The following is a 72,089-nucleotide window of genomic DNA, read 5'->3' as shown; positions in this document are numbered from 1 at the left end:
GTGAAGACAAATGCGGAGGTGTTTTAAACCTACATTCTTTCTAAGAGCCAGCAGGTGGCGCCTCTGGTTGCAAAAACATAAGATTGTATGGAAGTGAATGAAAAAATGACTGTACTTCTCACATGATTCATTACCTCAGTAAACTTTTCTTGATGGGTTTATGGTCTCGGTAGTTTCAAGTATACTTCTAAAGAGCATGATGTTCTTTTTCTACATTATGATCCCATTTACAGTAAAATAGATGGGAAGACAGGGTATGCTTTAAGGCAGCGCTACCTTGTGATTGACAAGTTACTACCCCTTGGCCGTCCAAGTAACATCCAGCTTTAATAGATCGAGATGGTTAATTCTAAACTTGAGGCTTGAGGGCACAATCCACCTGGTGAGGATCGGTGACTATGTCCGTATTTGATCCATCAATCCATTCATTATCTATACACCACTTAATCCTATGTAGGGTCATGGGGGGCTGGAGTCTATCCAAGCTGACTTAGGGTGAAGGCAGGGGACATCCTGAACAGGTCACCAGTCTGTCACAGGACTACATATACAGACAAACAATCACACTCACATTCATTCATTTAGAATCACCAATTAATCTCAACACGTTTTGGATTGTGGGAGGAAATTGGAGAACCTGGAGAAAACCCATGCATGTACAAGGAGAACATGCAAACTCCATGCAGAAAGATCCCAGGCCCAGGCTGGGAAGTGAACCGGGGGATCTTCTAACTGTGAGGCGATGGTGTTAACCACCAAGCCACTATGCATTCTTATTTCATACAGTAGTTGGCTGTATGAAATAAAGTAAACCTTTTATGTAGTTGTTGGGAAATGAATACAGAAAATTTAATAACAGTTTGGATGGGGTTCAAATATGCTTGAAAATTGCACTCAGCTAAATAACATTTGTCCTGTAGTGCCAATGACGAAAAGATCACAGGGTCATTCAAAGGGTTTACCCTCCTGGGAGCATGACTCTACTCAGCAAATTTCATGCACCTCTCATTAGGATGATCAGATATTTTGTGCGCCAAGGACAAATTTTACCTTTTTGATGGCACTTGATGAGAGTTTGCTGAACTCATTTTTAATATTGGTGAAATTCTTCTTTAGATTTTGCATAATTTTGCTGACAAACAGATATACAACTACACTATATATACCTCCATCGAGGTTCTTGCATCAGTGAACCATGAATAAATTCAAAATTGTTCATTAAATCTTCTTGCTGCTCACCTTGTCACACTTTTAAAAATGGATGTGATGCTGCTGCTTGGTACGCATGATTAGATTATTGTCACAAAAAGCTGATGACAAAACACAAATTATTTCCTACTTTATGTTGAAACAGATCTTCCCTTGTGTGTCTTGCTTGATGGTCAGTTTGTCAGTTCACCTCCCCTTTGTTCCCTGCCTGAGTGCTTCTCGTACCAACCAGGTTTGTGCTTAAGGTAGTTTTTTTTAAAACTGACTTTGTATCTTGCCTCAGTGGGTTTTCCCTGCTTTTCTTGCCTGGATTTCTGGTAAACCGTCACCTGATCCCTGTGTCTTTTGACTTACCGTTTGAGGTTCAGTTATTTTTTTGGTGAGCTTTAGTTAATAAAAGTTGCTTCTTTTTTTTTTTTTTTTAGAAACCACAAGTATCAGCATTTGCAACCTCTTTTGAATCAAAACACAGTATGTATTATATTTACTCTCTTTTATATTGAAATATGATAGAAAAATTAGAACGCATGCATTAAATCAAAAAGTTATCATGGCAAATGAGAATTTGCTAAAATTCATATATTTTCAGAGCAAATGTTTTTTAATTTACAGAAAAAATATTTTCTTCTTCTACCCTGCTTTCCTGCTCTCTTCAAATTTGCATTTTAGTCGGGTGGACGCTGGTCCAAGTTGGCCCGGCTGCCATCAGAGTGAAGTAATGGCTTCTGTGGAGTGTGATTGGCTTCTGGGGAACTGCCTATGGTGGGCTCATACAAAGGAGAGATCTGGGCTACAAGAGGCTTAGAGCAAACTCCAATCTGAGACTGGACCCCCACTAGTGTAAGCGCTCACACACACACACACACACACACACACACACACACACACACACACACACACACACACACACACACACACACACACACACACACACACACACACACACACACACCCTCTACCCTTAGATTGCCTGTTGCTGTCTCCATCGCTGATGAAGGCGCCCATTCATGCCCGCTGACAAATTACTACTGAAGCATGAGACTAAAGAGACCCCCCATCCCTCTGTCTGTCTCTCTCTCTCTCCCCCTCCCTCCATTATAGACTGTGTGAGACTTGGGTGTGAGAGAATATCACACAGGAGACCAGAGCTATGAAAGAAGCATTATGTTTAGCAGTTCCAACCACAATGAACAGTCAGGTTGTTTCAGGGAAAATGTCTGTTTAATGTAGCATTTAACCTGAAGCTTTCACTGTAAATAAAAATGACAACTTAAATGGTGTAGCATGATTCAATATAAAGTTAAAAACTCCTTTAAAAGAAGGTGTAATATTGGTTACTATGTAGACAGTAGCAGAAAAAGCACAATAAGACATTGTACCTTGCATGCAAAAAGCTTTGTGGTTTATCAGTTACTAATCCTTTGTTTATTTAAACATAGTTTTAAAAAATTGCCTACTTTTCAACATTTCTGCATGAACTTTTACAAAGAACACAGATTAAGACTTTTGCATTACTAGATCTTTTAATAAGATCAGTACCACAGTGATTAGCAGGTTTTGCTTACATATGATGCAGTATGAGGAGGATTTTTAGTTTTAAACATGCAACATTTATCATATTAATAGTAATAATGCCAAAATATTGGCTCAATAACATCAGTTGTTCTGGAATGAAATTAAAAATTGATACTGGAGCTGATAATGTTGCATAATACTTGTAAGCAGATCCAAGTAGAATGTCGACAAGGGTGTTATAGTCAAAAGGATTAGCTGAGGTCCAGAAGGAGGAGGTCACCTGTGGTCACAGGCCACTGCTGACCTTGCATAAGAGGTAAAAGGACGCTCCAAATGTGCTGGCGTCTGCATTAATGCAGCAAACCTCCAGGCCAGATGGCTGGAGTGTAAAAAAGATCCAAATTAAGTACTCAAGTCGGGTGTCAGATAATTAGAGGTGGTTGTTTTTTCATTAAGTCACGTTGTAGCTACACTGTATACAGCATAAATATTAAAATAATAGGCAGCTTTCCACTGCAGGAATTCGAGGCAGACCCAAGGTGGCACGAGCATTCACACAAGCAGCCCCCTAATTGAGCCCTTCTGCCTTTTTGTTTCCATTGAGGTGTAGAATCCAACATCCAACTCATTCACTGTGGCATCATTCAAATAAGCTTCTGCAATGTCACAGCATTTATTTCTGTCCAGAGATACATTAATTTTTCACCAGGATCTTACATTGATGATGGGAGAGTCGGACCGCTGCGCAAAGTCTTCTCCAGAACATCCCAAAGATTCTCAATGGGGTTGAGATCTGGACTCTGTGGAGGCCAATCCATGTGTGAAAATGATGTCTCATGCTCCCTGATCCACTCATTCACAATGTGAGCACCATGAATCCTGGCATCGTCATCTTGGAACATGCCCATACCATCAGGGAAGAAAAACTCCATTGATTGAAAGACCTGGTCATTCAGTATATTCAGGTAGTCAGCTGACCTCATTCTTTGGGAACATAACATTGCTGAACCTGACCCCCCTAGGCTTATAGGTACTAGCCATGATGAGTGCATCACTTCATCTGCCTCTCTTTTTACTGTGATGAGCCCATCACTTTGGAACAAGGTAAATCTGGACTCATCAGACCACATGACCGACCACATTTATTCCTCAAAGGTGATGGTTCACCAGTATCCTTCCAGGTTTTAATAATGCATTGGATGGTTCTTAACCTCGTTTTAGTAGCTTTTAGAAATCTCCTGATTTGTTTTCTTTGCTTGATGCAGGCCAGTAATTTGACCCTTCTGAGACAGATTAACATCCTTTCCATGACCACAGGATATGTCTTCTGACATGGTTGTTTAAGAAATGAGAAGCTACTCACTGCATCAGCTAGGATTAAATAATTTGTTGCCTGCTGAAACATATTAATCACTGCAGTAATTATCCAATGGAAGGCTCTTACCTATTTGCTCAGTGAAATCCAAGTGGTGACCTTTTTTTTGGCCAGACAGTGTATTTCTTAAGTTAGACTCACAGTTTTGAAGTGTTTCTTTGCAATGAAGGGGAATATATGCCAATCAGGTATAACATTATGACCTCCTGCCTAATATTGTGTTGGTCTCCTTTATGCTGCTACTCCTCTGACCCAGTGGGGCATGGACACAGGACCTCTGGGGATGTCCTGTAGCACTGGGATGGTGGCAGTGAATCCTGTGGGTCCTGTGGGTTGCAGGGTGGGATCTATCTAGATCAGGCTTATCCTGGAACATCCCACAGATGCTCAATAAGAGTTGGATCTGGGGAGTGTGGAACCCGGGTGAACACCTTAGCTCTGTCATGTTCCCCAGGCCACTCCCGAGCAGTTTTTGTGGTGTGTGGGGGTGCATTGTCCTGCTGAGGGTGGAAACTGGCATCAAGGACTGCTGTGCCATGGGGTGTAGGGGGTTGCTTGACTTGCAATGTTTAGGATGTTTAGGTGGGTGGTACATGTCAAACATCCACATGGATGTCAGGATTCAAGGTTTCCCAGCAGAACGTTGCATTATAACAAGATGATTGACGTTATTTACTTCACCTGTCAGTGGTCATACCATTATGCCTGATCGGTGTATAAATCAAAATAAATTCTTGGATCCGTCAACATGACTGATGCTAAATTAGATGCTTTTTTGATTCATTGGTGTTTTGATTCAGCAGAAGCAACAAAACAAATAAATGTGGGTTTAAATCCGCTGAAAAAAGCGTATAAGGAAACTTTAAATGGTGTTTTCTTTATACTCCGACATGCACACTTCTCTTCAGAGGTCGTAAAGACTGAGAATTGCTTCATTGTACATGTTCAGTCCACTCAAACTGGTTTGGCGTAGCCCCCTTTACGGTAAAGCCTCTGAAGAAGCAGTGAATAGGCTGAGTGTGTAGGGGTGGGACTGACTCATAGTAATTTAAGTGCTGCTGTAAAAACAACTGTTTTGAATTTACAGGGTTCCTAATGTTGCCATTATAGTAAAAGAAAACTTAATGGGCCTCTACCTAATTAGCAAAGGTTAATAAGAAGTCCTAATTAGCTCACTGGAAAATGTTACTTAGATCTCTTTTGCTGTAAAAGGATTTAAGAGGATCAACTTCAATTAGACAGGATCAAGACATTCTCACTAGATGGTGTTGCTTTATAGAGAATTTGTCACCATCACTACCACCAAACCAAAAAACTGCAGTTAAGAGCTAAAGAATAACTCTAACCGAAATGGGGAATCACTGGCTATAAGACTTTAGGATAAGAGGCCCAGTGTTGAAACCATGAAGATGTTAAATGGGTTTAGGTGAGTTGGAAACCTGAAGCGATCTGAACCATACAAACAGTCCCACACAGATTCCAGCTCCCCAGGAGAGGGCAGTTAGATGGCTGTACTGTCCTGACAGTAATCCTCAGATTAACTGCTTGTGGGCCTCCACCAGTCAGCCAGACAGCCAGCCAGTCAGCCAACTGGAAAAAAAAGCAGATATGTATGCAAACCCGAACATGTTGGTCAGTCAGCCAAACGGAGAGCTGGCCAGTCAGACAGTCATTTAAGAAGACAGAGGGTCTACCAACCAGCCAACCAGCTTATTATAGTGTTTCTAAAGGTTTTCAGCCATTGGATCACCTCTCTTTCACCCTGCACCAGCTGTCCCTTTAGTTTTGTGGCCACAACTTTTTATTTTAAAGGCGGTGCTAATTAGTTCGGGGAGATAATCGTTCTTTGCCGCTAATACTGTTACACTTTGAGTTACTTGTAAAGATAGTTTTTACATTGTTGTGTTGCTACTTTTCACCATTGTCAATTTTATCACTTTGTGAATGAAAAGCAAAACAGTCGTACACAGCTGGGGCTGATGGTAATGTATTTAGTTGGGCAGGTTCGTTACCATGGACCAAAGCTAAGAACATGTATTGTAATTCATGCTAATGGAAAGATGACATTTTTTACTATATTTTATGATAATTCACAAAATTGCTACCATGGCATTTCACCTAAATACTCAAATGTCAGCCACGTGATGAAATTAGAAGAAAAGCCATAGATTCATGAACATAATTTAGATACTTCACATGGATTCGTGGTGAGTGGTTATTTCTAATCATTTATATATCAGATTATTAGACCTGCAGTATGTAGAGGTGATAAACCCACAGACTGTATAGAAAACGCGGATGTAGTGTCCCTGTCTGAAAAGTAAAGCAAATGCAGAAATGGCTCAAACCTGGATTCCTTTCAACAGCCAACAGGGGGCGAGTCCTCTGGTTAAAAAAGAAGTCAGATTGTATAATAGTCCATGAGAAAACTATCCTGCTTCTTCCTTGCTTTATTACCTTAGTAAAAATGTTACTGATGAATTGAAGGTCTCTATCACTGGTTTCACAGCGTTTTGAATACAACATGGTGTTGCCTTTTGTAAATGATGGTCCCATTTAGAGCCACACAGAATTTAAGGTCGGGCATGTTTTCGGGCGGGTCTGCCTCGTAATTAACAGGTCGATATCGTACCACTGTGGGTTGTGTCAGATCCACCACTCAACTGTTACATGCCCTCGGTTAAATGCCAAACTCAAGGCTTCAAAACACAAACGACAAAGGAGTGAGTGTCGTCATGGTAGCTACGTCCATCTTTTATATGCAGCATGCAGATTCACTGGTAAAAATTAAACACTGATATTATGGTAATAATGCACATAAGATATTACCCTCAATAATCCCATGCCAGTAAATATCTGGTTGAGATAGGAGGTGGCGATATTGCCCTTTAATGCTGGTTGCCACCTGTCATAAAACAGAAAAAAAGGAGAAGAACATCCAGTAATCATGTAGCTACTATGGCATCTGTGGCTCCTGTTGCCATACACAGTCATGGTGGAGGAGATAAAAGCATTTATTTTTTTTAAATCTTCCATAGACATAATAATAATATTGTTAATGTGAATTATTTAAGCCACAATAAGCATGTTTTCAAAATCTGAGATTATTAGAGTATCATAACACACTGTGTGGTAACTTAGTCAGCACAGTGCAAAAAGAACACAGCTAGTTTACAAAGCTTAAAAATAAACAAATGAACCTATCACAGACCCGCCCCTCTACCAACATCACACACTTTTATTTGCTTCATCCAACTGGCAGGTCAGCAGTTAAATAATTCAATCAGAGTGACCTAAGAAATGAATTCAGAGGACTGAGAGCTCTACTCCCGTTACCGTGGCAATGGAGTCCTCTCCATCGCCATGCTCACCACAAACTCCGTCTCCACGGTTACGTTCTGTCAGCGACTGAGAGGAGGGAGGCTGGGGTCGTTCAGGAATAATAACAGCAAAGGGGGCACATGAGGGGGAAGAGTTTCACAAAGTACAGATTCACTGCTGAAGAAAGTTTTCTGAACTCCTGACAAAATATAACCAAATAAATGTTACACTTTTCTGTATCCAGAAAATTATGAGTTTTGAAATGTTTAATGTCTTATAAACACTAATTTATTTATTGTGTGAGATTACTTTTTCCTCACATATTGATCTATAATAATTTAGCTGAGCTAAATTTAATTTTTAGTTTTGTTGCATCACTCCTCTACCATTTTGTATTTTTTGAACACATGTTGGATTTGTTTTCAGGTTTTGGCAACTTCAATCAGAATGCAACTCTGTAAATTTGGTTCATTTTACAGTTTAGTGTTTTTTCTGCATTCCTATCTTGTTAACATCTCACCAATTGTAATATTTGTTTGACAATGTCCAAGTGGAGAGTTCAAGAGATTGCACTGACATCAGAATTTCATTTAAGCAACACAAAAAAGGTCAGTTAACGACGAGTCTATCTTTTGCTGGAGATGTGACGCTGTACTCTGTCGCAGTAAAGCTTTAGTGATTTGAGCAGATGCATTATTACATTTTTTTAAAAAAGGCTACTGGTGAAGCTTTAAGAGGAGTACAATCAACATTTGTGGAGGGAGGCAATGGGACAAAAGAGCTGGGAGGGCGGAGGAAGAGGAGGAGAGGGGCAAATGCTTGAGATGGTGGCTGAGAAACGAGAGGAGTTTCTGGAAAGTCTGAACAGAAGAAGAATAAGATGAGGGGGCTGATGGCGGGAGGGAGTGCAATTGAAGTGAGGAGGTCGTTTGAGGTTAGTCGCTGTTCCTTCGCCTCCCTGTAGAAACAAACGAGCCTGGGCAAGTTTTAATGTGGCTTTCAAAGTGGCAACTCTTACAGCCCTTCTTAAAATCAGTAACACAAAGACAATAATTGCTTAAATAGGCTGCCTATGAAACAGATGATGTGGTTTAAACATGTTTTTTGAGTAAAGAGCTTTATTTAATAGAAAAATAAAAGCAAAAATAAAATCAATACTTTCTCTTGTCAGATTTAACATGATCCGTGTTACATTTATATCTAAATTTGATTTTGCAGCAGTTTGTCACATTGTCTTTCATACATACTCTACATGTTAAATGTATTTATTGTCCATTTTGCTGTCCACATTTCATACATAATGGCTTGTATTTAATGAACATGCCTTTCAATAACAGAATTAGCTGTTGGTGTGAGCAATCTTGCAGAATGTACAAAGTGTCAGGTTTCTCTTCCCATGTCTCCATATTAATTGTTTAGTTAGCTCATGTCACATAAGTGTGCGTTAAAAAATATAAAAATCAGTCTAACTCTTTTTTCTTCTTGTAAGATTGTAGGTAGAACATTAAATATGATTTCAGCCAAATAGCAAACAATCTACCATTTAAATCCCAGTTAACCACTGAGGTTTAGTTAGAAAAGATAATGTGAATGTAAGTTGGAAAAAATGTTGGTTACATTTCCAAGAATGGGATTTCTCTGACTTCTGATCTAACATTATAGATAAACAATGGATAAGTTAGTACAGGACCTCTACAGTTCCATTATCGCGCTGTTTTCAATAAGCCTCATATGATTTCAGTATTGCAGTGACATCTAAACAATTTGATTTAAATCTTCCTTGGAACACACATATCTCCTTTCACTGTAGAATTCATCCCAGACTGTTCAGCTCAATGTATTGTTGACATTTGTCAGAATTCAGGTTACCCCAAACATTCAGTGTAAACAATTAGTGCATGAAGGGATATGGGGAATAAAACTTACATGATGGACTGAGGAGCTTCAGCTCATTCTGTAAAGTAAATTTTAATTGAAACAGTACATTTTAATCTTGTTTATGAGGGACTCTGATAAGGGGGATCCACCAAAAAGCACACATGCCTCTATGATATAACTTGCTTCCTATTTAATCTCAGATTAAATATCACAGGCTGAAAAATGCAGGTTTTCATGCATTTAAAAAAAATAAAAAATTGCAAGCAGCAGATATTGTGCAAGTATTGTGCTGCATTTCCCTTTACCTGATTCAAATAACAAATAACATCATTTAAAAAACAATCAGCACCAACAAATCCTCCATTTTAATGGACATTTGTGCTACCATTCGTGCTAAAGACTAAACTGAGAAACACACGAGTTAGAGAAGAACTTTTACGCCTTAAGGGTTGTACTATAATATTACATTTTCTACACTATACCAGTATATAATGATTCTTTTTCTAAAATTATAATTTCCTTCATGGTTATTCAATATGTATGACAGTCAAGTCATTGATGCCTCATTGGTATATACTTTGTGTTATGACCCCTTTGTTTTTAACAGAGCATGATGCATTAAAGACACGAGGTAATTTAGAAATGGTGTCATCACATAAATTGTCAACAGAGTGGTTGCGACTCCATTGTTTGTTGTACTCTCAGTACTGCCTGCAGTACATGTAGCAGAGCAAGCAACAAAGCTGAGCAGATGGTGGTGCAGAGTAAAGCAATGTCTTCACAGTAAGCTACTAACTACTTTATGAAATAAATTGCTGGAAAATGAAGAGACATGATTTTCGTTTTCATTATAAGAATAAAATGTTGTTTGTGTAAATATGTATATAAAAAGAATACAGGTCGATATCATAATTATTCGCTACAAAAAAGTGGAAAAATCCAGTATCCTTCTGGCTCTAATATGTATTCTGGGCTGCATATGGAAAACTTTTGATTCAATTGAGGAATATCATAGATGAAAACTGTAAATAGAAAAGAAAATCACAGTTGGTTTAACATTTAGGAGCAGAAAAAGCATTTTTCTTTTTCTGATTCCGGGATTGAAAGAAAATTTAAAAATAAAACAAAATAATTGTGATCCCTGAGACAAATACCTCAACAATCTTTCATTTTGATGAGCATTCATGCTACCATTCTGCACCTGCAATACATTTAGAGTAGGACAGCTGGTCCAGGTAGAGCACGGCACACACCTGACAGACCTTACAGAAGTCTTCACAGACGATACTGCTGTTGTAGCTGACCATGAAGTGGTTGAAATACATGTCAAAGGCTTTGGTCTGCGGCAGCCTGAAGCTCAGGCCCAGCTGGAGCAGGCTTTGTGGCTGCAGGTCAGTCAGTCCAAAAGCTTCAGTCATGATATATTCAAGCTTCCAGTCAGATCTTTGTTTCTCGTTGGCTTCCGTCAGATTCAAATAGTACTGCCAGATATCCTTCAGAGAGAGAAAAGCACCAAAAGGGGGAGAGCAGAAAGAAAAAAGTCTTTGAGTCTTTTTCAATGCCAAGAAGCAGTTTTTGTGTGTTGATTGACACCGTGATTAATCATCAAGAAGGACTTCTTGCTTCTGTCTTTGAGCAGTGAGATAAAAGTTAGAGTAGGTGTTTGAGCGCAGGACATTTTTAGTTTGACCTAATTTTGTCAATATGCCCACCAGGTTGAACATTTCTCATCTCTCTTCTGCATTGTTTAAACCTTTGGTAGTTTTTTGGGGATTTTGTTGGGCTTCATTGTGAAATAAATATTACAGAAACGTCCTTGGATCTCAGTTTAGCAAAACAGCAGGTCCATCCCAACTATAAAGATCCAGATCCTTCAAACCTGTCAGACCAAATTGGTCTATCTTCTAGAGTTTACTCTCCATATGTCAGCAGAATATATTGTCAAAATTAGAACCACCTTTTAATGATTTATAGCCTCATTTAGTAGTTGCTGTATGTAAGATGGAGACTTTTGTGTTTTTGCTCTATTGTGCTTCTGTGTAGCACAGTTTCTTACCAACATTGTGTAATCCTTGGCCTTGTACAAATACATGCGGAAAGCTGGATTGTTAGAGTAGGGGTCCACAAGATTCTTGATTGGTGTAACAGCCGGTGACACAAACAGAGAATTCACTGGTTTACCTACAGAACAAGACAGGACACATCTGACATAAGTGGGTTGCACAAACTAGTGAATGCTCTCAGTACGTGTCAGGAATCCCCTTCCGACTAACTTATTTCAGTCTGTTAGCAGAAAAGTAGGTTATTAACATTTCGTGCACAGTTTTGGGAGCTTCCTACAATTTATCAAACTGGACAGCCTGATGATCAGCAGCAAAAGACAATTGTGCAAAAACACCTTGTTTGATAAGCTCTGATAGTTCTTTAGAGAAATATAAATCACTGAACTTGAGATGGCATGATCATGCACTGCAATTGATTCCAGTCACTAACTGATTCCATGCGTTGCATGTCATACTCCTCTATTTCCTGTATCTGTCTTCAACTATCTATAAAAGACAGTAAATAAAAGGATAGCGAGTGCTTTAAAGAACAGAAGCACAGTGTAATGAGATGGATGTCAAAGCTTTTTCCTTTTTTTCCCCACTGTATATAAATTTGTCACAATTTCAGCGGTGACTGCAAGTCTGCTTTCATGCACTGATGAAAATTCAGTGGCAGAGTTACACATGCAAATTACATCTTAACTTGGTGCCCACTTTGAAATGGTACAGTCTGGGTAAACTGGACAAGATAAAAGTCAGTTCCAATAACTGTGTTTTAATAATCAGAAATATATTTAACCACATTTAAACATCGTTTTTTGTTTTTACCTTGTCGGTTCAGCAGCACCATGATGCTGTCTCGGTGGGTGTGACCGTAGAAATGTCCTGCAATGACCTCACTGTACTCCCTGAAGATGGCAACCAGCCTCTCATTGTGACTCTCTCTTATGGCTGTGGTGTTTGTGGCAAAAGGCAAGTACCCCACTGGTACATGGGCTATAATGTACACCTAGAGACAGGTAGTCCCCATTTAAATCCAAATGCAAGGAAAAATGGGACTGACTCAACTAGTTTTTCATACAATGTTTGTAAACATACCCAACACTTTGATTCATGAGCTAAAAATTAGCTCTGATTTTAACTATGACTAATGTATTAAGATATGGTGAATAATATACTGATTTAAAAGAATCAAAAATCAGCACTAAAACACCACCTAAAAGCCAGTATTCAAAATATAAATACAGAATATTGTAAAACCTTTTCTAGGCTTTTCGCTGCTTTCTCCAGAGTTTCCTCTAGCCACTCAAACTGTCCAGCTGGGTCCGTCATGTTACTTGAGACTTTATTAGGATCGTAGTAAAGGATAGTGTTGAGACTGATCAGCCGCAAACCCGGTTTCACCAGCTGGGAGTAGAAACCACCTGCAGGAACAGAAAAAGCACAAAATAAAGCTTTTTTTGATGCTAACGATAAACATTAGCATCATTTGACTTTAGTAGAATACCATGGCAACAACCGGTATTATAAACCAAACACTGAACATGCTAACATGAACACGCAAGCATGTCGAAAATCAATATGACAGTAGCTAATTCAAATCAATAGTATGGTCCATTAATGAATTAGCTCTGATTCTTTGATCAAATCAAACTGTGGTTGATTTAATTATTTAAGTCATGTAAGATTTTCAGATACAGCATCTCACATGTGTGGATTTTCTGCTTTTTCAGGTTATCATTGTAAATGAAATATCTCTGGATTTTGGACTGTTGATTTCACAAGCTCTAAATACAAGAATGAACACGCTAACATTAGCAGACAGCATCGTGACCTATGTTGGTAACATGATGTGTTAATTATTTCATAAAGTTTATGTATTGTGGTGCATTTCAAATTCCCAGCTCAGCTTCCTGTCATTTTTGTCCAATTAAAAATACTTTAAGAACTTTAATTCTATTTAAACTATATTTATGATTAAATTGATTCAACACTTTGTGTAGGTCTGGCAGGCAGTAGCTCACCTTGTGAGAGTGTGAACAGAGCATCTGGCTCCAACCAGGGCTTCCAGAGCTGAGCTGCAGCCTTGTAGATGGCATTAGTGGAAGTCGGCATCTGATCCTAAGAGTAATGATGTAAAACAACAGTTTAGCCTGAGTTAAATACACACTACATCAGCACATTACATTCCAATATGTCATTACAAATGTGGAATATATTATATTGTTAACACAGCAATTATGACAATAAATTCCTGGAATATAATGGCTTTCTAAAATGTTGTCATTTCAATATATAGATTACCTAGTATTTAAAATTTGCTTTTGACTGAAATCAGTTTCCAAATGCTGGCATTTCGTAAAAAATAGATTGCGACTATATGATCAACAACAAACTATGCTGTGTCAAACAATTAAAAGGAAAACACAGTCCCAGATATACACTACACTATATACTACTTCAAAAGTTTGAGGTCACCCAGACAATTTTGATGTTTTCCATGAAACTCACACTTTTATTTACATGTTAACATATCTGAACAAGAGTTTTCTAATCATCAATTAGCCTTTCTACACCATTAGCTAACACAATGTAGCATTAGAACACAGGAGTGATGGTTGCTGGAAATGTTCCTCTGTACCTCTATGTAGATATTCCATTAAAAATCAGCCGTTTCCATCTAGAATAGTCATTTACCACATTAACAACGTCTAGACTGTATTTCTGATTAATTTAATTTTATCTTCATTGAAAAAACAGCTTTTCTTTCAAAAGTAAGGACATTTCTAAGTGACCCCAAACTTTTGAATGGTAGTGCACGTTAAATGTTAAAACTGAAGCATATTCCTTAATACTGGCACAAAATGTCACCCAAACACTCTAAAAAGTCTAAACTAATGAACAGTATCAGAAAAGCTTCATTCTGCATATATTATATAATATGCTACGTCCTTTAATCATCTGTCCTGCATATGCTATTGTTTTTTGCAACCAAATCTTTAGATACTGCTTCTGCTCTGTGGAAAAAAGTCACCTGTGGCCAGTAGTCATGGTTTCCCACTGCAGGATAGACTGTCAGGTTGGGGAAATGCTGTCTGATGGTCTGAGTCATATTACTGATCACCTGGATCACGATGTCTGTAGAGAGCTCACCCACTGGGACGTGAGGTGGATTGTCACTAAGACAGGGAAAACAAAATCCAGCATTATTAACCCAGACGAAGATAAGCAAGAGATAGGCTAAAGAGTATCAATATTGTACACAGTGTTTAGATTAATGACAGGAAATTCCAAATGAATGTTATTCATATGACAATGCCAGTGAGCTAAGTGCTTTGACCAGTTGGTTCACACACTGCCTGCTCCCTATTAGCACAAAACTGAGGTCTTGGCTGCTTTTTGCAAATCAAAGGTATCCATCCACCAACTCCAGAAAAACTAACCATTGTTCTTCTATAATAAAGAAAGATTCAGCAACTGCATGGCAAATGTTTACCTCAAATGTTTTCAGAAAAACAGTTCGGTAACCTGTTTTGATAACATAAGTTTCTCAGTGAGTTTGCATGTTCCATGATCTGGTATGAAATCCAGCCACAGATGGTCCATTAGCAAAGCGTCCATCTCAGCATGTACAACCAGTTTTTGAGCAGTTGTAGGAAAATGTAGTCTGTAATGTTCCCTGTCAGTCATTTGTCATTGCCAGTTCCACATCTGTCAAGCATACAATGTTGGGAAATGTTGCAACACTTTACGTCCAAAAGCCTCTGTGGGCACAAACAACTAGACTACTTTTGGATTCTAAAATTGAACAACATGGCACATCTAATGAAAACGTCTACTTATTTTACAAAAAACTGTTCAAAAAATGTGTTTCTGAAAACATTTGGGGTGAGAAATAAAACTATTTAGTTGCTGAATCTATCTTCATTTTAGATCGAGAGCAGTTAGTGTGAGTTTCCAGAGGCATTAAGTGGTGGTTGGACAGCCTCTATATGTATCACAGCAATTAACTTGAGGAGTAGTTAGTATCACTAAAATCATGAACGAGGACCAGGCTAGCAAACATCTGCAATAATCAGCATGCTACTACAGTAACCTCAACGTGTCCTGTGACTGCGTTTTACAGTCAAACACTTGTGGGAAGGAGGAATAAATATGCCTTTAAACTGAGAAGAATAGGTCACTGAGTCAGTTAGTCACTATTGTATCATGCATCCCTACCAGTAGGAATACAATACAATAACTTTATTAATCCCCAAAGGGAAATTCAATTGTCTGGGGTCTTATGTGTTTACTTTAAAATTAAATAGTCTAATTGCTGATGGTAAGAAAGATTTTCTGAATCTTTCTGTCCTGCAGTGCAGGGATAGCAGCCGTCTACCACCGATGTTTCGTTGTTCATTGAGGCGGATATGAAGTGGATGATCCATGTTTGTCAGAATGGCCTCCATCTTGCTCACTCCATCTCTCCACCTCATCCTCCAATGAGTTCAATCTGATTCTAACCACAGAGCCAGCTTTTTTTTAATCAGTTTGTCCATCCTTGTTTTTTTATACTGCCTCCCCAGCAGACTGCAGCATAGAACAGAACACTTGCTACCACAGACTGATAAAACATCTGCATCTTACTGCAGATGTCTTATGATCAAAGTCTTCTGAGGCAAAAAAGTTGGCTCTGGCCCTTTTTGTTGATTAAGTCTATGTTTTTAGACCATTCCAACTTCTTATCAAGGTGGACACCTAAATATTTATACGATGTCACCACCTCGATGTCCACGCCACAAGTGTTCACTGGCAGAAAAGGGGGTTTGGATCTGCGGAAATCTATGATCATTTCCTTTGTCTTTGCATCTGGGAAAACAAACCCTGATTTCATTAAATCAGACATTTTTTTTTTTCAAACGCAACTTTCTGGCACAATATTGCAGACATACTGTGAATTCCACTGTACAATGGACTTCCTGTTAAGTGAAAAGGCAAACTAACGGCATAAAGCCCAATAACAATAGAATAAAGCCACAATCTGCTTTCACAGCAACTTAATCCTCCACTCTGGGGAGTCTCTTCAAGTTTTGAGTGGGAGCCGTTCTCTTAAGTATGTTTAATAAGCCGATGAATTCCTGGCTTAGCTGATTAGCAGCAGATTAATATGGAGCCTTGTGAGTGTAGTTCTACTGAGACTGATACTTACAACTATGCTTCCTTATTTTATGTCATTATCACAGTGTAGTGAACATGAGTTTCCACCACTCACAGAGAGTGCTCACTTCTCTTTAAGCTACTTTTAATGGTGAGGGGATAACTCTACTCATCTTTCAAGGCCTGGAGCTTTAGTGCTTGAATGGGACTATATAGTTTTATTTGCTACCGTTAAATACTCTGTCAATCCTATGCTGTTTCCATCTCCACTGGTGGTAATCTACTTAGTACTAGAAATGCAGATAACTGAGAGGCCACATATACAGTTGTTATGGACATTTAATGAATAAGGTTCATTGGGTGCTCAACCAAAAACCCACAGGAGTTCATAACGTGGAAAAGTGGTTTTCATATTAAGCTTGTGCCAGACAATACATGAGGAAGTGATACTTCTGCTTGCTGACACACATAAAAGCAAACACACAATAATTTTTTGTTGTTTGTTGTAACAGGAAACTCAATAAAATCCCTAAACTTAACCTCAAACTGTACTGGTTCACCTCTTGAAAAACAATGACTTGTGACAACTGTTTATGACTTTTAAAGCACCGTGGGAACACCAACACAAAAATACAAGCACTGTAGATGTTAAGATGCGACTTGAAGAAAAAATAAATAAATAAATGAAAATAAATTTTAAATAAAAAACTCAGAGGTGACACACTCAAAAAGAATTCCACCAATATAACCCTGCTGCATTTTTTCCAGGAGTGCAGGGACATTTTATGGGCACTTTTTCCCCACATTCATTCTTCTCATCATATAATGATTGTCTATGTTACCCACAATGCAACTCAATTGCCAGCAGTTAGGATCTAGATTTAGGTAGATCCACTGTGGGTATATGCTCTGCAAAATAGCAATAGGGGCACTTCTTCGAGTGGAACATTTGCACATAATGAAATGAGCACTTTCATTAAAATCGCTCATTCCCAGCAAAAACAAAATTAAATAAACAAAAAAACACAAACAACAATTAAAACACATTTGCTGACAGTGTGATGTGATTTTACCTGATGAAAAAGATAAGATATAATTTGATAATAGGTGTCCTTTACCTGCTGTTGTTTCCTATAGCCAGGGATAATTTGAAAATTTGAACAGGTAACGGTGCTAGATGAAAATGGGGAAACATTTAAGATATTTTATTGCATCGTATGAAAGTGAGAATATCTGACCAACATAAAATGGTCGTCTGTCCTGTGCACCTCTGTTGTATAACGTGGCTAACATCAACTAAACCTAAATCAGTTCCTGACTTTATTTCACAGAAACATCCTCCATCTCCTCATCTAAAAAGCACAGAATACACACTTGATGAACACTCTGTGGTGTTTTTGGACTAACATTAGTGCTGAAATGTGGAAAAAACTCAAAGTATGTAGCTTGCTTGAGTTAATGTGACAGCTGGCATTTCAGACAGTGATACAGAAATGTTTCTATGTCCAACGCAGTAAGGTTGTTGTTGCGACTTTTACATAAAGGTGACCTGGGTGTTAATTAGATGAATGTGAAGGACAGCATGTCTAACGGGGCTATATGTACTCAAAAGAACACATGACTGCTACTGTAACAAAGGAACAGGATATGAAACCACTGCAAAACCACTGCTATTGTTTCTATTAGTTGTCTGGTCACAAGGCTGATCGTTTTAAGACAACACACTTCCAGTTAATCAGTGTATGACCTCAACTTTACAGTAAAGCAGCATGACAAAGCCTTTAAAGTGAAAGAAAAATAATAAGAAAAAAGCTCCGAGACATCATAACATGGATCTCTCCCTCATCAGGGTACTGACCCGGTCCATATGATGAAGTCCTGCGGCTGTGTGAGCGTCGCCATGTGAGTGAAGGCTGACTGGATGAGGCTGTACGGAGAGTCACACAGGAAGTCTCCGAACATGCCGGCATGGGTGGCAGGGAACCCTTTAGAGGAGAAACAAACCTTGGTGGGGTCTGGGGCCAGGTGGTAGGAGGGGTCCAGGTGGAGGTCGGTGATGTGCCAGAACCTGCCTGGATAGATGGAGAGTAAAGGATGAAACACAACCAGATATAAATCCTATAATGTAGTTTTTAAAATGAGATAAAAAACAAGCCTTGATAAAACTTTGCATCCCAAATTGTTTCATCTTATTTTGCAATGCATGCCACGAATCGTGTCATAACATAGGTCATTCTACTAGGCAAGATTTTGCTTAATTTCAACAATAAACGCAACAATTTTAAATCATAACTACATTAATGATATACTAATATGAACCTAAGAACCTCAGGATTGCATCTCTGCTTTTTTACAAATGGACTGGTACTATTGGCTTCATCAGACCGTGACCTTCAGCGAGCACTGGAGCGGTTTGTAGCCGAGTGTGAAGCAGCTGGGATGAGAGTCAGAAACTCCAAGTCTGAGGCCATGGTTCTCTACCGAACGCTGATGGATTGCTCCCTCTATGCGGGGAGGCTGTTGCCCCAAGCAAAGGAGTTTTATTATCTCAGCGTCTTGTTCACGAGTGATCCAAAAATGAAGCGTGAGATGGACAAGTAGAATGGTGCCAAAACGCGAAGCTCTCGATTTACCAGTTTATCTACATTCCAACCCTCATGTATTGTCAGAACAATATTGCAGATACAAGCGGCCTAAATGAGTTTCCTCCAGAGGGTGGCAGGGTTCAGCTTTAGACATAGGGTGAGAATCTCAGACATGTGGAGGGAGCTGGGAGTAGAGCTGAAAGGAGCTAGCTGAGGTGGTTCGGACATCTAATTGGGATGCCTCCTAGGAGGCTTACTTTGGAGGTTTTCTGAACACGTCCACCTGGGAGACTCTGGGGTAAACCCAGAACCTGCTGGAGGGACTATGTATCTCATCTGGCCTCGGAACCAGAAAGAGTTGCTGAGAAGAGGTACATCTGGAATGACCTATTGCCTCCAAGACCTGACTCCAGATAAGTGGAAGAAAATGGATGGATGGACTATTGTGAATTTATTCTTCTGTTGATGTTAAACATATATGGTGTAGTTTTTGTTGTTTGATTCTTTTCTTCACCACGCAATTTGTTTCCTCTTTTTTGTAATCTTATAGCAGTCTTTTGTCCTTCAATTTTCTTAATATTTGTAACCTATTTTATTATAGGTATTAAAACTATCTCTAAATCTGTTTTGCAATTCATATACAACCCATAAACTCCCATTCCCCATTAAATGTACATGTACGAGTGAGGTTCTTTGAGGAGACGTTTTAGGCTGAACTCCGTTTAAAAATCTGTCAATTTCAAAGTTTTGAATAGTCAGAAAACCAAATATGACTTTCACAGTAATTTTTAACACTTCATTTAAAGCTATAATGTCTTAGTGTAAATTCGGCGAGCATGACATGAGCCAAGCGGCTCAAAATGTATCAATATTTACTGATTAATCACAAAACTCCACACAAAACATTTCCTATTATTCATCCTGGTAACTGAAACCGATCAGGTATCAGACAAAGCGTATTACTCTACGCTGTTCATTTAACTCTGTGTACTTCTTTGAGACAGCAGCACATAGAAACAAACCTGCGTATGTCGAGGTGTCTCTAGCGGGAAGTTTCCTCTCACCTGTCCCCGGCAGGTAGCTGCCTCCAGTCGGTGCCGCGGATACCGGAGCTCCGCCAGACAGCAGCAGCAGCAGCAAACACAACAGTTGTGCCATGTTCAGAGTGTTAAAAGCGACAGAATAACATATCACATAGTCTGAATGCGAAGCAGCTGGCAACAGTCAGTCGGTCAGTGCTCTCGGAGGTAAACAGGAAGTAGAGCGACCAGCAGGTCACGTGACTCCTGTGTTGTGGCGTTCAGGGGGCGGGGCTTAAGGAGGAAGAAAACTCAAAGTTTCCTCATGTTTAGTGAATTGAAAAGTTAGGCCTGGCAAGTAACTAGTTACATTTACTGAAATACAGTGCTGAAATTTAACATTGAGGTATTTTATGATTTCCTGTCTTTCCTTTTTGAAGTTATTGACACAATTCTGCCACAAATATTGCATTTTTATTACACTGATGTTTGAAATCTACAGTTTGGAAGATTTTGCATATTGAGGATCTTGTAAAATAGGAAGCAATATTACAGTTTTGACAGCCCAACAAAGTATTATTAATTACAGCACACAACAGAAGTGAATCCATCCCTGTGCAATATCACTTAAATGTCAAACAATCTCAATAAGTGAAATATTTCTACGTTGACAAGTGGAGTATTTTCTCCCACAAACCTTAAAGAAACAGACATTTCAGAACAAGTCTGTACAAGCCTGAAAATGGAAATTCAATGCAACAAAATCAAACATCAGTGACACAAATCTGAGCAGCTGTTCCGGTTCCAATCAACCTGATTGCATGAACATAGTTATAAAATGAGTCACCACCCCAGAACTTTCGAAGCTTTTAACTTATAAGCTGTATCTATCTGCACCATGACTCCATACAGAAAAGACTTCCCGGAGGAGCTGGAAAAAATGGATTATGAGACTTTGCAAAGATTGGAAAGGAAACTGGAAGATATGTACTGTAGCTAAAAATCAGCGTGAACACAGATCAGTAATCAGGAGGCGTAGAGGAAGCCACAGTTCCACTAATTAGATCTGCAGTGGTTGATGTCCGGGTTTCAGTAAATGCCACAACGGTACAGAATGAAAGTGAACACAAAATGACCTGACTGTCATGATTGTGCAGCTACTCATGAGCATCAGAGAGTGCAACGAACTCCATGCTGTTTTACTGCAAAAGTTTGATCCTTTTCCCAGCTGTGACATTATTGTGCATATGATAACTTTAAGAACATCACTTCATCAATAAAGTAGCCACCAAAATATGACAACATTATTACCAATAAAAAAACTTTTATTGTATCATATGTTGTTGTAGTTTGACACATTTTTATCATACAAGTACACAGAATTTTCAATATTGACATTACAATCAAATTTTGGATTTGTCTTTAATATATTTTTATGTTCCAAGACATATGACATCTACTGCATCTCTTATTCTGGTCTTTTTGAACTGCGATCATCCAAAAAGCCAAAATTTTAACTGTAGCAGTATTATACTATGCACATCTGATAATTACTAACATTAACTGTAAAACAAAAAACTAAGAATATCACCATAGGATATGGCAGCTCTCATACTGAAATAATTTTCAACTAGCTTATATACAACAGCAGCATAATGAAATTGCTAAAATTAAGTATTGTCTTTTGGTTTTTGGTGTACCATCCCAATATTTTTAGTGTGCCATCATGCTACCTCTTTTAAAAGTGTCAGGAGGAGCCCTGCTACTGACTCTCTCTTTGACTCATCTTTAACAGCATCTGTCTGCACTGCTAAGTCGGTAGAATGTTTATGACTTTTGTCTTCTCTTTTGCCCTTCACTTGTCTATCTGTATTTTAATAATACATTTTTTGTTTTCACTTTTTAACTTTATTTATTTAATCACATTTCATTTCATTTTATCTCATCTGGTGTTTCCTCATTGCATGTGTGTTATTAAGGGGTTCCTCAGTTTCTCAAACCCTGTCTTTGAGTCGCTGGGCTGGGATTGGGGTGGGGTTGTGTTTTTTTCATTGCATTTTTTTCCCTGTCATCTATGAAGCACCTTGCGTCCCATGTCATTTGTATGTAAAGTGCTGTATAAGTAAAGTCTGATTGATGGATTGTTTTAAAAGTTTTTCTGCTAAAATTATCTGCAGAGGAAAATGCTGCTGTGGAAACTAAGGAAATGAAAAACAGTTGTGAAAAGTGCACTAGGAGCTGCTGATTCAGTTAATAATTCTCTATGAGCAAGATATTGTTTAAGCTTAGTCTTAGAGTTACAGAAATACTCAATGAAGATTTCCATTGAAAAATTTTGCTAGTCTAGGATTAGGCTTAATCTATGTCTAGAAATCTGAATCTGTAAGTCTATCTTTACCGTCAACCCTCTTTCACATTGTCACATCATCATTATTCTAATAACAATATTGAATCATGGTCACTGTAAAGAAGGACCTCTTTCCAGAATCAGTGCCTAATCTAAGCTGGATAGTCCACAGTCTTTCTTCATCAACAGATTTCATGGAAAGTGTTTCTTTTGTTTCAAGCACAGTGAACATTGAAATCCGTGGTTTATCCAGAGTAACAAGAACTTTGGTTCTGGACTGCTACTAAATATCTCAGTTCTTTGGCACTTAAGTGCACAACATTTGCTCAACTAGATTTCATGGAAAGCAAATGATAAAATATGTTTGTGTGAACTGATCTTTAGAGAACAGTACCTGAACAAATGTACCATGAAAGTAAGAACTGTAGTCATCTGAGTACTTAAAACCAGGTTTAAATTACATTAAAGGAGTAATCAGAGGTAAGCTGTCCACTCTAAGGGGATAATTTGTCATATTGATGCTGTTGCTTTATTACATTATGCCACTAGATTTGCACTAGAAAGAACTTTTTCTTTTGGAAATGAACTGATTCTCAAAAATTGTCTCAAACATGCATAATTTTGTAATAATCAGGAACAACTGTGTATTATTTGAGTGTGCAATGACAACACAATATTTTGCAGTCATAATAGTGACAGTTTGTGGCTTCATGCAGAGAAAATTTCTTATGTTCCCCTCCTCTGCAGAAAGGTCAGAGCTCCAGGTTTTCACTCCACAGGCATTAAATGTTCTTCTGGTGGAATTCCGTCATCAATCATAGTGAATAATGGAACTATTCTAAAACAATTTCAGCACAGCAAGGGAGAGGCAAAGGTTCATTCTGTGTGTTTTTATTTCATGTTTCACACAGGGTTGCAAAGACGATCCATCCATCATGACAGAAATGTATTCATATAAAAAAAAATCTTACAAAACATGTGCAGCTTGCAGGCCTTGTATATGTGGAGGAGGACGAAGTGCAAAGAGAAGCATACAGTCAACAATAATTATAAATTCAACACTTCTTGGCCAGTTTGGGACGCTGTCGGTCGGAGCACTCATGCCTTCTCGTAGGTACGCACCGCATGGATGTCTTCAAAGGTCAGATTCTGCAGGGGAGAATAGACGGTTACCATGGTTCCCTAAATTTCCCCAATGTTACCAGCAGAGCCGGTTTAATGGATCAGTGCTGCGAATGAGCAGAGAATATTTAACAACTATAACTAGTGAGGCTGCTCTGTCAGGCTTGGCTGGCTGGTAGGCTCATTTATCATAACAAAAAGACATTCTTGGCTGCACTTGAAGCTGCAGATAGACAATTAAGTTATTTTAAATGTGTTCTGTGACTTTTTACTTCTTATTTGTTTACTTAATTTTTGCTTTTAATGTCATTTATTCATGCAGGGAGCTCAAAAAGATCACGTGCACCTGTTTTAACTCTAAAATGATTCTTATATAGCATGTAATAAGTTATACACTGTCCTCGCAGCATGAAGAAAACAAACTACACACAGAAAGGTAATGAATGAGAAAAGCTGATAGGCAATATAAAGTTTCGAACAAAGATCGTTTTATAATCTGTGCTTCCAGGGATATGAAATTGATCTGAATATAGTTAAATATGTATAATAAATATACTAGATGAGGATTTAACTTCTATTTCTTCATTCTGGTAATGTGGCTACAATACAGTTTGTGATTTGTGAGTAAATGTATTCCGTTAAAGTCATGTAAACAGCACGCTAGACGTGAATCTATTTGTCTTACCATGACCATTTTGCCATCCTTGATTTCTCTGACAAACTTGGTCTCCTTGCCGTCCCACTTCTGGACGTGGACCAGCTTGTCTCCGTCCATAGTCACCGTGGACTGAAAAGAAAGAAAGAGGAGCACTTTAAACAAACGAGGTGGAAAATTTTTGGATTAAACTGCTGCCAAATGTTCTATTTGCAGAGGTCTTGAGATGTTAACTCTTATTTTTGACCCTCAAATAGAAACAAAGAAAACAATCCTTTTCCACTATTTGAGAAAAAAGATGTTTTAATGTATTCTCTTTTTTTGGGGGGGGGAGGGGGGGGGGGGGGGACTTGACAATCTTGTAGTAAATCCTATTTTGTGCAATTTGCAAGTAGAATTATTTGATTTAAAGTACAATTAAATTTTATCTTCCCTCCCCTGTGCCCAGCGTCTCCAGATTAGCCGCTGATTGTTTACCATGAAAAACACTCTAACCCCTCATATGCATACAAAAAGTCTTTGTCCTGCTTTACTTTTACACTCACACATACCCTTTTTTTTTCATGTATATCCCGACAGACCACAGGACTCTTTAGGATGATTTTTCTATCCACTTACTTTGCAGTTCCTGTCATCAGCGGTGGTTTCATCGAACTCCTCTCCCAGCTTGAAGGAGATCTCTGTGTTTTTGAAGGTGCTCTGGGTGCGGATCACAACCTTGTCTCCCTCCTGGCTGATGATTACAGTCGGCTTGGTCACATTTCCAACCTGCCTGGTGGCAAAGCCCACGCCTGAGAGAGGGGCAGAGGGGAGGTACTGCTGTTAACACATTTCATTTGTAATTTTTTTCACAAAAAACACACAATTAACCATCTAAGCTGATGCACAACAATTTTCTGACTCGATTTATCACATTTCTGGGTGAATATAAAACAACAGGAAAAAGAAAAGAGCTGCTGTTACTCACCAAGTGCTTTCATGTACTCATCAAAGTTCTCACTGTCAACCAGTTTCCAGGTGGCACAGAAGGAGTCGACCATGGTGAAGGTTTTAGAGAGGCGAAGTAATCTCCAAAGTACACTGACCAAGTTGCAGCTTGAGCAAGTTCACCCTCTTGTGTTATTTTTCTGCCTCTTATTATTATGCACACAAGTGGGCGGCACCAAGCGTCCCATTGGCTCAGGAGATTTTCACTGAGCTGTGATTGGGTATTTAAATTGGGTCATGTATTTAGACATGAAAAAAAGTTAAATTAGCCCACTTGTATGCACAATGATGTAATTACTCTCATTCATGGCTGACAGTTGGGTTTGGTGAAGTGATGCTCAGGAAAGAGTAACAGAGAGTGAAGAACGAAAATCATGTTTTTTTTAACTTGCATTTCATCAAACTGAACCAAAACACTGAAAGTTTATGTTGTAACATACAACACCACAGTTCTTTCTAAGCCTAGAGTTTGTCTCAGAAAGAGTATGCTGTGGATTATCAGTATCAGCTTTAGAGAACAGACTGCTCTTTTCTCACTCAGATAGCAAAGCCTTATGAGCTAATTCATATTTATGTTTCAACTAATGTCCTCCCCTGTTGGTCTTGTGTTAGAAACAGGCCTTCTTGTGTGTGGAATGTGTCCTGTAGGGGAGAGCAATGAAGCAGAATCAGTTTGTTTGACAGCCCTTTGTCCTTAACTACATTAACAACCCCCCACAACTGCAATTTCTTCATGCTCAACACACACATTAATTACTGTGACTAAATGTCTATGTGTGTGAGAGAGACAGACAGACAGAGAGAGACAGAGAGTGTGTGTGCAGCTTTCTCACACCCTGTAAATGTATGTTAGTGTCATATCTGGTATAAGATCTGCACTGAGGAAAGTTTAGTCATTACTTTACAGCTGATATTATCCACAATATCCTCATGAGTGATCAACACACGTTTTCGACAGCTCTTCCTAAAAACTATGTTTTCCGAATAAGTTTCAGTGTTGCGTGGTGGCAATGTAAATTAACTTAAATAATTGCAGCTCAACATGTTTTACTTTGCTTGTTAATATGGAATAATGCATGTTTTTTGTCTGACATCTTTTGATAGGGCAAATATTTTATTGGTTACAAATTTTAGATATTTATACTTACAGAATGTTTTTCATATTCAAGTGAAATATTGCACATTTACTTACGTTATTTATCTGGTAGTTTCAGTTTAGACACACTTCTAAAATGACAATGATAAATTTTCTGTCCTCTTCTCTTTTCTGCTTTGTTCTTAAACCCTCCATTGACTTTCCCTCTTTCTTTTTCTCTGCTCTTTTCTTCTTCACTACTCCTTTTTCACTGCATGCTACTAAAACAGCCCTCAGTCTTCGCTCATCATCATCATCTGAAATGTAAACGCTCCCAAACTGAAAATGATACATGCAAACATTACATATGCTGCAGTAATGTTGCAATGAAACTATTTATCTTATATTTATGGTGCAGGAATTGATCTGATAATGATTTTGACAACACTATCCACTGCTGTAAACCATGCAGTATGTGCAGCCGAGGACTTATTTTGATTTTCTTTTCACTGTCACTAAAACTTCCAGGTCATGAGCTCAATCTGATGCTCATACACATTACTAAATCTTGTACACTCTTCTGGACTCCTCCCCAAAACAGTGAAGGCTGTTTTAGCAATTACATTAATGTTTTTGGAAAGAGAAAGTAAGTCATCACCTATGGGTACATGCATATGCATTGCTATACTTCTGGCTATGTTAAAAGAAAAAAAAGGACTTTACTGATAAATCACCTTTAAAAACAGAGCGTACAAAGTAGTGTGACAGACAAAGACAAAGCCTGTGGCGTGGGGTGTGAGTGAACCCCTCATGTAGAAGGATCTCTGGTGCCACTCTGTGGTTAGAAATATAGTAATAGACAGCTGTAACTAGTCCAATCTGTTCCTTTGTTAATATTTGTTTTGCCTTTATTAGGGCCCAACCACTGACACTGCATGGGACCCTACTAGAGTGCAAGGAATTATTTTTGGCCCAAAAGAAGCACATTTTTGAGGGCTAAACATGCTCAAAAACTCACATCAGAACTGGTGAAAAATGTGATGTTTTATGCGGCTTGCACATGTGTGTGACAAAATGACTCCATAGCACCACCTGCAACATTTGTAACATCTACTATGGGCAGATATTTCACCTACATCTACTCAGTTTGGTAGGAATATGTGGCATGTTGGGGCGTACAAAAAAGTCAGGGCACTCATACCCTAAACCCAACAGGAAGTCCGTTATTTTGCTTTAACTGTGAGGATTTTTTGTTATTTTTGTTCATTTTCGATGGTTACAGGAAATTACATTTTTTTTAACACTTTGATGTATTAGTGTTAGCTTGTTGCTCATACTCACCTCAGATGTGGTGACATAAGTTTTAAGATGTTGATGATAATTCATGGAGAAAATAGTGAGTTTTCCTCAAACGGCGTGTCTGCGGCGTCGCGACAAAGTTCGATGTCTCACCATGACAACTGAAGTGTTTATATCTCAGCTGCACATGATCCAATCTGGCCCAAATCTCATTGACTGGACAAGAGTTCAGGTCTGAAGACAACATTCCAAAAATGAGTCACAGACATAGTGCCAACTATTGGTAACAGGAAGTTGTAATCATTATATTTGCATGTACCACTGCAAGAAACTGTGTGATATAATCCTTGACATTAGTCAGCTAAATCTGAACTTCTTGAAATTTCTGCCACACCCTGACATACACCACCCCTAGACATTCAACACGTCCCAACATACATGGGTGTGTAAGGACCCATTCATTGCTGCTTGCAGCTTTAATGCTCCAGATTGTTGCCCTGCTGAATCATGAAGTATACTTCAATGAGTTTTAACAAGACACTGCATCCTGGAGCACATTTTTGTTGTGATATTTTAGTCTTTACCAAACCAGTCAACATCTTGTCATCCACAGAGCCACACTCCTGGCATGGCTACAAAGAAAAATAACCTTAAAGAATCCTATTATTGCTGGATTAACTCAATAAGATCAGTTACATGTGTGCATCTTTTTAGCCATGGCAGTGGCATGATTGTAGATATGGCAACAGTGGATAAGACTTTGTTGAATATGTGATAATGAAGTCACGCCACAGAAAAATGCTACAGATGTTTGTACCAATATCATTGGTACCAAAAAGATAAATCATATTGATTTGATGATCATCTGACTTTTTTTCTAAGATAAAGTGTTTAGTTCTTTCATTCACCTGCACCACCAGTGGTTCAAATTTTGAATGTGTCCAGTACATTGATTTGTGACCAAAATACGTGAAAATGTAATGAAATTCACATCCAAAACAAAACAAAAAAGTAGCATGCTAAGATGATAAAATGCTAAACATTGCAAATGGCGTCATTTATAAGACTGAGACAGCCATCAAAAGTGCTTTAAATTGGCATTTCTTGCATTGGCACAGCCAGATCATTTTTATAGGCCTGACCAAACAGGCTGTTACTACTGGGGTGGCCCAATGTCTTGTTAATACATGTTTTTCAGTGTGGCAAATCCCTGCTGTCTAAACAGTGATATGTTCTTGTCACCCACTCTTATTTATGTTATGTTTTCTTTACTTATGCAGCCAAGACTGCCAGGCAGAAACACACAAAGACTCATATACAATATAATAAAGCTTTTTATATCCCCATCAGTTGATTAAAATCTTTTGATGAAGCTCATAGGATAATTCCAATATAAATGACACAAGAGTGATCTATTTCTTCTCAGGACACCCACCTAGTTGAGACATTACACTGTGTCCATCCAGACTTTAGTGTCTGTATACAGGTTTTAGATCAGTCTGGTATTGTTCAGCAGTTTGTACCCTTTGTTTCCAGAAGTTTTCATGGTTGTTTTTTTTATTTTTTATCTTGAAGGTCTGTAGAAGAACTTCAACTAAATCCACTGTTAAATTAATACAAGCATGTCCAAACATTCTTTATTATCATAAAAAAACAAATGTATTTTTACTGTCTTTACACTTTTCAGTGACAACAATACCAACTCTCAAATTGCTGCAAAATCAGTGTAAACTGTTTTTGGTTGGTCTGGTTAAATGGGAGGTGGTTGTGCTGGTAAAATACATCTGTATGGGAACAACAACTATAACGAAATACAAAAATGTTCAGACTGAAAAATCTTAGATGTCAGTTCTGTGTGTGTTGCCCTCTAATAGGGTCACTGTTGGTTGTGTGTGGTGTCCAGACTTTAGGCCTTTTCATTCATTCATTAATGCACTCATACACCATCAGGATAAATCTGTGGTTCAGTTTTAGATCATTCCAGGACACCTGACATGCTAACAACTGTGATCAAACAGAGCCATTCGAACCACAGCAACGCAAACATTATATCCACTCAACATGATCGTGTTAACTTATGTTGATGTTAAGGACAAAACAAGTGGCCTTCTTAATCATAAAATGCTGTTTCCTTTTCTAGGTTACAACAGGGTGGTTAGTTGGACAAATGTGAAAGGCTTTCAGGCAGATATGAGACAGAAGCTGCTCCGGAGTCGAGCTTCCACCCCTGACATCCAGTCACTGATGTCTGAGCCAAAATTTACAGACGGACACAATCTGGGCATGTTTATTTTAAGATCAGTATTCCCAGGCCCTGGATGGCTCAAGACCAAGTGTACTAACTGTGGAGGAAAAGAATTGCCCCTGTTTCCATCTTTGCTCAAACTGTTTATGTGTGTTTATCTCATTGTAAATCCTGCACCTATCTGCCTAGGAGACATCATATAAAATATTACACTTTAGTGGCACAAAGTGTTGCTTGAAAATTCATTTCAGAGTCTTGCTCATGGGAATGAAAAACTTAGAAGAACCATAACACTGCAAACTGGCACATACACAAAAATGGGATGGGAGTTGTGTGAAGAATGAAAAAAAAAAAGTGTTGGAGAGAAGATCCTGCTTATTTCACAGCGGTTGACAGGAACAGGGCAGGTAGAAAGAGCAAGCTGGAAAGCACTGACAGCGAGGAGAGACAGGTGAGTGGGATTGTGTGAAACTCTTGTGGTGGCTGGAAAAATCCACAGGATGAAGAGGTATGAAGAAGTGTGAACATGGGGGAAGGCAGGGGCGACAGTAAAATGGACAAATTAAACAGCACAGAGACTGTGATTGACATACTATTCAGTTCAGTTGCATTTGTTGGTGCATTAGTATGACTCTTCACCACCATCACCTGTCAGTCTGTGAAGTACCAGGAAAGTAGGTAAGACAAGAATGTGACAAAATTCCTCCCTGGCATTCAGATGAAACACAACAGGACAGTGTAGTGAGAGTGCAGGTCTGTACAACTGAAACAGTCCCAGCCTTGTATGTGGGAGAATGCTGAGGATAAACACAGACATTCTTGAAAATTCTCTGATCAAAGAACTTGGTCCTCGGTAGATTTCAGGATCCCAAACACTGAAACAGTCTTTTAGCAGTCTTCAGTGATGAGATGCAGCTGTGTTGTGCTCATGTCTTCCTTCAAAACACCTATTTAAATAATACCTACTTAATATTAATTCATCACTAGAGGTCAGAGCTCTGCAGGGTTCTTTTTAAAAATACTGGGCATCTACACACATCTCTGAACCTTGGAAAGGGAGGTTTCGGATGTTTTTGTTTGACACAAAAGCCATGTGGGTAGATTTAGTGGAAAAAAAACACAGATTGTGTTAAAATACAACCCTTTTACAACATGTTTTAACTGTGACCTTTATTTTCTGGGTTACTGGGATGATAAGTCCTGCCTCATCTAATCTATGATTGGTTGGAGTGACAATAAAGCAATAAAATAAATAGCAAAGATATGCTGACTGAAATGTCTTTGTCATATGTTACAAACAAATGCATATATATACACTACCGTTCAAAAGTTGGGGTCACCCAGACAATTTCATGTTTTAAATGAAAACTCACATTGTTATTTGTGTGCCAACATAACTGCACTAGAGTTTTCTAATCATCAATTAGCCTTTCAACACCATTAGCTAACACAATGTAGCATTAGAACACAGGAGTGATGGTTGCTGGAAATGTTCCTCTGTACCCCTATGGAGATATTCCATTAAAAATCAGCTGTTTCCAGCTAGAATAGTCATTTACCACATTAACAATGTTTACACTGTATTTCTGATTCATTTCATGTCATCTTCATTGAAAAAAAACGGATTTTCTTTCAAAAACAAGGACATTTTTAAGTGACCCCAAACTTTTGTACAGTAGTGTGTGTGTGTGTGTGTGTGTGTGTGTGTGTGTGTGTGTGTGTGTGTGTGTGTGTGTGTGTGTGTGTGTGTGTGTGTGTGTGTGTGTGTGTGTGTATATACATAGATAGATAGATAGATAGATAGATAGATAGATAGATAGATAGATAGATAGATAGATAGATAGATAGATAGATAGATTCTCCTTTTGATTCTGTTTACTAAATATGAAGCTAATGCCAGCAGCATATAAATCTTGGAGAAATCATCATCACAGTTTTACAGGTAGTTGTGGAGTCTCACTGGTATTATCCAAACAGTTAAACTTTTCCTTTCAGCCTTTTATTGCTTCTGCTGTATCATATGTGGAGAATCTGGTTTTTATTTCATTATTTTCTACATTGTAGATTAATACTGAAGACACCAAAACTATAAAAGAATACATGGAATTATGCTGTAAACAAAAAAATGTTAATCTTCAGTATTAGTCTACAATGTAGAAAATAATAAAATAAATAAAAAGCATTGAATGAGAAGGTGTGTCCAAACTTTTGACTGGTCATGTGTATTTGTGTTTAATCAAGCTACCACAATCTAATGACTTGCACTGACTAATGCATTCAGAAAACAGGAAAGTGTGTTTTACTGGGGACCACAGCTCATTTTCTGCCAGAGTGTTTGGTTAATATATATCTGCTGTCTGACACATTCAACATTTGAACTCTTCGTCTGTTTCAGTCGTTAGGATGACTCTATTTTGAACCTTTCAATGTCTTAAATATTAAGGAAATCTAATATAAGAATGTGGCAGTGTATAACATTTCTTTAAATTGTGACCAACATCTGCAGGTAAAAATATAGAATTGCAAGTTTTTTGCCTTAAAAAAGAAAAATATTAGAATACATTCTTTGTTTAATTCTTAATTCCACATAAAAGGCCATCTATACGTCAGCTCTTCTTGTATCTCGGTGCCAAGAATGTACAGAGTTGTATTCTTGGGTGCTGCAGATCATCACTTAACATTCCCTGTGAAGAGCAGCGCTGTCAGGCAGCGTAACCTAACAACCACAGAGCAAACAAACAGAGCTGAAGGGTGACACTGATTCATGCAGGGGGGACACCATTGCTAGGATTTGGGATTAATCGCATTTCCAAAATAGAGACACCTGCAACAATGGATATCTGTAGACATGGGCTTTCCTGCTACGTGGGGATTTACAATATTAATATGTGGAGTAGAAGGTGCACAAGAGAACCCTAAACTAAACTAAAAACACACAGTGCAACAATTTATGATTAGATTTGTTTTATGTAAAGGGAAAAGTTGTGGCATCCAGTCATTCAGATGTTTTTTTGGAATGAAAGTCATTCAAGTATTTAATATCCACTGCTTCTTTTTGTGTTCCTCTATAGGTTTAAACACAAACAAAATATAAATCAGCAAAATGTAAATAAAGTCACCTGTGTTAACTTATAGTTCATATTTTTAGATCGTTACAAACTGAAATAACATGGTAGGAATCTCCTTGATTGAGTTGAACTACCTTTAATACACTCATGAATAACACACAATAATGTACAATATAATCATTTGCTTTGTGAGAAAAATCTAACTAATTAATAATATTAGTAACTGCCAGCAGTAAGTAACATCACTGATGTCAGTAGAGTAAAGAATATTTTTCAAATGAAATATTGTGCAGCAAACATATAAAGTATTATAATAAAGTTATTTAATTTATTTGACCATGGTGGAAAATAACTCTCACATACTGTAGTTTGGCACAAATCGAAGATACTTGTGCTTGACTTGAGTATTTCCATTTTATGCTGCTTTATTATACGTCCACTCAACTACATTTTAGAAGGAAATATTTTACCTTCTATTCTAGCTTTTGTTACTTTTAAGATGAAGATTTTGCATGGTGGATAGCATAATAAACTTAAAAAATATAACGCATTCTTAAAGATTACAGCAGTGTTTCCAACCTGTTTGGCTTCTTCCAAATATCAGTGTGTAGTCTGGTTATATTTCAGATGTTGTAAACAGCTCCACCAAACATCTCACATAGATTTAATTTTGATAATTTTTTGCATGATCTAATATTTAGAGGAGAACCGAACATAAGTTTGTGGATCAGAGCTCTGTTTCTTCCTCTTTCTTCTGTTATTCTTCATGTTTGGAGCTCTGAGATTTATCTGCTCTCCCTGTTTACAAAACTGTCCATACTGTTCATTCTGTTTGTCCTGTAACATATACTGTAACTGTGTATACTAATGCTATAAATAAAGCACTTAACTGTTGCTTTTGTACTTCTGGTTAGATGATAAACTGCATTTTGTTGTCTTGTACTCAATGACAATAACAGTCTAATATAAAAGAGTTCAAACCTGTAGCAGCTACAAAGGTAATTTAAGGCTTTTCACACAGGATGGTGAGGTCAAATTCAAATATGTTCAAAGTCCAGATTAGTCGTACTTTGACACCTATATGCGCTATTATGTATAACCACCAATAGAAATCTTACAGAGGGTAAAGTGGAGGAGAAGCTGTGTGTCTGTATCCCCCAAAGTATATGAGATGAGTTTGCGATTGTAATAAAACTTGAGGATTAAAGAAACAAGTTCCCATTCAAGCTGTTCTGCCAGTTGTGTTTTAACAGTCAGACAGGTTGTTGTCAGTCAGTAATATGCAGAGTTGGAATGTTTAGATAATGATGTTATGTATAATAATATATCAGTCAGAGGGTTCAAACCAGGGCTTTTGCTTTGAACTTCTTTTGTTTTGCTGCTAATATTTTATTACTTCATAAGGCACTGCATGGGATCGCACTAGATTATATCTCTATTACTGAGCCAAGGAATTATGTCACGATCGGTGTTGGTTTGTGTGTCTGTCTGTTAGCAACATTACTCAAAAATAGATTAACAGATTTGGATGAAATTTTCAGGGAAGGTCAGAAATGAAACAAGGACCAAGTGATTAGATTTTGGCAGTGATGCGGCTTATAGTCTGGATTTGTTCAAAATTTCTGTATCACTGCTTGATAGCGGTACGCTGTCACTGTAACTATGACAACAAGTGAACACTACGTCAGCTGCCTGCTGACGATCACATGATTAAGATCCTACTACAAATTGACCACTGCAGAGTTATCCAGAGTTATCTGCAGGAAATGATACAAGAAACAATTAATTAAATTGTAGGGGTGTTTCCGAGTCCCATCAATTTCCACCACCCGCTATTTAAGTCATGTGATTCAGTATCTGTACATAGTGTACACATGCAAAACACATGCCTGTGCTCAGCGCAAGATCATTTTGTTTGTGGGTACATCTATATTAAATGGCCACATTCTATAGTGCTGCGATTTCTGCCATGAATTTTTTGAAGATTTCATCGGAAATGATATAACAATTGAGCAGCCTTGGAGGAGTGCTTTTCTTGTTTTTTATTAATTCATGTTTAATTTTATTTTATTTTTCTTAATATTTTTGAATCTTTTATTATTTTAACTAATATTTTATCACACTGTGTGTATTAATCTCTAAGTCCCTTTTCTGGTTTCACGTTTTATGTTCCACGTATTTTGCAATTAAAATGATTGATTTGTTTTGAAAGGTGCTATATAAATAAAAATTGATTTGATGATTTGTTTTGAATATTATCTCAAACATGATTTTTTTTTAACTTTTTTCTGTAGGCTCTTTACTTGCAACTGAGTATTTTACCATTGCTATATTGGTACTTTTTCTTCAGTAAAGGATGTTGAATAGTTCTTTAAACGTTGTTAGTTCTGGTAGATAAGAAATACATAAATAAGAAGTAATCCCCCACATGAAGAGGAGATGAAATGAGAGTGAAGAAAAGATGAAAAAAATGGTGAACCTTTTGAAAGCTTTGTTGTTTTTTTTCTTAGTTGCAGGAATGCTTTGACTTGAATGTACATTTTGATCCGCTGAGAGCTGCATGATGTCATTCTGAGGGCGGAGCTACAGGAGTCTATGAGGAGGGCGGATGTGAGACTCATTCAGTCTCTCATCAGCAGCAGCATTGTCAGCATCCTGTGAGGTGTGTCTGGAGCTGCAGACAGACAGACAGACAGACAGACAGATCACCGTTGGACAGACTGAAAACAACCCCGTTGGTACCGACCATGGCGTCCAAATGTCCAAAATGCGACAAGACGGTGTATTTCGGTGAGTGTCTGCTGCCCGAGCAGCTGCTGCAGAGGCCCGGAGTGTTGAAGGAGGCGATGAGCGCTGGGTGGGAGAGTTCTCATCACCACGCAGGGTTTTAGTCTTTATTTTTAATAGATAATGTCATGTGCTGTCAGTGGGTCTGTGTTGAAACCGGATCCACTTGATCATCCATCACAGAGCTCACGAGATAACCTGCATTCACTGATCTAAAAGGGGTTTTATTAAATTATAACAGCTCTATTGTGTCGCACAGCAACTTTTCAGAAAAATGTCTGAGTATTATCAGAATGACAGCATACGATCTGTCATATGTTAATGCAGGGATATTCTCATTCATCTTATTTTAATTTTTTTTTTGTAATGTTTGAACAGTGTTGACATTTTTTGTTAAAAGAAGAACCAAATTAATCTGGTGATATTTAATCATTGAATATAGGATTTCTACAGATACTTCTTTTTCCACTCACTATATATGCACAAACATTTGAATTTGTCAATGGTGAATATGGATGAACTATGTAATTCTTTAAGTTGTCTTTAGCATTTTGTATGGTGCAATTTCCTGTTACTTATTGTCCAACGTATATACACCTTTGTATCTTTGTTAGGCTAATAATAGCCGATCAGTGAAGCCAACATTCAGTATCAGTCAGGCTCTAATTATATACAGCCGTCACAGCTTGATCTCCATTCATAGTCACACTGTGAAAACGTTTCTCTGTCTCTCTGGGTCCAAATCCAATAAAATATATCAGTGGTTATTGCTGATCTTCTGAAGCAGTCTATATTAGCTTTCTTCTTTTGTTACATATGATGCTGCACTCACTTTCATTAGAGGCTTTGTATCCAACGTGGATGAATGTTGAATTTAGGAAATTGTGTTTTTTGTGCTGTCATTCTGACCGAAACATTAACGGAGACCTATTATTCTCGTCATATGTTCATAATAAACATGATCAGTGTTTCAAATATTGAGGTAAGCGCAAAAAAAAGTAATGCTCGTGCGCTTAAAGCTGAAGCTCCAGTTAGCTGTGAATGCTCGTTTTTTTTTTTCTACTTTTGTGTCAAGCTGACGTCAACTCAGCACAGATTTCTGCTACAGGCACAGCACTACCAAAGTCTTCATGGTAAATGTATGTGCACATTTTTGTAAATGTAGGTAGAATTACAGGCACTCGAACATACATCTAACCAGTGGTTCAAGAAGATGCTATTCATTAATCTGGCATTTTACTAGCTACATTATCTTTTCTTTTTCTGGACAACAGGACTTCAGTCAGCATTTGAACTCATTCCCACACATGGACACCTATTAACAGAGACATATATAGATTTGTTTCATGTACAGCCTCTTTTTGAATCCACCGTTATGTCACAGAATAAGCAGTTTATAAGCATCATATTCTAAATCAGATGAAGCTTGTAACATGTATAGATAGCTTTAACAAGTTGCTCTTTCCAATCGAGAGTGAGATATCATCTTAATTAGTCAAAACCCCCACATTAGTATTAGAATGAAACAGTGCTCCTGGGTCATGTCTTCTGTAAAACTGTGGAGGTGACATTTAAAGAAAGAGGAGCCAAAACAGCTTTTTTTTTCAGATGGTGGATGGTTGAGGAGCTCCATAAAAGCCTACCACAACAGATTTTTTTTCTTTTTCTTTTTTTTACTGTGAATCAAATGCAATGCAAAGCGCAGTCTTAGAAGCAAAACATAGGCCTGGAAATGAGCACAGTAGTCCCCCTTTAAAAGCCTGTTTAGGTCTGTACTGTGGATGTCGTCACCATGCAGCAAAACTACAATACTAAACCTGAAATCCTAACAACAAAATTATAGCAGTACAACAAAAATTCACTTCTAAACTCACTGCTGTGCACCGCAGACATGCTGTCAGACTGGATATGAAATGGAAGTGACAGTTTTTCTTTAAGAGTGATTCAAAAATGCCTCAGCTGTTGAGTCTCTGTCTCCAGTAGATAACTGCTTTATATCAGCATCACTCAGATCCAGCAGTAATGGATTCACAATCTCTGGGTATGATTACAGGGAGTCATTAACAGATAATCAATTCAAAGTATGTTCTATTACAGCTAATGAAGAATCTCCTTCATGTCTGCCTTTAGGTGGAATTAGCCTACGCAGGTTGGCATCTGGTTACTGGACACTTCTTCTACCTGACTGTAATCGATATCGTTTATACTCTACGTGGGAGAAACGGGTGGTATCATCTTGCCGAGAATAGAGTTTAGCTCCTATTCATTTTGAAGCCATATGGCTTGGTAAATAATTTATTGATTACACGTTTGTCGAATGGATCAATTTTCTTTTTGTTCTTTCCCCTTCATTTCTCTGGAGAGCAGCAGCCAAACCCCGCCCTGCAGGCCCAGCCCGACATGCTGCTCGCTCCTGTTTCTACTTGAAATTCTGCAGTAAATCTGACGCTCCCAAAAAATGTGCATCTCACAAGAAATATGATGCCCTCAGGCAGTGTGACTTGTTGTTGTGCAGCCGTACAGGGAATTTATTGCAGTTGAAATGTGCATAATAATGAATATATTGTGTCCTCGGTGATAGTGTTTACTTTAGGATTTCCGGCTCCAGTGTTGTCATTTTTCTTTTGGGTGCAAAAGTTCTTTTAAAGCTGTTTTGAGCAGAGAATGGATGAGGAGGAGTACAACAGCAGACTGAAAGACCATGAGCAGGCATGTTGTTTGGTTATTTAATTAATGAATGGAAGAAATCTGATAATATTGCAAACTGAAGTGTCATTCTTTTAAAAAAGTACCACTGGGTGAATGTGGTTTTGTCTTTACAGCTCCACTGTTAAGTAACAATAAGAAAACTGGTGGCCTACTCTGTTGCATATACATGTCATCCTTCATCAATGCAAAGTACTCACTGTGTACCATCGCTGTCACATATCACTCTGACAGGCTGACCAGCCACTGAGCCTGAACAGGAAGAGTCATGCTGCATCAGGTTCAGTGTATCTGCCGGGATATTTTGAGCAGAGGACAAACAGATAAACTACTGTCAGTGAACTCTCCGTCTTTCCTACAAACGTCCCTGTGACTAAAACTGCTGAGTGGCTTGAACTAAGGCTTTTTTAAGGGACTACATCAATTATTTGGATACAAGTCAGAAAAAGGCAGCAGTGGTTCATGTGTGCTTTTTAATTTTGCTGACCAGGGTTGTGCTTTTTGCCATAGATTTGTACTGTGTTTTTCTTTTTCTTCCTTTTTTTTTACAATATAGTTAATAGTTACATGAATACTTACTTTAATTATACTTAATTTAATTACTGAACACATACCATAAAAGTGCACTCTTTCAAATGCAAGAAATCAGTTCTGTCTCTGTGTCAGGATTTTATTGTTCATCATTTTCCTTCCAACTAGTAGCTAACAACACCAGTATGTCAGCTTTGAGAACCAGTAGTTAGTGTGGGTGAATGTGAGTAAAGCTGTTGGAAAGCTCAATAGTTTATTTGGCAAATATGCTTGATTGATACCACTCTATTCTGACTCGCCAGATGTAGACCATGGGTATAAATCTGCCATTTCCACCAAACATTTCACACAGCTTTTTCTCCCAAATCAGCTGTCTGTTTTAAAAATCCCTGTCACTAAGAAAAACAACAACAAAAATCTCCCGAAATGTTCATATGGTTAATGCAATGAGATTGGTGCTTTTGGTAAATTAGTTGGTTTGATGACCATGTTTTCATCAGCTAGATTTATTTAGTTAACCTTTATTTAACCAGATAAGTTAGTTGAGAGCTGATTCTCATTTTCAATAATGACCTGGCCAAGAGGTTAATAACTAATAGATCCATAAAAAGGAGAAGCAGCACTTTCATTTACTTTATTTTTTTTGTTTTGTATTTTTTAACGTTGTGAACCAGATTCTAAAAGAATCATTTTGAAAGTTTAATTTAGATTCTACTCATCAGTTCCTAAACATATTTTACTCACTTAACCACTAGCTCACTGTTATTCTGTTTGAACAAAAAGCTGAGCTGTATGTCTAGAGACTAGATAGCTCAGTGACCAACGCCCCTGACCTTGGCACAAGAGGCTGGTCGTGCAAATTCTGGTCACGGCACAGTTGTCCATTGAGAACCCTTAGGCGTGGTCCGTAGTGTTGACCCACCCACGTACCTTATATCTACTCTCAGATGTACGTCACTTTGGAGAAAAGTATCTACTAAAGGAAGTTGTAAATCGTAAAATGAGCCACTCAAACAATTCCCCCATCAGATGATTGTGAATGGTTTAAAAAAATACAACAAGAAAGAGCTTTCCTTGTCAATGATAACAAGGTGCAGTCAGACCATTCTTCAGCACTGTGCAGAAAGGTCTGGCTATTGGGGATTAATCCCACTCTAATGTCTATCGGTTAAAGTTAAAGACTCTAGCAGGCAGATTGCTAACGTAGGTCGTGTGGGCATATGGTGAAATAGTTAGCCAGTTCCACCCCAAAGGTAACAAAATAGGTCTGCTATTTAATCAAACTATCTGTCGGCTAGGATCATTATACTCCTGATGTTTCTGCTCATTGCCTGGCTAAGAAAAAGTCCAGCAGCCTATACTGTATAACCCTAAGTCAAATGAAAAATATTTCACTTTTTGTATAGATTAAAGGAGGTGTACCCCAAACCTTCCCTTTCGCTCATGTTGGTACCATTCTGTCACAATTTGTAAATTTGAGTTGGCATACATTACCAGTCAGAAGTTTGGACACACCTTCTCATTCAGTGCTTTTTATTTAATTATTTTGTACATTGTAGATTAAAACTGAAGACATCAAAACTGTAGAAGAATACATATGGAATTATGTTGTAAACAATAAGTGTTAATCTTCAGTATTAGTCTACAATGTAGAAAATAATACAAATAAATAAAAAGCATTGAATCAGAAGGTGTGTCCAAACTTTTGACTGGTAGTGTAGATTTTACACTAAATAATTTTCCTTATACAACCCATCTCATTTATCTGTCCTTGGGACCAGCAGTAATGATAGCCTTTACATCACCAGTGTCTTGTGGTTCACATCTAACAAAGCAAATGAGTGCATTTAATTAAAGATTTAGGTACAGGCTGGATTTAGCTGTGGTAGTTTTTGTTACAATATTTTGTTCCAGTATAGTTGCAGAGATGGAGGAGCAGCCAGTAGCTCCATAAAACGGTTATAACTGATATAAAAATGGAAATCTCTGAGCCATCACACTGCACTTTAGAACAAAGTGGAAAGAATGTGCTTTAGGCTGACATGAACTCTTAAGTGCCCATTAAGTGCTTTCTTTCACTTAGACAGGTGACTCTGTCACACAGCTGCACTGTTAGACCTGTGATTCACAGCAAATTGTTGCTTATGTATTCAGGTTGTGTTAAAACTTGAACTGCTGCTCTACTTTATATGCTGATACTTGATCTCTCCCACACAAAAATCTTAATAACAGTGAATGTCAGTTCTTCTAATGACTGCTGGACGCACACACAGAGGCTATTAATAAGTATTCACATTTAAAATCAGCATAATTGATATTTCATGTGGACACAAAAAGTAAAGGAACTTTTCAAATCACAGGCAAAAAGATGCTGTCTGAGGAGGAAGTAGTTTTAACAGGAACATTATGTCCTGATTTGATTGTGTTTTTTGCACCATTTCTGTTTATGTGCTTCATACAATTTTGATTTTGTTTTTAATGTGTTTCCTAATTCTCAGTGTGGCTCTTTGCCCAGGAGTAAGTCTTATATTCAATAAACACCATAAACGCAAGTGTTCAGCATAGTAGTTTTACGACGCAGTTTAATTCAAATGATTGTGACTTCTTTAAATGGTGATGACTTCTGTCTCCTCCCCCTCCACAGCGGAGAAGGTGTCATCTTTAGGGAAGGACTGGCACAAGTTCTGTCTGAAATGTGAGCGCTGCAACAAGACGCTGAATCCAGGAGGCCATGCTGAGGTAAGAAGAGGACAATGGGAGTTTGCATAGTTTGTTTTAATAATCATTATTTAATACATAGTTCTGCATTTTTTGTTTCATTATAGATATCTAAGATTTGTAGCCTATATAGTTGGTTTATTTTTACCCCACAGTTAAGATGCATTTCCCTACATAAAACAGTACATCATCATTCATACAATTTAATCAGTGCTGACTGAGACTGTTTTCAGTTCAAAAGTATTTATGAGTCTGCTTGACATTCTGTATAGTACAAAATTAGACCATCCAGTGAGAGAAACACAATTGATGCTTATAATGTGGCTTTCTTTTTTTAAAGACTGTAATCTTTTCTCTGAATGGCACGTTTCTTTTTTTTTATCTGGAGCATTGACAACTTTTCTTGGATCATATACTCCATTATACTCCTTGTCGCTGTAGTCAACTCTGTTTCCGTGGCTACAGTTGCTCCGCTTCTTCAGCTCTGGTAAACCAATCATTGCTAGTTGATGTAAAGTGCATCACTACTGGTGCACCAGCAGAGGAATGCTGCTGCAGATACCAGATTAAAAAAACTCTGGTATCCAGTGGAATACAGAAAGATTTACGGGGCATTGTGTGAACTCATTCGGCATTTCGCCTCACAGCTGCAAGGTTCTGGGTTTGAAACTTAGCTCATGTTCTCCCTCTGCCTGTATGGGTTTTCACCAGCTACTTCGGCTTCCTCCTACAGTCCAAAAACATGCTGAGGTTAATTGGTGACTCTAAATTGTCCATAGGTGTGAATGTCAGTGTGATTGTTTGTCTCTGGTGACCTGTCCACAGTATCCCCTGCCTTCACCCTGGATGGAAGTCCAGCACTCCAGCTTTAACAGCTCAGCAGCCTGCTTTTTATAACTCAGATGTCAAACAATTTTTTTTCCATCCCTTTTACTGTCTTTTAAAAAGGTTTTAACAAGGGAATAACTTACTGTCAGAGGTGAACTGACAATAGTGCTGTCAGCTCACCTGCTAAAAGGTTTAAGAAACGTGGCTGAAACACGTCCTGTGGGGATAAGTCTTCCTGACGTGACCGAATGAAAACAGAACAGAACATTACATAAAGAACACCGACATCTAGCTGACAAAGGACCTCCATTTAGATGAAGCTGTGTTGCATATTTTATGCCTGAGAGACGTTATACACAGACAGTCAGGCTGAAGACGTATTCCCGGAAAAGACACATTACTTTCTATCACTATAAACAACACATAGTTTTTCCTGGCTTTCAATGAGGATAATAAAATGAAGTGAGTGCACTGATGGTCATTTTTGGCTGTTTTGTCTTGAGTTATGCATTGAAGAAAGAAGGAAAATAACAGAGAGAGGATAAGTCTTGTGAATCTTAATTTGGCATCATGTGAATCCAATAACACTAACAAGAAAACAGTATCTAACTTCACTTTCCTGCTCTGGTTCAAAACAGTAATGAACAGATGGTATGGCCTAGATTTACTCTGAGACTTTTAAGTAATTATTGCTTCTGTTTTGTGTCCCTCCATCTGACATTGTGCAGCATGATGGGAAGCCTTACTGTCACAAGCCTTGCTACGCCGCCCTCTATGGACCAAAAGGTGCAGTTTCCTCTTGTGTGCACATACGGAAAATACTGGCATCACCTCCGGATTTATGGTTTTCAAGTTTTAAAACGAACCTTCTGTGTGTGTTCTAGGCGTGAACATCGGCGGAGCCGGTTCCTACGTGTACGACAATCCTGTCAATGAAGCTCCTGCAGCTGTTTCCATGGAAACAGATGCCAAACCAGAGGAGGAGAAAAAAGCCCCCGCTCGGGGACCCGTGAAGGGTGAGAAATAAGTGGAGCAAAAATAGAAGAACTGTCATTTGTACAGAGGAGAAATCCAATGTCTGTTGGAATAGTATCCTCTCTGGGAGGATCAGGTTTAGTTCAGGTCACTTTAATCACAGGCAGGAATGTGTCGATTATTACAACAGCCTGATCAAAATGATTTGAGCTGACTGTGATCATTCTACATAATTAGTAGAATTGATTACATTTACTTGTTTAAAACAGCTGAATGAAATGTCATATTTCGTTCACAGTTTCTACATTATTCACCTTCTTTTTCTGTGATGGTTTAATGTCACTAATTGTTTATCTTGCTGTGGATAACTTCAGGTTTATATTTAACCGACTGCATTTTGATGAGCATCTGTTGAAACTAACTTCATAGATTTAGTCAAACACCACAGCACCACTGTGAGCACATTTGTTGTGATTTTGAATTTGCAGGAAAAGGATTGCATTCAAAGGTGCTTTTATCACTAATCTAAAACTGAAAACGACAAATTGTTAATCACAGTTATTTTGTGACAAATGCTAATTTCAGAATCATGACAGTTCTAATTACAAAAATGTTTTAATCTGGTCATAAAAGCATGCTTTTCGACTAAGGCAGCCACAGACTGTGACACATTTTTCTAATTCAATGTTACTTTTCCAGCTGCAAGTTTCTCATCTTTCTCTGGAGGACCCAACATCTGCCCCAGATGCAACAAGACGGTATATTTTGGTGAGCAGACAGGTGTCCTTATATCTCACATTGCATCATATTTGCATATGTGACTGTTGTTTGACTGTGTCGAGTGACTGTTTCCACGGTGGTTTGTGTGTCTGTGCAGCTGAGAAAGTCTCGTCTCTGGGGAAGAACTGGCATCGGCCTTGTCTGCGCTGTGAGAGGTGCAGTAAGACTTTGGCAGCAGGCAGCCATGCAGAGGTGAGAGATGAGGGTCCACTGAGCAACAATAGTGCACTCAAAAAGCTGCAATTCATAGTGTTGTATGTTAGGCAATGTATACAAGCAGGAATGGCAATTTATTTTGTGTTGAAAAGGTATGAGAGAGTGAAAAAAGGCAAACAATTTAGTCATGATCTCTGAATCTTATCAGGGATGTCTAAGAAAGGATTGTTTCCTTGTAAAGTTCCACAGTGGGCATCAAATGATATGGTTGATAGAGGGCTGATATAGATTCTCTTTGTTTGTAATCAAAGTGAACTATATGACAATATTTGGAACTGATATGCATTTACAGTAAAAATGAAAAACTTGGTGTCAAAAATTAGAATAACGCAAACTCCAACACAACACTTTGTCATTGTATTGTAAAGTTTTACATACACTACCGTTCAAAAGTTTGGGATCACTTAGAAATGTCCTTATATATTTTTAAAAGAAAAGCATTTTTTTTCCAATGAAAATAACATTAAATGAATCATAAATCCAGTCTAGACATTGTTAATGTGGTAAATGACTATTCTAGCTGGAAACAGCTGATTTTTAATGGAATATCTCCATAGGGGTACAGAGGAACATTTCCAGCAACCATCACTCCTGTGTTCTAATGCTACATTGTGTTAGCTAATGGTGTTGAAAGACTAATTGATGATTAGAAAACCCTGGTGCAGTTATGTTAGTACATGAATAAAAGTGTGAGTTTTCGTGGAAAACATGAAATTGTCTGGGTGACCCCCAAACTTTTGAACAGTAGTGTATATTTATGGTCTGTACAAGAAGAATTTATTTCTATAGCACAATTAATACACAAGGCAATTCAAGAAGCTTTAAAATGCCAAAGAAATACATTCAGAAAAATCATTTAAAGGTAGACATACATTAAAATCATAGAACTAAAACATAAAAGTAGACATTAAGATCATAAAAGTACATTGTAAGACAAGATAACAGATTGAGCATCTAAGAGAAAGCTGCAGTAAACAATCTGGTTTTCTGGCCTGATTTAAAAGAGCCAACAGTTTGAGCAGACTTCAGGTGTTCAGGAAGTTTGTTCCACAGCTGATGAGCATAACAACTGAATGCTGCTGCACTATTTTTGGTTCTGGTTCTGGGAACACACAGCAAACCTGTCCCTGATGACCTGAGGGCTCTAGATGCTTCATATGGAGCTAATAAGTCCAGGATGTATTTTGGCTCAAGACCATTCAGTGCTTTGTAGACCAGGAGTTAGATTTTTAACTCTATCCTTTGACAAACAGAAAGCCAGTGTAGTGATTTGAGAACGGGTGTAATACGGTCCAGTTTCTTGGTGTTAGTTAGGACTCTGGCAGCAGCATTCTGGATCAGCTGCAGCTGCTTGATCGATTTCTTGTTAAAATCAACCATGACACAATGAGAGGCTGTTTAGGTGTAAAATCATACTACATTTACCACTGAATGTGAAGAACAGTAGCTGCTAGAACATGTTTTAGTTGTGCATATTCTGATGACAGCTTTTCATCACACATTTGAAGAGTGTTTTGGACTTTATGTGGGAGGAACAATAATTCATGTCGTTCTTGTTGCTGTTACTGATATATACATGATGATTTCATGTCTCTGAAAGCTAAGATACAATAAAACTGACGGTATTAATAACAACACAAGTTCATACTGTGTATGGAAGAATTTAGATGAACTCTTTTCTTTCTGTTGCAGCATGATGGACAGCCTTACTGCCACAAACCATGCTATGCTGTGCTGTTTGGACCCAAAGGTATGAAGTGACAGTGCAGACAGAGACTCTCCTCGAAATAATGTTTTAAACCACCATGTTTCATAACAGTAGTCTGCACAAATTCATTTAGCTAAAAGGTCAATGTTGAATTTATATAATGATCTCCTAATTAAACTTAATAGCTGAGTTATTTTAAAATATTGCAACATACTTACATTCATTTTATTTTTTTTTTATTTAACTTTTGTTTATAATTACATCTTCATTTGTTTTCCTTCTTCTTCAGAGTCACGTTCACCTGTTATTTTAGATTGTAGCATTGATTGCTGGACTTGCAGTCAAACATAATGTCTTATATAATGGGACTTGAAAGCCTAAGGTTTTCAACAATGTGTTGTTCTTTAGTTAGTTCATTTAGATCATTCACAGCATAGAGCATGTAAAAAATGACAAAGCAGCTGCTCCCTGCACACTGATGTTTCAGCCTCTTCACCTTCGTCCTCATCATCACCTGCAGACTGCTTTAATACATCTATCTTAACACACAATGCAACAAAGCTAACAAAGCCTTTTTCTTTGCTGCTTCCTCTTCTCTAGCAGCAAATTTTCTATCTCCATCTATGTTTTGGTTACAAATGCTAGATACTTTTCAGCTGTGATGACAACTTCTACCTGATCTGACAGATTTGTGTGTCAGATTCAGTTTAAGATACACAAAGACTGGAAGAAACGATTCAGAAGATCCTATTGCTCCAACCAAAACCATAATAGAAGTTGACAGCTACTTAGCATCATTATCAAGCTAAATAGACTGGAAAAGATTTTGTATATAATTATATTCCTGATTATAGAAGAAATTAAATGAGAAGAGAGCCAGAACTACAGATGAATGAAGTGAAAGAGAACATAACCTCAGCAGTATAGTGGTTTCAATGTGGTCAAACTTGGACAGTCATTGCTGTCTTTCAAACCACGATTGGACACAGCAGAAATGTCAGCACAGTAGCTGTACAAGTTTAACCACAAAAAACTGCATGTACTGTATCAAAGGGTGTGTATGTAGAAACGTATTTTGTTGGGTGACCTGGTCCTCTCTCTGTCTATCTCAGGTGTAAACACTGGAGGCGTCGGCAGCTACATCTATGATGATCCTGCAGCTGAGGCACAGCCTTGAACCTTGATGGATGCTGCCTCCACCATGCAGACAAACAAACACCTCCAGGACCCTCCATGTCTCTTTGATTTGCCTTCAGTGGTCATTGTGACAGATATGTACTGCACTCACAGGGATGGATACTTAGATCTTTACGTTGTATTTGTATATTGTTTATATATCTATTTTTTGTACTGAAACAAACCTTTAATATGTCCTCCTGTGTGAGTTTCAGATCTGCCTTTACATTTCTTAGTTCTCTTTGCCAAATAGTTATTAGCCGATTACTGTAGTGGATTACAGTGACTATCAAAAATATCCAACCCTCTTCGAGGTTAGGTTTTCTCCTTTTATGGCTTTTCAGCACCTAACCATGTTTTATACAAAAAAAGCACTCAGAGAGCACAGTACTCCACCAAGGCTGCTCAGTCGTATCATTTCCAAGGGCAGAAATCTTGAAAAAAATCATGCCAGAAATCACGGCACTATAGAATGTGGCCATTTAATATAGATGTAGTCACAAACAAAATTACCTTGCTCTGAGCACAGGTGTGTGTTATGCATGTGTACGTTATGTACAGATACCAAATCATGTGACCTAAATATATAGCGGGTGGTGGGAATTGATGGGACTCAGAAACACCCCCACAATTTACCAACTGTTCTTTTTTTCCCCAACAAATAAGTCCTGATAAGTCTGCAGTGGTGCAACCGTGATCGTCAGCAGACAGCTGACGTAGCGTTCACTTGTTGTCATAGTTACAGTGACGGTGTGTCGCCATCTCGCAATGATACAGAAATTTTTAACAAATCTGTGGATCCAGACTATAAGCCGCATCACTGCCAGAATCTAATCAGGTGGTCCCTGTGTTATTTCTGACCTTCCCTGAAAATTTCATCCAAATTTGTTTGTTTCTTTTTGAGTAATGTTGATAGCAGACAAACGTACGCTGACTGTCACATAACTCTCTAACTTCCTAGGCGGTGAAATAATTCGGTTTTTTTGGACAAGAACTTACAAAAGACAAATATTTCTTGCCTAAGTGAAAACAGATTTCTACAAAGTATCATCAATTACGTAAAAAATATCAATGTAAAATAAGAGATGCATAAGTATTCACCTCCCGTATTTAGAAGATGAACCTTTGGCAGCAATTACAGCATTGACCCCATGTGGATAGGTCTCAATCAGCTATGTACATCTAGACACTGCAATTTTCGTGCCCCATTCTGCTTTGTAAAACTGCTTAAGCTTTGTCAGGATACACTGAGTGTGCAGTAAGGGAACAGCTTTGCTTACATTTAGCCACAAATTTTGAGTTGGATTGAGGTCTGTGCTCTGACTTGGCCACTCCACAACATTCACGTTGTTGTCTTTAAACAATTTCTCTTTGGCTGTTTGCTTTAGGCTATTATCTGCTGGAAAACAGATCTTCTCCCAGGATACAGTTCTCTTGCATCAGGTACCTCTACAAACCTTCCAGGACCTGCTACAGAGACTCAGCCCCACATCATGATGCTGCCACCCCCGTGCTTCACTGTGGGGATTGTGCATTTAGTCTGATCTCCAAAAAACTCAATGTTGGACCCTGCCAATATAGCTTGTAGCTCCTTCAGAGGCCTCATAGGTGTCTTGATGGCCTCCCTCACTAGTCTTTTCTTGCATGTTTAATCAATTTCTGCCACAGGCAGAGTTACACGTGCCATGTTTCTTCCATTTCTTATGAATATAATTAACTTTACTCCAAAAGATATTCAGTGACTTGAAAATGTTCTTGTATCCATCCCCTGAATTATGTTTTTTAAAAACATTTTTATGAAAAGTGTTCCTCTGTTTTCAGGGTGTACTTGTAACCAGGAGTACTGATGTACTAGCGACTGGACCTTCCAGATACAGATGTTGTTATACTAGTATCACTGAGTCACATTCACTGCACTCAGATGATTCCACTCCCTGTGTGACCTCTAGCAGCAGTTGGCTGCAACTGTGTTGAATGAGGTGAGTCACTTTAAAAGGGCTGAAGTCTTATGCAATCACTTACGTTTAGTATTTTTATTTATTTGACATTGCTCTGTAGAGATCTGTTTTTACTTTGACATAAAAGAGTTGTCAAAAAGGCCACATCAAATTGACAGTGAGTCAGTGTTGAACAGCCAAAAAATGGGAAAACTTCTAAGAGGGTGAACACTTTTTCTAGGCAAATTAACTCCTGTGTTTTTTCACTCTTGATTAGTAGTTTTTCAGATTTTTGTGCACTTACAACAAGTACTGTATGAAAAAAGTATTAGGTCACCGATTTATATTGAGTGTTTTTTGAACAAGTTCATTCTGGTCCTAAAAAGAAGGACGACAGTGTAGGTGTAGCGAAGAAACATTTTACTGAATGTTATGAGGGTGCGTTTGAGGGTCTGTTACAAACATGAAGCTGTCAGCTGTTTATCACGTTTTATACAGTAAAACTGTGTGATAGCAAACCTGTGTTGAGTGTCAGTCGATGTGTGTTTGTTCACACATACTGTATTACAAAATCACATGCTATATTAGGAAAGCAGTCCCTGCAGGATTTCGCGGGCATTTTTCGAAATTGTTGCGGCCCAAAATGCCTGAATTCGCGGCAGCTTTTCTAAAGAGTTGCAGTGTAAGTTGCAATGTTTTAAGCTTATTTGTTGCGATGAAATTGCGGGGGGACAGTGACAACTGCTAAAAAGTTGCATTTTTCCAGCTTTTAGAACATGTTTCAAAATTGTAATTTACAATATTTATTCCGAAATTAATTCTTTAACGCTCCAGCCCATTTACACAGAAGCTGGCATACCATGGTGGTAAATTAGCAGCAGCCAGATACTGGTTTAACATGAAGTGGTTGGTACATTTAAGGCACAAAATGATAATTTACTATGGAATGAATCACATTTGGACATATCTGTCAGTGGCTTAAAAAGTTAATTTCACTTCCTGGCACACACACATTCACACACACACTCACGACTTGTCACATCATTTAACAAGACAAGCACTCAGAGAGCGCAGTACTCCACCAAGACTGTTCATTACCTGACCTTGCGCTGAACACAGGTGTGTGTTATGCAAGTGCACATACCGAATCGGGTGACCTAAATATGTAACGGGCGCCGGAAATTGATGGGACTCAGGAAAACCCCCACAGTTTAATCAGTTGTTCCTTCTATCATTTCCGATACGTCCACAGTGGTGGATTAGTAGTAGGATCACAATCATGTGATCGTCAGCAGGCCACTTGTTGCCATGGTTACCGTGCCACGATCATATGCCATGCCGCTATCTCAATGGGAAATCCCTAACAAATCCGTGGATCCAGACTTTAAGCCCCATCACTGCCAAAATCGAATCACTTGGTCCTTGTGTCATTTCTGACCTTTCCTGAAAATTTCATCCAAATCCTTTGGTCTGTTTTTGAGTAATGTTGCTAACAGAGGAATGATTCACATAAGCCGATTGTCACATAACTCCGACTGTTCCTTGGCGGAATAACTACTCTAACTTACCTTCATTCTTTCAGTGCTCCAACAGATCTGGATGCAGCAGTTTCCATCATGGTGATTTATCTGGTCTGTGGTCCGCTCCTTTCAGACGTTCTCCTAATATGTTTCGTGGTAGAAAAGTGTTTATCAATCGATGATTTTTAATTTTTTTTTTTTTGTATTCCACCACAATTTTGCACATGTGTAAAACAGTTTACGTCCGCTTTGGTGAAGAACATCAGGGAATTAATTGTTTTGCACAGTCTTCAGCAATAATTTTTGTTGGTAAATGAGAAACATTAGAATGGGACATGTCTGCATCTTCAAACCAAAAACAAGGAAGTAAATTCAGGACGTATGTGCATTATGTTTGCGCTGGGGACTGCTATGATTGGTGGAACTCATGGGAGGCTTGCCAAAATTGCGGAAAAGTTGCGGTGATTGGACAAAATTGCAAGGTCGCGCAGAATTCGAGGAGATTGGTTGAATTCGCGTGAATTCGCGCGATCGCAACATTGCGAATTCCTGGAGGGACTGAGGAAAGGTTCATTTTATGCAGGGGGAGTATCTTACACACAAAGGGCAAAAAATTTAACTGGTCATTTGTCTGACCAAAGTAATTAAATGAAATTCAACTTAAATGATATACAAAAAGAAAATCAGCAAAACATTACAATGGAGAAACAAAATCAGCATTTATTTTTATTTATTTTATTGATTTATTTGTAGCAATTTTTTCAATAAATTACATCACTTAATTGTCATAGACACAGTGTTTGATTAAGCGACTCAGTAAACCAAATATAACCTGCTCCAGTGCAAAGAAAACAAAATATTTGGACAATATATCACAATTACTCTATATGAAAAGTTCTGTGAAAGGGTTAATGACCATCTAGAGGTTGGTTTTAGCAGAAACTAAACTGAAACTTAAAAAGAGGCCATCTTCACCACCAGTGGCAGAAAAACTACCAGTGTAGAGGAAATACATTTTAAAAGGTTACATGAATAAATAACAGTGTGATTTTATTCATAAAACAATGTTTTAATTTGTTATTTATTGAAGTTTTTCCCAGAGTTGGGTGCAGTCTAAAAGGTAAACGTCACTGACAGGATGGAGTCTGGCACGCCCCTTACTGGAAATACAGGCCCTGAGGAGATTGTCAAGCTGAACAGAATACTACTGACAGCTGAAAGTGTTGCTTTACAGAATAATTGTGTTGAAAGGGATAGTAACGATGCAGTCCCAATATTCTGCAGAGCAACTCCTCAAGACTTTTTCTTTATGTTTTGGCCACAGTTTTTAATGTAGTGCTTTTTGCTCCACCCAACACCTTTAATAATTTATTTCATTAAAAATTCAATTATAAAATGTGTGCTTCAATAACAGTGTAATAATATGAAATGCCATTGTGCCACATTATTACCATGGCTGTAGGCACTAAGTCCTGTTTTGTTTTGGATTTTAGCAGCTTAGAGATAGTTTGTATTATACAAATAAAAACTTAAAGCATCACTGGTGTTTTTGTATAGCAACTTCTGTGTTTTCTATTTATATTTTCGTCATGCCCCCATGTATGATGACAATAAAGCCATTCTATTCTATTCTATTCTATTCTATTCTATTCTATTCTATTCTATTCTATTCTAGGAATTTCTAGGAATTTAATTTATGTTTCCATCATTTTTCCTCTCACATTTTTTTCATAGTGTAGAGAAAGCAAAAGAAACATATTTTAGTCGAAATTATAACAGTTATATAGCCATTAGAGTTAAAATAACAGGAAAATTGAGAGCAATCAGCTGTACAGTCCAGATTATATCACATTTGATACTTTCAATACATTACACTGACATTAAGTTGATTTGCTTTTACTGAGTACAAATTTGTGGACAAATCTTTCACTTGTAACAAAGTATTTTATATTATGGCTGTACATTTACTTCTCTTTGGCAACTGAGAGCAACCAGATGAGCATCACAGAGGAGGTGTTATGGTTATGTGACAGTCCTCCAGCTGTGAAGATATAAACTTTAGTATATTTCTATTATTATCTGTCATATTTCTAGTTTACAGTAATGCAACAAGTCTTTTAAAAGTCATTTTTAAATGCAAACTTGATATGGTGCTGTACGATTAAGAATATATTGAAAGTTTTTCGATTTTTATGCAAAATTGCGACTTCCTTGTAAAATTCTACCTAAAACTAACTTAAAGTTCTGTTGTAGCTCTCTATTGTTCCCTGGATATTTCTGTTTGATGAGCAGTCTACACTACATAATATATATATTTCAGAATATCCCGTGTGTAAACATGTTTTATTTGAAGCAGTCCCTAGTGAGTCCCTGTACTGGTCTTACCGTCAGGAGGTCGTCGTGTTTTGAAAGGTATTACCGGAAGTCATACGTCTCCTTGTGGCTAACTTAGCATTGAAGCTACTTCTGTTTCCGTTTACAGGCTCACTGGCATCGACGCGCCATCTCAGGAGAAGGTGTCGATTATTACAGCAGCAACAATTCAAAACCCACAAGTTAACCCACAGGAGCTTGTGAGGCGACAATACAACGTTATATTTGTTCAATGTTGTTTTCTGCTCGAGGACAACTCGAAGAATAAAGCGCCTCTTCTACTTAGCTAATCGTTAGCTAGCTGTTAGCCTGTGACGTTGTTAGCTAAAACAACTTAGCTGCAGAGGAATTTCACAGCCTGTTTATGTTTTCGCCACTTCCAAGACATGTTGGACGGATCTCCGACTCACAGCGATGAAGCCAACATCGGCAACGTCGAAAACAACAACCCGGTCATTTCCAGCAGCGACGGGATGAACAAAACAAAGCAGACGCTGCTGAAGAAAGGAGGCAGGAAGCTGCGGACGACGACGGCGGCGCCGCTGCATCATCATAAACCTCCGAGAAACTGCCCCAATGTCCGCCTGTCAGACCACAACAACAACACCCTGACGGCATCAACCGTCAACAAACCCGTCGCCCTGCCCGGTACCGAGCACCCTGCCGGTACACAGACCGTACTGACCCTCCATCATCTCAGACAGGGAGCCAAGAAGGAGGTGAGTGTCTGGTGTGGAGCTGCTGCTTCCCGCAGTGCTGTAGATCTGTTTGGCCTCAGGGGTTGATTGACAACAATAGCTGTTTACCTCGAAGTTATCCTGTCTAATGGGATGTAAAAAAAGTCAGTCTTTACATAATGCTGATGTTTTCAGCCCAGTCACCACATTTATAGAACTAGGAATCAATAACAAACCCCAAAATGCACCATATTTGCTGTTTTCTGAAAGGACACTGCGTTCTTCCTTTATCTTACAAATGGAGATCATCTGTATTTATTCTTTTATTTCATGGTTCAATTTCAAATGGATTGTTTCTTTAGTTTCTTAAATCTTTAAACAATATTTGTATATACTTGTGTTTGTGTAGTATTTGTGAAGTTTGATGGTGACTGATGGGACAGTGAAAGGAAACCAGCTTTATCTCTGTGATGCTGCATGACTGATATTTTCTAGATCTAAGGAATAATTCTGCCGTAATAATAATAATTTTTATAACATTTCTATTTACCTAATTTTTATAACTTTTTTGAAGATACACATTTGCAAAATCTCATCAAAAGTTATGAAACTCAATCAAACACAATGTTAATGCCATTTTTGAAGTAAGTTTGATTCTATGAGATTTAAACCTGCTATTGTGCCTGAGACATTTTGAAGTGACGCAGTTCCAAGTTTTTACAGTGAAGTAATCATGTGATGAACACGCCTTTCTTCCTGTTTCCATCAGCTGATTCAGACACAGAAAATGCCCCAGATTGCACAATGAAGGCAAGTTCGCCTGTACAATAAAAGAGGAGGAGATAAAGCTTCAGGTTTCATCAAACATTGAACAAACGTCATCACAAATGTTTTGATGCAGAAAGTGATTTAAACTTCATATTTACTTGTTAAATTGAATTATTACTATTGGGGCAGGCGCTGAAGACAACAAGAGAAGAAATTTGTGTAAGAAGTTTGGGGAAAGTGAGATTATGATTTGAGGTTTGCCAGACCTTTTCATTTCTTATTTCAGTTTAGGGTTGGAAATAATTAGTATGTTGATGAGTATGATGCAGATTATCATTCTTAGGTGCGTTCTTAATGATTCTGATTCTTTGAGTTGCAAGTGGTTAGAGATACTAAAAATCCTGCTTTTACAAATTTTACAAATTTTTACAAGTACTATTCTAATGATATAATGTTCTGTTTTGTAGTACATTTAGTCACAGGAGACATTTTTCTACATCGAGTTGATTTTGTTTTAATATCAGAGTGTATTTTCTTGATTTCACTTTCACTTAACACTTTTAATGCTGTACATTTACAGTGTGGTTAAGTAACCACCACTATGCATCTCTCTTTATCAAGATAAACAAACACTTTCTAATCATATGAAGTAATATAGCTACTGTTTTTTTAACCAGTGAGGTCACACACCTGCACAACTTTAAGGAAGGTCATGACACAGACTAGTGCTGATGGCCTCTTGTATTGTTCCCATATAAAACACTGTTTCCCTCAGATAAACCTTTCCAGCAAAAGAATAGAGCTAGATAAAGGATCTGTAACCATTGTGGATTTACATAGGCTTCTTTACGTAATGATAGAGTCCAATCCCGTCCTTCTAATGGATCTTATAATACAGCTTTTGCAAAACTAAGGTACAGATAATTTATGATGTTCACCTGTTAATCAAGCAACTTAGCAATGTCTGAGAAGGTTAACAGGGAATGAAGCTAGATGCAGAATTTATTTTTTAAAATGCGTTAGAAGACAGGAAGACGTTCAGCCTGCACCTATAAAGAGAAGTGAAACTTAATACTTAACAATTCTTTTGAAATCAGAGTTTTGGAACCAGTTCTAAGTTAAAGCTGGTTTTTGATGCACAGCCCTAAATAATTATATAATGACTGTAACAATGGATGTGTAAATAAGCAGCTGTTTGACAGCAGGTTTACTATATTAAGGTAGTAAGTAAGAATAATGCAGTGTTATTTTTTATTTCACGACACTTGTTCAAAATGCATGTGTTTGGAACAGGTTGATTGATATATGACAATATCTAGATCAGTATTATAGGCATAGGTTAACATCTCATCTTACGTAATGTAGCGTTCCATGTGTATGTGTTGCTATACAGCCTACAAAAAAACAACTGAAATAATCCTCTGGAGCAGAGCTCACACACACACCTACACATAAAGCTACTATTTTCAAAGGACCACTATAACAGTACACCCACTAAACAGACTGTGTTCCAAGCCAGCCGCTGCTAACTACTCAAACAGAAACTAGCCTTCCATTAGTCACATGCTTTAACAGTAATAAATCAGATAGGGGAACAGACGAGATTTTCTAAAGCCAGCGCCAAAAAAAAAAAAAAAACTTGCATAAGATTGCATACAGTTTGAGTTTACAAAAAGCTGTAGTCAGTACATGATACTGAAATCCTACTGAGGATATTAATATAAACATACTACTGTGAAAGTGTAACAAAAAGCATGTTTTAGCCAAAATATGAAAACCTCAAATAACCTCACACTTGACACTGCACTTTCTTGGGTCCTCAGCGATACTTGATTGATTGATTTCTTTATTTTCGTGTCATGCACCCAAGCGTGCCCAACCCTCTTGAGTTTACAAAACATCAATATACCAGCATTGAAGCAATACATCCAAACACACATTATTCTGCTGCTCAGCTCTCAAACAAAATATGTTGCCTTTTATCCCAGGCCTGGCAAAGAAATTCTGCCATGAAAAATGTTCCCCTTCTGAAACATAACTCTAGATTTTCATGGTTATCCAACCAAAAGAAATCAAAAACATGAAATGAACCTCATTTTCAGCTTCATCTTAATTACACAGCAAACAAAGTTAAAAAAAATTTTAGGCTTGAGAATGCTTATTTTACCGCAAAAATAATTAAAATAATGTAGCAGTCGCAGAGCCGGTTGCTGTCACTGAACTGTTGTGCTGCAATGCACCATGGGTGTTTGGGGTGTTGGGGTTTAAATGTCATTATTGTGGTTTATGTTAGTGTTACACTGTTACTAGTGTTTGTGTTTTATTGTGGTTTTGTGTTTTTTCAGCCTAGTTAGTTTGGTTAAGTGTTATGTTGTCATGACCGTGGCAGTGAAGTGAGGTGACTTCCTGCCACATTTTCTTCAGTGTTGCGCTCTGTGTGTGTGTCAAAAAAAAAGCATCTGCAGGGTGCAGAATGCATTAAACGCAGATATCCCTATTCCAGTGTTGTTCTTTAATGCAGCTCACCACAATAATAATTATATTAAAATACCTATATACCGCAAAATCCTACGATATAGGGACAAATCTGTGATACCAAATGCAGTTTCAAAATCTGTGATACAGTGAGACCGCGAACCGCGATATGGCGAGGGACCACTGTATTAAGACATTTTGATAATAATTTAAATTATTTTTTGTCCAGTAATAGAATTCTATCTTCTGTATAGTTGAATTAATGACTGTTTCTGTGTTGTAGCTGTTGAAATCCAAAGGTGGCAAATCGGAGCGAGGTGCAACACAGCCAGGATGCCAACCTGCCCGAAACCTGCCCAGACACGATCAGATCACCCAGAATGTGAATGCTCGTAGCCACAAGCCCAAGCAGAGCCAAACACCTGGCGCTTCTCACTCCACAAAGAAGAAAGACAACAGCAGCCCCAACAAGCCTTCGTCTCTGTCCCAGCCTCCGCACCGAGAGCAGAAAAAACCCCTCCACGCCTCTAACAACGTGAAGATCGTGAACACTCCACCTGCTTCTGATGCCGTGCCCGAATACCTCAAAGATGCCGAGAAGGTCTACGCTGGAGCCAAGTTCAGTGAGCCGCCCTCACCCAGTGTCTTACCCAAACCGCCCAGTCACTGGGTCGGAGAAAACGAGCCACAACAAAGCAACCAAAGCAGGGAGCAAATGACTGTTCATTTAAAGTCGCTGCTGAAGGTTCAGGATAAATCATGACCAGTCTGGAGCGTCAGATTGGAGCTGATCTCTCCGACATGTGATCGCTAGATTATGCCAACAATTGGAAAATCAGAATTGAAATTTTAAATGGAAAATGAAAGGGAGCTTTTAGCACACTGCAATACAATGTAGGGAGTTTTAATTCACTGTAGTACAATTTCCCATTAGCCAACGTGCTGCCTGCATTTGTGAACATTTTAGACACATTGCGTTGCTCCTGGAAATCTGACTGACATGCCGTGTATGTCAGGTGTTTATCAGATACTTCAGGAGTTCTTGTGGGCGGACGAAAAAAGGAAAATAGTGTTTTTGTTGTTGAATTTGTGAGCTAGAAAAGTGTGTGGGAGTCTGAGGTCGTCTCCAGCAGCAACACAGTGTCTGAAGTTTCCATTATGCAAAGTGATGACAGCACTTTCTTTGTGAACACTTTTGAAAAGGCAGCCATGCGTTTGACTTTTTAAGCTTGTGTAAATGTACATAATATATTGTAAACATATATTTGTGTATATTTTCTTGTTATTTTAACTGAGATTCTAGTTTTGTTACTGAGGATTTTCCAAGAAAGAAAAAAAAAAGTCCCCTGCGAACTGAGGCACTTTGTTACAGCTCCTTCAGTGTGAGGCACAGTGGATGTAAGAAAGACTTTCCTTACTCATTTGCACTGACGACTAAAATAGGGAAGGGCAGGACACCTAACTTTGATGTTCCAAAGCTTGACCAGCCACTTTGATGAATCCACCAGCCAGCTTAGAGCACAGCAGAGGACTTGCAGGTCCTGGCTGGTTCCCTTTCAAAATGGATTGGATCACGGACAAATCAAAAAACAAAAGCCATGGCCCAAAGTTACCAGCTGCTGGCTAAAGTTCTCTCCCTTCCCTGAACACAGGTCCAGCTGGTAGAAAGTCGAGATTCAGGTCAGCGACTCGTGAAGCTGACGAGGCCGTTGGAGCCTCAGTGAACTGAAGAGAAGATGACAATGTGAAAGTCTCACTACCAGCTGCTGCACAAAGCCAGTATCCAGCATCCAGACCGAGTGCTTTTTCTGTTTATTGCACTGATGTAGAGTACGTCCACATGAAGCTGACTGAATTCAAGACCTCGTCTTTCTCTTTCTGTTTCAATCCTTCACTCGCTTGTAGTTTTTCCAAAATGACATCCAGCGTGTGTCTGCCCAGTCACACTGAGGACCTTGTGACACTTTTCTATTGCTTCTAATGTCCTCTGTGTTGTTTTAAATGTCATTATTGCCACTGACCCAGCTCTTACCTTGTCCATACACTCACAGTACCGTACTCTGTTGGACGACTTTGCAGGCTGGTGAGCGAGCTGCTGCTGTGTTCATGTGTTTGAGGTACTCTGGTGCTACCTCCACCTCCAGCATCCTCCTGTAAGCACTGATCTCCATATCCAGCTAACCAGACGTCCACCAGGGTCTCCTAGTAAAATGTCCAATGTCATGATTCAAGCGAGTTGATTAAGTAAGTGATGGACAGAAAATGACCTATTAAGTTTTTAAGTCGTCGAAGAAAGGCAAGTCAACATTTACTGGTTCTACTTTTTTTTCTGCTTTGAATATTTGAATTTGAATATCAGTGGATTTCAGACAAAACAAGACATTTCAATATGTCACTTTTGGTTTGGGAAATTATTATTGGCATATTAAACTATTATTTGATATTTTATAGAATTATTAAGTATAATGAAAATAATCGTAGCTTTAGTCACTGCTAAGATAAATGCCTGGATCATCCCTGCAGCTAAGCATCATGGGAATGACTAATGATGTATGTATGTACTTGTTTTGTGATCTGGTGGCAGAAACAGATAAACACAAAGGAAGTGATTACAGCTGAGCAGGTCAGAACAGGATAAACCAGCTGAGACTCTGACACCAGTTTGGGTTTTTTTGCTGAATGAAAAAAGAACAAAGCAAGTTGAAAAGAGTTTAGGGTGCTTTTTGATGAGCAGGTGTTTGAGTGTCACTGGAGATCGAGAAAAAGACAAATGCTGCTGAAAACCAACTTTATTTTCACATTAACTTTTTACAAACAAGGACAGCTTCATGTGGACGTAGTCTTACCTTGTCTGTATAATGATCTTTTTTTGTAAAGGGGACTTGTTTTCACACATTTTTATTTCATGTACCTCTTCTTCATCTTCTCATTTCTCCACTTTAACGCACTTGAATGTTTACCAGGAGTTCAGTACGTGTTGAATTTGACACAGATCCTCTTCTGATTATGTACCACATGTGTTTTTGTTGTTTTTTTCTACTTAAATGGTTTTCATGGATGCAGGCAGCTGCTGGATCTCGTTTCTTGACCTCTGTGATGTCACTTGAATGGAGAATTGTATTAATGTAGCGAAGACTGCCCCATTTTATTGCAGTGTTTTAAAAATGTTTCCATTCCAGTCAACAGAATATGCTTAACAACACGTCTCCATGCCACAATTTGGAAAAAAAGATCATTTATTTTAGACAACTTTCATATCTAAATTAAAAATTATATTAAAATATTGGTTACCCCTACTGTATGTGCACTGTGTGTTTATTACAAAGACAGCTGGCAGATGTTTTTGTGTTCCCTGTTGGAGTCCCTGAGGACAGATTGTTTTAGAATAGTTTAGAGGTGGGTAAATATCTGATTCTAAAGAATGAAAAAAAATAGTATTTTGTATTGTTTGACACAACATCTGGTACAAAAGAAAGTCCTGTAGCTTAGGTCCACATAGGAGATCCTAGTGATGATCATATTCCCAGTGTGTGTTTGATTTGTTATAGGGTGGGTGGGTGGGAGGAATATTTATTTCTGATGTTACAACTGAAGATATTTTTTGGGACATACCTCTCTGATTACAGTTTGGATATAGGAAACTGTGTTATATCTTGAGTTCCTGTAGAGGTCTCTGTTTAACCGTCTACAGGTCTGTGTCAACCAGCCAGCTAACACTGCTTGTGTTACAAAAGCATTTGTCATGAGTTGAGAATTATTAGGCAGCTTGTACAGCAGCATAGCTGCTTTTACAAAGTACATACACTACTGTTCAAAAGTTTAGGGTCACCCAGACAATTTCATGTTTTCCATGAAAGCTCACACTTTTATTCATGTACTAACATAACTGCACAAGGGTTTTCTAATCATCAGTTAGACTTTCAACACCATTAGCTAACACAATGTAGCATTAGAACACAGGAGTGATGGTTGCTGGAAATGTTCCTCTGTACCCCTATGGAGATAATCCATTAAAAATCAGCTGTTTCCAGCTAGAATAGTCATTTACCACATTAACAATGTCTAGACTGTATTCCTGATTAATGTTATGTTCACTGAAAAAAACTGTTTTTCTTTCAAAAACAAGGACATTTCTAAGTGACCCCAACACACTGCAGACTGTACATCCATCACAGTCTGCAGTGTGAAATCACCTGTCTGTTCGCTCCTGGCAGCTGAGGTTTGCTACTCCATTAATACACTCTAATGTGTCCTCCACTGTGCACATGAATGGGAGTCAGAATAGCCAGAAAAACATGCAGGCTTTCATACTGTAAAATGCAAATGGCCGTCGTAAGACATACTTGTATTTTTGGTGTACTGCATTTGACATATGTACACCATCTTTTCCTGGCATACTGTATATTATGGTAGTATGGATATTGAAACACACTCTGTTTCCTGAAGTAGATGTGTTTGTTGCAGGAGAAATGGATAACTGGTTAAGAGCATCTCCATCAGCAGGTCCAGTGGGCAGTGGGTGAACTGGTGAACCAGTGACAGGATCATGAGCATCCAAGGCTCCCTGATGCTTCCCACAGAAGATCTACTGTAGCACAAACTGCTGAAAAACCTCAATGTTGCTATGAAGCGTGGTAAGGCTTTTACTAAATATGAACAATGTTTCACCAGAATTGCACCATCTTTAAGTGTGATAACATGTAGGGAACTCACACCAAACACAAAGGACAGCAGAGGCTGATGGAAATGTGGTCACAAAACCAAGTCCTGGGCAAAATGTTGACTGTACCACAGAACTACCAACGTGATGAAAATTCATGATAAGCGGAAGGTCTGAACCAAAATTGATGTAAAACTCACATCAAGATGTGAGGAGATCTCCAGATTTATAGGAGTCATCCTCTTGGGACCATGACTGTCCAGATGTCTAATCACTATATGCCCTGTGATTAGAGATGTCATTAAGCTTTCTTGGGCTGCACAGTGGCGTGGTGGTTAGCGCTTTCACCCTGCAGCAAGAAGATCCCTGGTTTGCTTCCCGACTTTCCCAGGATTTTTCTGCATGGAGTTAGCATGTTCTCCCTGTGCATGGTTTCTCTGAGTACTCCAGCTTCCTCTCACAGTCCAAAAACATACTGAGGTTAACCGATTATTCTAAATTGTCCGTAGGTGTGAATGCGAGTGTGATTGTTTGTCTGTATGGGTAACCCTGTGATAGACTGGTGAGCTGTTCAGAGTGTCCCCTGCCTTCACCCTAAGTCAGATGGACACCTCCAGCTCCCCCGCTACCCTAGTGAGGGTTAAGCGGTGTATAGATAATGGATGGATGGATTAAGCTTTCTTCCTTAATTTTTCTTTATTTAGACATTTTAGATCATGTTTACAGTTCAAGACAGAACACAATATATTTGGTTAGTGTTGAAGAAAATGTCATCTCACAGATACAGAAACTTTATATTTGACATGAATGATATTAGAGTTAGCATTGAAGCTAAAGACTGTAAATAGAATTTTAAAAAACAACACCTATAAACAAACAAACTGAGATGTAGTTTTCTTTTTGCAGAAAGGACAGAAACGGGAAATGACAGGTGGGAAATTTTTGCAGAAAGTCACTCCAGAATAAGGAACTTAGAGTTAGGACAGATCCTCATGTCGTCACGTTAAGGAATGCTTTCTCATTGAACAAAACAGCAATCACCATGTCTTGGTGCTTGTTTCTTTGGGATTTATGTCTTAAAGTAACAACAATGACTGATGAATTTCAAAGGAAATGAGAAGCTGATAACTCCACCTACCTATGGTCAACACCAACAAAACAGATTAAAGATATAACATTCATTAAGGTCACAGTGACATCGAGTCATATCTTAAATATCAGAGGAGGCAGAGAGCGTTCAGATATTGATACTCCGATGAGGCAGAGCAGCACAATGGTTGAATTCAGACGGACTGAAATGTCTTTATTTCTGATCGTGGTGCTTCAGTTTACAGGTGAGTCTGCGGGATTCTTGCTGCTCCTTCCTGCTCTCCTAAAACACAAATGACAAATTCAAATTTTGTCCAACAAATGGTAAACATGAGGCGCTTTGTCACTGATCACGTTGTTGGATTTTTGTTCATCACAGGTGAGAAAAATGTTGCAGATATTCAACTTTATAACAGAAATACAGAAAAATGCAATGGTTTTTACACAGTTATTTTATACATTGTAGATTAATACTGAAGACAACAAAACTATAGAAGAACACATATGGAATTATGTTGTAAACAAAAGTGTTAATCTTCTGTATTAATCTACAATGTAGAAAATAATACAAATGAATAAAAAGCATTGAATGAGAAGGTGTATCCAAACTTTTGCCTGGTAGTGAAGTTCAATATATTTTTCAAATAACTAATGTAGTTGTTTGTAGATGTTCTTATACAATGATACTATTATTATACAATTTATGCAACCATGCTAAGATATGATTAAAAAGAAAACAAATGACACCTTTTGTTTTATAATGTAAGGAAACAGAAGCTACTCATATTTGTTGTGAAAAACTAAACATAAGTAAAGAAAAATCAGAGCTAAGTCCACAATAATGTGTTTTCATTTTAGATAGATCCATCCTCCTGGGGAAATTTAGGCTATCCAGTAGCTCACAAGTGCTACATTTAAGGAAAATAAGGTGCAAATTGTGCTGGTAGACGACCAAGTTAAGTTGCAAGAAATGCTGCTGGCACAATAAGAAAGATTACCAAAGTAGAAATACAATATGACATTAAACATAATAAGCATAGATAGGTGGTCCACACAAACATTTCAGCACTGTTGCAGAAATATCCATACCAACACTCCTGAATCAGATGCAGTGATTCTGTGGAGCGTGACAGCTCAGGGCTGTTTCATTGTCAAACCATTAAGTGCATGATGGCTCAGATACAGACTTTCCAGCAGTATTGTCTTTCGTGTATGAGAGTCTACGTCACATATTTCCAGACATTTCTGAGGGACGTTCCACAGTTCAAAGTGAAATTTGATGAGGAGTCATGTGCTGTTGACCCCCTGCCCACAGAATGTACACAAACCAAGCATAGACGGTGCAGGGAAGGAATCTGTCTCTAGGTGACAGCATCTGGCGGCTCACTGTTGTGGTTATTCACTGCAAGTTTCTCTAATTGTTTGTATTTTCAGTCAAACACTCACACAGAGTTTATAAATCACAGCTTTCCTCAATGATGGTAGTTTTTTGAAATGCATTAACACTGTAATGTCACAAACAGGGAGTGATCAGTGGTCATGGCAGTTGTTGTTTCCAAGCTAAAAGCGTTGCTTTTTATGCCATTTTGAGCTTCATCACTTAAATCTGTGACAGGTCCAGTGCTGTGGCCTGAGGTGCATTTAATATACCTCGGAAGGGTGAAGTCAGACAAATTATGTTGTTTCGATCTCTGTCCGTTCGTTGTGCAAAGCTGGAAAAAAACATGTCTGTCTTCAGGTTTACTAAGTTGATTATCTGCAAACAGCAAACACTTGTCAACCGACAGTACAAGTAGCCAGTAATAGTTCTTAGAAAGCAGATGTGCAAGAAAGGTGCAAAAGATAGACTGTTAAATGTTTTAGACATATTGATATTAGACTCATTAAGAGCAGACAAGCTATGCGCTGTTTAATGTGTAGGCCGCTGTTTTTGAGTAATGATGTAAAATGTGGACATCAAGATTGAGAAACCCAAGTTTCAAGTGGAAAATGTAACTTCTGGTGGCATTTTCTTAGATTTTTGATATTTGCAGATTAGAAATTCAGAGTTCCCAACTGCAATCAAAAGCAGCAGATGCTTGCCCTCCATGCATAGTGCCAGTAGTAGTGTGATAAAATGAAGAATTTAATTGCATAACAGCTGCTCACACAGATAGCAAAGTTAAGAACTACAGGAACATCCTACACTGTTATTCATGTTGAATTACCCACTAACAGGAACAACTGACACATGGTAATCATGAGTTTCTTTGTCATAGTTTTCAAAAGTGCATGTTTCTGCTTGTTGAGACTAAAATACAGCATTTAAGCTTTCAAAAGGTTTCATCTTAGGGATTCTAAAATTCTGGAGTAGTGTAGATGATAGTCATAAATGTAATAGAAATGGCGTGTTATATTTGTGTGACTGTAGCCCTGGAATCTACCACCTGAGGCAAAACATTTGTCTGAATCTATGCTATTTTAGGAAGGAAGGGTTTTGTTTCAGTGGAAAACATTTTTTTTTCTAAATATGTAACTGATACATAGATGAATCATGGTAGTTTTTGAGTTTCCAATGACTCCTATAGCTCTGAATTTTCTACGTTGGAGTAATTAAAGCATGTTTTTCTTTGTCAAAAAAAAAAACAATTGTGCATTTTGGTTCTTTTATAGATTCATTTTAGATCTTCTTGAAATATGACAAAATCTGCTGGGTCAAAATTATACAAACTGCAAGTCATATTTGTTTAAATGTCCTTTTTTCAACTCAACTAGGTGCTTTTAGTTGCTGTCAACCAGTTCTGGCAAGCTTCTGGTTGTATCTTTGATCACTCTAGACAGAACTAGTGCAGTAAATTTGTGGGCTTTCTGACAGATTTGTTTCTTTATCACAATCCACAGGTTCTTGATGGGATATAAGTCAGGACTTTGGGGAGACCAGCCTAAAATCTTGATTCTAGCCTGATTTGGCCATTCATTTACCACTTTTGATGTATGTCTGGGGTCATTGTTATGTTGGAACACCCAACTGTGTTCAAGACCTAACCTTCCGGCCGATGATTTTAGGTTTTCCTGAAGGATGTAGAGGTAATCTTCCTTCATTATTTAATTTACTTTGTGTAATGCATCACTTCCACTGGCAGCAAAACAGCCCCAGAGTATAATACCGCCACCTTCACTCCTCCAATGTATTTCTGATCATTGTGACCAAATAATTACATTTCTGAATGATCCAACCACAGAACTTTCCTCCAGAAGGCCTTTTCTTCCTTCTTCCATGGCAACAGCTCAGTTCATGTTGATGTAAAGCACACTTGACTGTGGATACTGACACCTGTGTTCTAACAGCTTCTAATTCATTGTTGATCTGCTTTTTGGTGGTTCTTGGTTGACTCTTGACCATCCTGACCAATTGTCTCTCAGCAGCAGGTGATAGTTTATGTTTTCTACCTGATTGTGGCGGTGAAACAACAGTGCCATGCATTTTATATTTGTAAACATTTGTTTTTACAGAGGATTTTTAAGATCTGTAGCCGCTTTGAAATGGCTCCAGGTGACTTTCCTGACTTGTTCAAATCACTGATTTGCTTTTTTATTTCTTTGGTGATTTTGTCAGACTTTCCCACTTATGTTTTGTAACTGAGTCTAATGAATGTCTCAAATCGGCCCTAGTTAAATTGGCTCAGAAAAGTCAGCAGCTGTAGTCAACTCTAATCACTCACCCAACTTTTATTTCGCCAAAACTGATAACTAAAGTTGCTCTTTGTATATTATTGACCCAGCAGATTTTGTCATATTTCCAGATGACCTATAATAAATCTATGAAAAAACCAAAGTGCATCATTATTTTTTCGGGACATGTGTTTCAGTGAATCCATCATTGAAAATCATAAGTTACAGAAGTCATTGGTATGTTATTATTTATACTTTATTATTCCTTTTTGTTTGTTTCTATTCATGTAGTTGTTTTTAGCTTCTCTTTGCTGACTTAGCCAACTTTTGTTAAGCACTTTTGTAATATTTCTACAAAAAGTGCTATAATATTAAAGTTTTATTATTATTGTTATTATTATTATTATTATTATTGTTATTATTATTATTATTATTATTATTATTATTATTATTATTATTATTATTATTATTATTATTATTATTATTATTATTATTATTATTATTATTATTATTATTATTATTACACAATTGAAAACAAAGGACACTACACAAAAACAAAACTACACTCAGTCACAAGTGAGTAACATCATACTAATACTAAGTAGATGCTGTCCTACAAGAGGCATTATTTTAGAGAAAGCTACTTCTGTCAGAACAAAAGACAGAAAGCAGAGAGAGAGAGAGAGAGAGGCATGATGATTAAATTTAGAAGGATTACGATGTTTTAACACTGAATCATTTTCCCCACAGTTCTCAGGAAACTGACCTCATAGTAACAAGGAGGTAAAAGCAGGTCGCAGATCACAGGAATATATGTCTTCTTTCTGAGCTGCAACTATTATCTTAGACATCAGGAGTCAAACTGTTGATGGGCAAGGAGTTTTCGTCTGTCTGTTTCGTCGTCTGCTGTCAGTTTTCTATTATATTCTATCAAAAACAAAGAAGAGGTGCATTAATGCAAGCATTTTTCTTAACTAACAATCTTCACACATTCTTCACGCTTCTTCAGTGTGTTAAATACGTCATTGTCACAAACACACCGTGGGACTGGAAATGACATGCACCTGTTCCATGTAAAGATAATTAGTTTTTTCCTGTTGAAGTATCCTCAAGTTAAAGTTAAAGTAAATTCAGAGAGAGGACAAGCAGATATGCTCCACCTACATAAACTCAATACAGAGAATGAGTAAAAACTGCTTAACTTACAGTAACCAAGTGGCATCTCACCAATCACAGAAAATACACATGATGTTTAAGAGGCTCCAGCTCAGATATGGAAACACAACCTAGACAGACTATCGCTACACTTATATTCAGATGGATTCAAATATGCTTATTTTTGATCACTGCGCTTGAGTTTATAGATAAGGATGCATATAACATTTAAATAGCATTGAATAGCATTGCTGAATTTATAATACTAATTGCACTTAGCGCAATTGTAAGTGTGCTTCATGTAAGAATACTTGCTCATTTGAATTTGAACTTTTATTATAAGCAGCTAAGAATACTCTTTTTAAGTGGACTCCTGGAGACACATTCATCAACTTCTGTTCTAGCTTCTAATTTCTAGCTGAATTTTATTTTTCATATTTGTCTTTTCAACAGTAACTACAACCGAGACATCAGTTTTGAGGAAAGGTTAGCCATGATCACGATTGCTCTCAAACCTCAACCAAATAGTTTTTATGCCCAAAGCGATCCAAATCTGGACCTGCTGTTGTGTTGTTTTGTTTATAGGGCTTGTTTATGTACTAAATGATCAACTACAAATAATACTGGAATAATCAGTGTTGATAGAGATTAAGGATTGGCCAGTGCAATTTCAAGCCTGATAGCAATTACTAGTTATCAAGGACAATAATTATCTATACATATTTGCAGTAAAAATGAAAATCTTGATTTCAACATTTAGCATTACACAAATTCAAAACTTTTAAGCTTATAGGCTAGTACTACATAATCATGGATCGAGAGAGGCATCTGCATCAGATTCAAAGTTTCTATCAGGAACTGGTTTTAAAAAAGTATTGATATCAATAACTGGAAAAATGGTGAAGATTGGACCTGATTATCATACACCAATACACTGAGGTTGTCCTTTCAAAAATTACACTGGTAGTCAAAGGAAGTGCATCACCTAAATTAAAGCCTTGATTATACTTCAGCGTGGCCACTGACAACCATGGACATCCTCAGATACATAGTTGTTAGAGTCTGCTTGGAAGACTCTATTGCATACATGTGCGGGAGGTTGAATCTTCATATTCCAGAGATAAACAGTACACCAAGCATGCACACTATTGCTATTGTACTGTAGTTGCATGTACACATTGGCAATACATGTCAGTTTTAGTAAACGTGACATTTATGGTTAAAATGCCATCAGAAGCCCTTAAGTCTCTTCAGTTTAGTCATTCTAAATGGAAAACAAACTGAAACGCTTACTGTCACTACCCTGACAGACGCAAGTTATTACCTGCAACGCTTCCAGACAGTGCTCATATAACTGAAGGTAACAGCTGATGCAACATCACAGCCGCTACAAATCAGTTTTATCTGATGTGAGGGTGGTGCACTTTCTCGCCTCTATGCCTCTGCCAGCCAGTCAAGTTGCAGTTTATGTCCATCTCCCCTTCTGTTGTTGAGTTATGGTCTTGAATAAAGGAGAGATTAATGGTTTTCCAAAACATTATAATGACAGTGAAGTTGACTTTTGACCTTTTTGATATAAAAAATGTTTTATTATTTTATCATATTTGTGTGAAATGTCAGAATTAGCACACGGATTTTCGAGTTCTGGCCAAAAATCTGTTTTGTTCAGTTACAGTGATCGTTAAGCTCTGACTAACAAATGTAATCAGTTCATCCTTGAGTCCAAGTCATTTACACAAAAAACATTACAACAACAAATCTTTCAAGGCATCAAACAGGTAGCTCAGCTGGCTCTATAGTCCCCGATGCAGCGGCCTGGGTTTGATTCCAGCTCAGGGTCCTTTGCTGCAGGTCCCCCCCCTCATGCTTCTTCCTACTTTCCTGCATGCCTCTTGACAAACCTAGCTAGTAAAGTCAACAAAAGGTCAAAACAAGGACAGATGTTGAACAAATGGTATACAGCCACAACTACAACCAATGTTCAGTCTTGATAGTGGGAGCTTCTCCATGTCCTATTAAAGGTCAGTTTCTCTTTAACAACACCCAGTTTGTTCTCAGACATTAACCAAGTAGTTATTATTTCAGCAATGACCATATTGGTCTCCTAACCTTATCTGTAGTGGCTATTTTAATCAAAAACCATGATCAGTCCCTGAACTAAACCAATCTATAGTGCTCTCACAGAATAAAACCAATTTATTTTTCCAGTGTGACGGTTTTGATGGCACTGTTAATGGGATCTATGCGCTCCTGTTCTAGACGACACAGACAATCAGTGTTTCATCGTCTGTGAGGAGCTGATGCACTGTGATGTAGAGCCTTGGTGTTAGATTTATTAGCTCAGTGCATCATAAATACCAGATATTGATCCTAATGACACTAGTAGTGAAACTTAAACCAAGATTTAGTTTTGTATGTTTCATACACTGCCAGTCAACAGTTTGGACACACCTTTCCATTCAATGTTCTTTATTTATTTGTATTATTTTCTACATTGTAGATTAGTAGTAAAGATTAACACTTTTTTTTAATTACAGCATAACTGCATATGTATTCTCTTATAGTTTTGATGTCTTCAGTATTAATCTACAATGTAAAAAATAATTAAAAACCATTGAATGAGATAGTGTGTCCAAGCTTTTGACTGGTAGTGTACATGAGAAAAACACCTGCCCATTATTCAGTCAGTCAGTCGGAACCTTGTTGCTCACTTTACCATCATCAAGGTCCATGACTGTTGAGAAAGCAGATGACTCCACGGTTTTAAATACACAATTTTGTGCAAAAATAAACAACCTTCCTCATACTTTTGCATTTCTCTCTTCTTTTAGCTGCAGAATTTTGAAATGAATGCAAACTTGTACAGATGCAGACCTATAGATGATAAATTATCCTCCATCTGACATTAACAGTAACATTTGTGTTTCTCTTGTGTCATATCCTCAGGAGCTCTGAGCAGACAGCTTCACCTCTTCTCCACTGTCAAAGAGGGAGATGAAGCCATTTTATCTTGTGAGAATCTGATGGATGATCATAACTGTGACAGAACCACCTGGCTTTTTGATCATTCAAAAATATCATACTCAGTAGAGCTGGTTACTCTTGGACAAGTTAAGAATGAGATCAAAATAGACAGACTGAGTGTTAAACCTAATTGTTCTCTGGTTATAAAGAAAGCTGCAGTTGAGGATGCTGGTCGTTATACCTGCAGACAATATATATCAGGGAAACAACGAGGTGAAGATGCTGTGGTTGATCTGTCTGTTGTTACTGGTGAGTATTTACAACATTTTCATCTCAAAGTTTCTACTTAGAACAACATACTGACACAATATAGTAATTCTGATTACAGTCATGAAATCAAACTGATTTACTTTGTCTTTCTCTTGCAATCCATCTTCACCAGTGACTGAACATAAAGACACTGATCTGGTGACTGTAAACTGCTCTGTGACGACAAATAGACGATGCAGACACACAGTGAAGTGGCTTTTTAAGGGTCAAGCTGTGGATAATGACAACCCAAACATAAAGACATCCCAGTCTTCCTGCTCTGTTACTGTGAGCTTTCTGAATAATTTTTGGGGATCATCAATACCATATCATGACTGGTTTAAATGTAGTGTATCTACAGAGACTAAAAAAGAGCCACTGACCTTCAGTCTTCGACCATCAGGTGAGAAACTGAGATTATAATCAGCTGTTTTAAATCACTTCAAGTCATTGATGTGAATAATTAGCTAAAATATTTATTTTATGATCTGAAGCTTTAACATTTCATCACATACAGACAGTTTCTGACTGAACAGGTTGCAGAGTTGTTTCTTTTTGTTCAGGTGAGGACACAAAAACAACAGCAACTGCAAACAACCAAAAAGATGATCCAACCATGACAAGATCTGCAAATGGGGACGCTACAGCAAAGCTACACGGTACAATGCCAGCAACTTACTGTATGTTTTCATGCAATCTCTGTTTCTTTATGAATGCCAGACTGAAATTTTACTGTGGTTTTGATGAAGACACGAGTACTTTCAGTTACTGATAAACTCTTTGTGTGTGTTTTTTCTGGTTTGTCTAGTTTCACCCATAAATGACTGGATTTCGTATGAACGTCACTTTAAATTGATTATAGATCTGCTGCTTAAATATTGCTTCACACATAGACACTTTCTCACTAAACAGTTTCAGATTTAAGGCCAAAATTTCTCTAAATCAGCCTGATTGTGCTAAAAACGAACAAATATTTACCTGATAATGTGTTTTATATTGAGTCCAACTGCAACACAAAACATCTTTAAATAGCATCAAAAAGACTCATTTCAAACAATGTGGTTCATGTAGCAGAAGTCAAATAGACATTTGTCTTGTGTCTAGTTAAATATACCTCAAAGACAATGTTACTTAGTTACAAGACAAGAAAAGGATCTTGAATGAAGTCAAAGCATCTTCCTCAATAAGTACTAGATAATGCA

At 38.0% G+C, this 72,089-nt stretch overlaps 4 protein-coding genes across 5 annotated transcripts; 2 read left to right on the top strand and 2 right to left on the bottom strand.

Annotated features, from left to right (window-relative positions):
- Positions 1-9,369: 9,369 nt before the first annotated feature.
- Positions 9,370-20,334, bottom strand: smpdl3a (sphingomyelin phosphodiesterase acid like 3A). 2 transcript variants are annotated; one of them, XM_055016130.1, is made up of 8 exons: positions 20,090-20,334; positions 18,341-18,554; positions 14,378-14,522; positions 13,368-13,464; positions 12,604-12,767; positions 12,172-12,352; positions 11,355-11,479; positions 9,370-10,791 (listed from the first exon to the last, which is right to left on the bottom strand). In XM_055016130.1, the coding sequence occupies exons 1-8, from the start codon at positions 20,223-20,225 to the stop codon at positions 10,486-10,488; spliced, it is 1,368 nt and encodes a 455-aa protein (XP_054872105.1). In that variant the 5' UTR covers positions 20,226-20,334; the 3' UTR covers positions 9,370-10,485. The 2 variants fall into 2 exon arrangements, with proteins under 2 accessions (XP_054872105.1, XP_023135749.2); XM_023279981.3 differs by having other exon boundaries at positions 20,132-20,332.
- A 2,974-nt stretch (positions 20,335-23,308) lies between these two features.
- Positions 23,309-25,338, bottom strand: LOC111575074 (fatty acid-binding protein, brain). Its single transcript, XM_023279982.3, has 4 exons — positions 25,178-25,338; positions 24,829-25,001; positions 24,241-24,342; positions 23,309-23,582 (listed from the first exon to the last, which is right to left on the bottom strand). The coding sequence occupies exons 1-4, from the start codon at positions 25,248-25,250 to the stop codon at positions 23,532-23,534; spliced, it is 399 nt and encodes a 132-aa protein (XP_023135750.1). The 5' UTR covers positions 25,251-25,338; the 3' UTR covers positions 23,309-23,531.
- Positions 25,339-35,499: 10,161 nt separating this feature from the next.
- Positions 35,500-52,395, top strand: LOC111575077 (cysteine-rich protein 2-like). The gene is made up of 8 exons (XM_023279986.3): positions 35,500-35,674; positions 41,553-41,647; positions 43,183-43,240; positions 43,339-43,470; positions 44,129-44,197; positions 44,307-44,401; positions 46,118-46,175; positions 47,246-52,395. Exons 1-8 carry the CDS (start codon positions 35,632-35,634, stop codon positions 47,308-47,310), a joined length of 615 nt encoding a protein of 204 aa, XP_023135754.1. The 5' UTR covers positions 35,500-35,631; the 3' UTR covers positions 47,311-52,395.
- On the top strand, positions 49,148-60,355 carry pnrc1 (proline-rich nuclear receptor coactivator 1). The gene is made up of 3 exons (XM_023280000.3): positions 49,148-49,288; positions 53,249-53,858; positions 57,343-60,355. Exons 2-3 carry the CDS (start codon positions 53,526-53,528, stop codon positions 57,820-57,822), a joined length of 813 nt encoding a protein of 270 aa, XP_023135768.2. The 5' UTR covers positions 49,148-49,288; positions 53,249-53,525; the 3' UTR covers positions 57,823-60,355.
- Positions 60,356-72,089: the final 11,734 nt, after the last annotated feature.

Source organism: Amphiprion ocellaris, chromosome 12 (assembly GCF_022539595.1).
Source record: "Amphiprion ocellaris isolate individual 3 ecotype Okinawa chromosome 12, ASM2253959v1, whole genome shotgun sequence".
Lineage (NCBI taxonomy): Eukaryota > Metazoa > Chordata > Actinopteri > Pomacentridae > Amphiprion > Amphiprion ocellaris.
This window is presented reverse-complemented; position numbering and strand designations above follow the sequence as displayed.

What these genes read in the sequence shown, in the direction of transcription:
- pnrc1 (XM_023280000.3), top strand. Translation starts at nt 53,526, where the DNA reads ATGTTGGACGGATCTCCGACTCACAGCGATGAAGCCAACATCGGCAAC. An exon ending in GACAGGGAGCCAAGAAGGAG is followed by an intron (nt 53,859 to 57,342) that starts GTGAGTGTCTGG and finishes TCTGTGTTGTAG; the next exon opens with CTGTTGAAATCCAAAGGTGG.
- smpdl3a (XM_055016130.1), bottom strand. Translation starts at nt 20,225, where the DNA reads ATGGCACAACTGTTGTGTTTGCTGCTGCTGCTGCTGTCTGGCGGAGCT. An exon ending in GACTTCATCATATGGACCGG is followed by an intron (nt 14,523 to 18,340) that starts GTCAGTACCCTG and finishes TCCCTGTCTTAG; the next exon opens with TGACAATCCACCTCACGTCC. An exon ending in GGTGCTGCTGAACCGACAAG is followed by an intron (nt 11,480 to 12,171) that starts GTAAAAACAAAA and finishes CTTGTTCTGTAG; the next exon opens with GTAAACCAGTGAATTCTCTG.
- LOC111575077 (XM_023279986.3), top strand. Translation starts at nt 35,632, where the DNA reads ATGGCGTCCAAATGTCCAAAATGCGACAAGACGGTGTATTTCG. An exon ending in CGCCCTCTATGGACCAAAAG is followed by an intron (nt 43,241 to 43,338) that starts GTGCAGTTTCCT and finishes TGTGTGTTCTAG; the next exon opens with GCGTGAACATCGGCGGAGCC. An exon ending in CAGCAGGCAGCCATGCAGAG is followed by an intron (nt 44,402 to 46,117) that starts GTGAGAGATGAG and finishes TTTCTGTTGCAG; the next exon opens with CATGATGGACAGCCTTACTG.
- LOC111575074 (XM_023279982.3), bottom strand. Translation starts at nt 25,250, where the DNA reads ATGGTCGACTCCTTCTGTGCCACCTGGAAACTGGTTGACAGTGAGAAC. An exon ending in TGAGTACATGAAAGCACTTG is followed by an intron (nt 25,002 to 25,177) that starts GTGAGTAACAGC and finishes CCCCTCTCTCAG; the next exon opens with GCGTGGGCTTTGCCACCAGG. An exon ending in AGGATGGCAAAATGGTCATG is followed by an intron (nt 23,583 to 24,240) that starts GTAAGACAAATA and finishes TCTCCCCTGCAG; the next exon opens with AATCTGACCTTTGAAGACAT.